Raw genomic sequence first — 72,089 nt, 5'->3', positions numbered from 1 at the left:
GAAGGAGTTCTTCGGGTGGGTTCTCCAGGAGTGCACCCATTCTTCTTTCTCGAGAGCTAACCTTGCAATTTGATCAGCGCAACAGTTACCTTCTGTCCAGGTGTGTCTGATTTCCTTTACCAAACATTCTCTTTTCATTTCAACGCAATCTTTGAAAAGAATTTCATTTTGGATTCCATCTGATTCTTCATTGTTCAAGGCGTCAACGATATATCCATTTGGCATCAGCTTCCGTTATAACATTCCTTACTCCCATCGATTTGGCCATAAGCATACCCTGTCGGATTCCCCAGAACTTAGTAGTAGAGCTCGATTCTTGCCTAATTTTTATCATGAATTCGTGTATCCACCTTCCATTCTCATACCTAATCAGCCCTTCTACCGCTTTGAGATCGCCATGTTGATGCATGTTCCGTCCGTATTCAGTAACCAACATCCGTTTGATGGGTGTCTCCATTTCACCCACTTTGGTTCCCTGGTGATGGAGGAATATTCCAGTTCCTTAGTTTTTTTAATATCATTTGCTAGATTATGGCTGTATTGTTGGATTTTGATTGGGTTCTTGGTTGCATCTTTGAAAATTGCTTCGTTCCTGTCTTTTCAAGTACCCTATATGGTTGCAGTAAATCTATTCTCCCACGTGATGCCCTCGTTAGTTGTTCTTAGATACACTATTTTTTTTCAACTACTCATTGAAATACCTAATATAGAAGTTTCTGTCATATTGCATGGCCTGTAGGTTGACCCACACTGTACTCGCAGTTCTGTAATTCCTCAACACATGGTCTATGGATTCGATTTCTCCTTGACATTCTTTACCATAACACTTCAAATTTCCGACTAGTAATTTTGGGTTTATCCGAGAGTTATATGAACCTTGTGGAATTTTATATTTTGAGTCGTTGGGTCTAGTGGGCTTAATTGGGTTGATTTAGAGCCCAATTAACCATAAAAGGAATATTTTTTAATAGTAGAAAATGAGAAAGGACCCATTGTGTAATTTTGCCATTTTAGAAAGATGGATACTTTTTATCTCTATTTCCTTCCTTCTCATTTCTCATCTTCCACTTCAAGTTCCATAGCACAAAGGTAAGGTCTTGAACCCTTTTCATGCTTCATTTTCGTTCATAATCCCCCAACCAAAATCGTTTTAATGAATCAAAGTCTTGGTTTATTCATAGCTAAAGAAAAGTGGGAAATTTTCATCCAAATCACCAAGGAATGGAGTTTGGTTAAGCAAAGAGCTCTATTTCGGGATTCAAACATCAAAGTAGTGTATTTCTTATCATTTGGATTGTTAAGCTTTCATAAATTTAAAGAATTTGTTAAGATTTGATCATTTAAGCTTTTTAGGGTTTGCCATTGAATTCATGAACAAATCATACTTTAGGTGTAAAGAATGTGTTTTTAAGACACCTTAAGACCCCTAAATAACCTTCTAAAGCTTCAGTATAAGATTAAGAACCAAACCAAGTCATTTAGGGTATTTTTGGGTGTTTTTCGAGCCTAAATAAACTATTTTGGGGGTTGAGTATCGATACTGGGATGAACAATATCGATACTGGATGAATTGGGGAAAAAATTAGGGATTTCAGGTAGGAAGTTACTGCCATAAGAGTATCAATACTACCCCTACAGTATTGATATTGGGCATATTTTTTCAGAAACATAATGCTTTTTTGGTACCGATACTCATAGGGGTATTGATACTGCTAGTAGAGCATCAACTCTACTCACCTTGGATAGTTAGATTTGACCTATTCAAGGCACGTAGGAGCTAAGGATGATCCGTAATGGTAGAATGTAGTCTGTGGGGGATGCAAAGGGCCAATAAAGCCCAGAAACATTCGCAGGAGTGGGTTACAAATAAAGTAACTATTCTAAGTAAATTGTTCAAAGTATCTTCAATCGAGAATTTATTGAGTAATCGTGTACGAAGGATCGTTCCGAATGATATGTCAGCAAGTTAGACGATGAACGACGTGGCTAACATGATAGAGGAAAGCGAGTCTTACGCGAACACCTATAATCGAATATGCGTAAGTTACCCTACCAGTTCAATGGTGAGCCGATGGAAAGTGTGACAAGAACGACTAGGGAGTCGTCAATGAATTATCCTCAAATCGAGCGTTGGACTAGTTATAATATACCAAATGGATAACAGTGTTTACAAATTACCTTAAGGGCATATAACACTAAAACACTGTTAAGCTTTTACATAACGTTCTAGGAGAGAGAACAATCTCACCTACTTGTGTTTTAATTGATAATAATGACAAGATAACAATGAGATAATTATAATATTATGTGTGATAACCATAAAAACCTTATAAGGTAAGATTCCATAAGACTTGTGTCTTTGCTTGTCGCTTGAGAAACGATAAGGACACCCGAGCTACTTGTATGTATGACGATCATCTAAAGTATATGTATGTGCAAATATCTGGATATATACCAGAAATGCTAAGACACTTTAGTATCAGTGCAAATGCACTTCCGTATCGGTGCGAGACACTTTAGTATCACTGCTAAGGCACTTCCGTGAATTGATGGTAATTCCTATATATATATATATATACACACACACATTGATGTTTGGTTATGTATCATGCTTATTGTATTATGTCATTGTTTGGTATTGCGATTAGAGACCCAATATTTGCTTACTGTTGAACCTTGAGTAGTTAGCACTTGATTGGATCATGCATGTACCTATTGCTTATTACCATGTCTTCTAGCATGCTTACGTTTATGAGGTTCTTATGCTGCTCTAGATTAGCGATTACACTATTGGGCTTTGTAAGCTTAGCGTTTGGATGTTTCTGTTCGCAAGTTAATAGCTTGAGCCGTTCAAGGAGCACCGTCGCAGTAGAATTTCCAACATTCCTCACAGAGTATTGTAGAGTTACTTGTAGTAGGCATGTGTATTCATAGGACCTTTACTTGTGTATTTGGAGTTGTTAATTCTTATATTGTATTATTTGATTTAAAACTATATGTCATGGAGCTCCAATTTTTGAAAAGATTTTATAACTATTTTAGGTGTCTATTTTGGGTATTCATAACTTATTTTGAAATGTAAATAAAGATCAGGTTTTGAATTTAGCGGTTAGTCGCCTTAGTGGTTCCGTGTAGCATTTAGATTACTGGATTTGGGTCGGATTCGAATCATGGGTGTTACATTTACAATTTGCATTTTGGGTCATATTCTTCTTGACCGTAATCTCGTTCGTGTTCAGTTTATTCCACCAGCATAACCGGATAAAGTGTCTTATTCTTTTTGTAGTTTCTACTTTTCAAACCCAGTCGAGCTTTTGAGTCTGATTGCTTGTTATGCTCTCACTTTTATTTCTGTAGGTTGACTTAACTGAAAACTTCTCATCTTTTGCGAATCCCTAATATGTTTTGTCTTCTCTATGATCATTTACAGTAGTGGGTAACACCATACCTTTAATTTGATTTAGTGTTTCCTCATAAACCATGTTTTAAATATTTTGAATGTTACATGTTCCCTCTTCCGTAATGAATTTTGCCACTTTATCGTGGTTAATAGCATCGTTTCCAGGTTCCGTGTCTCGTAGCATTGTCTCTTCAACCCACCAGTCATACCAAAAGCTCGTTTGTTTACCCGATCGGATCTGGTGTCTGTACCATTTCTTTATAGTTTTCCTTGTATTCATTATACCTATCCAAGTGCTCGAGCTATTTGCTTGTATTCTAACTTCTATAAATCTCGTTTGCTTTAGGTATTTGTCTCTAAAAATCTTGCAGCATAAGGCATCTTGGTTATTCAGCATTCACCAACTATTCTTCGCCATTAAGGCCAAGTTCATAGTTTTCGTCTTTTGTTGTCCCAGTCTGCCTGAAGTTTTCGAGCAGCAAATGGGTATCCCAATTCACCAAGTGATTATGAGCGTATTCAGTGCGACCTTCCCACAAGAAATTTCGGTTCACAGTATCCAATTTGTTGCAAACTTCTGTCGACAAAATAGTTTGCATAGTGTGAACATAAATTACTGCGGTGACCACCTGTATTAATGTGTTTCGTCCAACCATAGAGAGTACCTTCCTCTTCCATCCAACCTTCTTCATTACTTTTTCGATCAAATTGGAGTAAGCATGTTGTCATTCTCGTGTAATATTAGAACGCTCAAGTAAACGCCTAAGTTTATTGTTTGAGGTATTTCGCTTAATTAAGTTAGATAGTTCGCTATTTCCTCACTGGTATTTGGTGAAATGTACATTTTCGATTTTTTAAGGTTTATTTCCAGTCTCGAAGCTCGACTGAAGCTCATCAAGTAGTTTTTTACTTCGATCATTTGTTCTGATTTGGACTGACAAAACAAGAGTAGGTCGTCTGCAAAAAATAAATGATTTAAGTTAGTATTACCCCTAGAAAGTTTTATTGGTTTCCATAGTTTTCGATCAACTTTTTCAAGAATTATTTGCAATAGTCTTTCCTTAACTAAAATAAAGAGATAAGGTGAAAGGGGGTCTCCCTATCTAAGGCCTTGTTTCGGGTTGACACCTTCGGTCCATTCACCATTAGGAATGGCAACGGGGCAGGTTCAGGGTAGGTTTTGCTCCCCCTGTCCCCAAAATGAATCCCCGTCCTCGTTTCCGCCCCGTTCCTCGTCGGGTTTTTTTATCGGGATGCTCCGTCGGAGATTTTTTTTACCCCGTCCCCGAACCCTACCCGATCCCGAGAAAAATCGATCAGCCGTAGTTTTCATAAAAAATAGAAAAAACGATCATAAAAAACTGGAAAATTAGTCTACATGATTTACAATTCAAACTACAGTCATAAATTCAAACCCAATTCTAAATAATTGTCTAAACTCCAAAATAAAACACATACATAATTAAATACAAGCATACGTAAATTAAGTCAAATAAATCATCCAAAATCGTCGTGCCACTTTTGTCACTTTCTTTGGTAGCTCCCTACATTGAGAAATTTATCAATAAATCAACCAAATTTTACTTTAATAATTACAAAAGCATGTTACTAAAATAGTAATGTTTTTATAAACATTATTTACTTTATCCACGTCATAATCATATTCAACAGAGCGACAATATGCCTCGGTCTCTTCCGAACAAGTTTCTATAAACAAAATAACATAAATTATCCTTTAACACAAATATTATTAAAAAAGGAAATGACATATAAGTTAATATATAATATAGTGTTACCGACTTACCTCAAATCTCATTCAACAACCAACTTTGCACACACATTAAAGCCTACAAAGTTTTTGGATGAAGTCGACTTCGATGTGGACTTATTAATCTTCCACTAGTGTTGAATGCGGATTCTGGGGCAACAGTGGAAACATAAATTGCTAAAATATCTTTTGCTATCCTTTGAAGTGTCAGATACTTACCTTCATTCGTCTTCCACCAAGCCAACAAATCAAGATCCACGTCTTTAGGCAAAAGTTTCTCTTTCAAGTAGTTGTCCAATTCGGCCATATCACCCGAGTCATCATTCTCACTAGCTATTGAAGCAATGTCAGACAAAAGTTTTTTTAAATCCATCACGATACTCAGATGACAATCCCGAACTCATGGAAGATGAACCATGCACGCCACCTATAGTTTAATAGAAGTAATGTTTAATTTAGTATATAAAAATAAGTATAAAGTTGATATTTTATAGGTAATACCTTCATAGCTTCTTGCACATGGATCGGTAGATTCATATTCTTTAAATAAAGTTCTAACAAAATCCTCAAGAGTTTGAAACTCAATCTTTTCCTTTTCAGGTCAATAAAGTACATGCATAAGCAACTCTACAAATTTTAACTTGTACTGTGGATCTAAAACCGTCACCATCCCCATAATCCCATGAATTACAGACCAATATTTATCAAACTTAGAAAGCATTTTATATGCCATCAAACTAATGTCATCAATTCCGGATTTTGTCCACTCACGCAAAGAATAACCAATCTCACATATCAACGGTAAAAAGACATTCGCCGTAGGAAACTTGTCACCAGAAAACATAAGAGTTACCTTATAAAATAATTGCAGTCTTTCACATATCTCTTTTGCTAACTCCCAATCAAGCTCTGTTGGCAAACAAGTATACCTTAACTCTCTTAGCTTTAATCGTGTGAAAATATCTTTATAAAGTATAGCAACACTAAGCATAAAAAAAGTAGAGTTTCATCGAGTCTTGCAATCAATGATCAACTTCTTTGTGTATTCTATTCCTAGATGATGAGCTTCTTCCTCAAATCTTTTCTCCCTCTTTTGTGATGCATCCCAAAACGAAACACTATCTCTAATTCTTTCAATCCCCTCGATAATAGATAAGCCATCTTGAACAATCAAGTTAAGAATGTGCGCGCAACAACCCATATGAAACAACTGGCCTTTCAACATGAGTATTTTAATGGAAGCTTTTCTAATAACTTGTTGATAATTGCATTATTTGTGGTACAATTATCAACGGTAAGAGTAGACAAATTTCTATCTAGATTCCAATCACATAAACAACTATAGAGCATCTCAGCAAGAACATCAGATGTATGTGGACATTACACGTAAATAAACCTGTTTACAAATTAATGCGTTAGTATAAGTGCAAAAATACAATTAAACTAACTTTATATTATAATATACCTCACGATTCGACTTTGCAAGTTATATTGCTCATCTATGAAGTGTACAGTGACTGCCATAAACCCTTTTCTTTGATGGTTGGCTGTCCACATATCAGTAGTAATTGCTACCCTACTTGTGTTCCTCCCCAATAACTTCATAGTTCTTTGCCTTTCAAACTCGTAAATCTTTAAGATATCGTTCTTGACGGTATTTCGAGATAGAACCTTAAACAAAGGTTGAAGGCCTCTAACAAATTTTCTAAAACCATGGTGTTGTACCATTGAAAGAAGATACTCGTGCACAATTATCATCTCCGCGAGATCTTTCTTTGAAGTGTCTGCATTGAAGGTGTATTTAGAGAGATATTATGAACTACCATCGACTTTCTTTTGCTCTTTTACCAAGATGCTTTAACATATATTTCTTACCATTCGTCTTGGACAACGTTCAAAATGGTCTAGTAAATGTTGTGTCGTTTTTTTCTATTTCCTCCTAATTTTTTCTGGCAATAGTTACATTCCGCCTTATCTTCACCATTCACTTTCATTTTTTAAAAATGGTTCCACACCACTGATCTTTTCCTTTTAACGCCGGACTTTTTAGCATCATTGAAAGTTTCATGGGTATTAGACTCGTTTTGGGTTTTACACTCGTTTTAGGTATCATACTCATTTTATGTAGCAGAGTTACATGTGTTTGGTTGATTGGAATCTTTTAGCCCTTGACTGCTTCATAAAAGACTAGGAGTAAGAGTGTTTGATGTAGATTTATTACCTTGTGATTCCATATAGCCTGAAAAAAGCATATATAACAATTAACTTTGATACATTATAACAATTATCAAGAGTAGAACTGTAGAAGTAACCATTTATAATTCACAAAAAGAAGTAACGTGTCTAAAAATAAATTACATAAAGTTGTATGATACATTATAACAATTAACTTTGTGATTCCATTAATATGAGCAGTAAGCCAGTAACTACAAAATGGTTTCCCCAAAGTCCTTTCTTCTTTTGTAAGATTATCACTCTACAGTAACCACAAAATCCAACAAGTAAAATGAGCAATGAATTGTGACACATCTAATTCGATAGGTGTCTCTAAAATGAGCAAGCCAGACTTTCATCTTGCTACAAATAAATACTCAAAAAACCAAGTAAATGTACAATAACCCACTTTCATCTTGCTACAAATAAATACTCAAAAAACCAAGTAAATGTACAATAACCCCAGCATAGGGTACAAACGAATGACATCAGGTGTTAATGCAAGTAAAGTGTTGAGGAAAGGTGGAGGGACTGCCAAAGAATATATACTTCTCAAGAACTGTATCGAGAAATTTGGTGAAGGCAAATTGCATCTTGTTCCTTTTAAAGCAGGTAAAACATAACATATTTTCAATTCGTTTCTTGATATATTAAATAAAAAAATCATTTCATAAATCGCTGCATGAAGAGATCGAAGAGTTGTAGGCTGTGATATAACCTTAAACCAAATATAAAAAAAGGAGCGATGATAGGCGATGGGGACGACGATCGATCTTCAACCATCGATCGGCAGTAGGCAATCGGCTATATGGTGACAACGAAGAATCGAAGAATGAAACAGTGAAACTTACCAGCATGCGGCTGCGTAAGAATAGTAAATACAAAGGGGAAAGTGTGAACTAGGAAACCTAGGTTAAATGTTTTGTTTGTATTATATATAATTAATATAAAAAATATAAATATATATATATATATATATATATATATATATATATATATATATTATATAATATAATCGGGGTGAGGCGGGGATACAATTTTATGTAATTCATTTTTGGACACGTTACTTCTTTTTTATGAATTATAAATGGTTACTTCTACAGTTCTGCTCTTGATAATTGTTATAATGTATCAAAGTTAATTGTTATATATGCTTTTTTCAGGCCATATGGAATCACAAGGTAATAAATCTACTTCAAACACTCTTACTCCTAGTTCTTTAGGAAGCAGTTAAGGGGTAAAAGATTCCAATTAACCACTCCCATGTAACTCTGCTATACAAAATGAGTCTGATACCCAAAACAAGTGTAATACCCAAAACGAGTCTAATACCCATGAAACTTTCGATGATGCTGAAAGTCTGGCGTTAAAAGGAAAATATCAGCGGTGTGGAACCATTTAAAAAAAATGAAAGTGAATGGTGAAGATAAGGCGGAATGTAACTATTGCCAGAAAAAATTAGGAGGAAATAGCAAAAATGGCACAAAACATTTACTAGGCCATTTTGAACGTTATCCAAGACGAACGGTAAGAAATATACGTTAAAGCATCTTGGTAAAAGAGCAAAAGAAAGTTTATGGAAGTTCATCATATCTCTCCAACTACACCTTCAATGCAGATACTTCAAGGAAAGATCTCGCGGAGATGATAATTGTGCATGAGTATCCTCTTTCAATGGTAGAGCACCATGGTTTTAGGAAATTTGTTAGAGGCCTTCAACCTTTGTTTAAGGTTCAATCTCGAAATACCGTCAAGAACGACATCTTAAAGATTTACGAGTTTGAAAGGCAAAGAACTATGAAGTTATTAGGGAGGAACACAAGTAGGGTAGCAATTACTACTGATATGTGGACAGTCAACCATCAAAGAAAATGGTTTATGGCGGTCACTGCACACTTCATAGATGAGCAATGGAACTTGCAAAGTCGAATCATGAGGTATATTATAATATAAAGTTAATTTAATTGTATTTTTTGCACTTATACTAACACATTAATTTTTAAACATGTTTATTTAAGTGCCATGTCCACATACAATTGATGTTCTTGCTGAGATAGTCTATGGTTGTTTATATGATTGAAATATAGATAGAAAGTTGTCTACTCTTATCGTTGATAATTGTATCACAAATGATGCAATTATCAACAAGTTATTAGGAAAGCTTCCATTAAGATCACTCATGTTGAAAGGCCAGTTGTTTCATATTCGTTGTTGCGCGCACATTCTTAACTTGATTGTTCAAGATGGTTTATCTATTATCGAGAAGGGGATTGAAAGAATTAGAGATAGTGTTTCATTTTGGGGTGCATCACAAAAGAGGGAGTAAAGATTTGAGGAAGAATCTCATCAGCTAGGAATATAATACACAAAGAAGTTGATCATTGATTGCAAGACTCGATGAAACTCTACTTTTTTTATGCTTAGTGTCGCTATACGTTATAAAGATGTTTTCACGCGATTAAAGCTAAGAGAGTCAAGGTATATTTTTTTGCCAACAGAGCTTGATTGGGAGTTAGCAAAGGAGATATGTGAAAGACTGCTATTATTTTATGAGGTAACTCTTATGTTTTCTGGTAACAAGTATCCTACGGCGAATGTCTTTTTCCCGTTGATATGTGAGATTGGTTATTCTTTGCATGAGTGGACAAAATCCGGAATTGATGAGATTAGTTTGATGGCATATAAAATGTTTTCTAAGTTTGATAAATATTGGTCTATAATTCATGGGGTTATGGGGATGGCGGCAGTTTTAGATCTACGGTACAAGTTAAAATTTAAAAAGTTGCTTATGCCTGTACTTTATGGACCTGAAAAGGCAAATGTTGAGTTTCAAACTCTTGAGGATTTTGTTAGAACTTTATTTAAAGAATATAAATCTACCGATCCATGTGCAAGAAGTATGAAGATATTACCTATAAAATATCAACTTTATACTTATTTTTATATACTAAATTAAACATTACTTCTATTAAACTATAGGTGGTGTACATGGTTCATCTTCCATGAGTTTCTGGATTATCATCCGAGTATCGTGGTGGATTCAAAAAAACTTTTGTTTGACATTGCTTCAATAGCTAGTGAGAATGATCACTCGGGTGATATGGCCGAATTAGACAACTACTTGAAAGAGAAGCTTTTGCTTAAAGACGTGGATCTTGATTTGTTGGCTTGGTGGAAGACGAATGGAGGCAAGTATCCGACACTTCAAAGGATAACAAAAGATATTTTAGCAATTCTTGTTTCCACTGTTGCCTCAGAATCCACATTTAGTATTAGTGGAAGATTAATAAGTCCACATCGAAGTCGACTTCATCCAAAAACTTTGGAGACTTTAATGTGTGCGCAAAGTTGGTTGTTGAATGAGATTCGAGGTAAGTCGGTAACACTATATTCTATATTAACTTATATGTCATTTCCTTTTTGAATAATATTTGTGTTAAAGGATAATTTATGTTATTTTGTTTATAGAAACTTGTTCGGAAGAGACCGAGGCATGTTGTCGCTCTGTTGAATATGATTATGACGTGAATGAGGTAAATAATGTTTATAAAAACATTACTATTTTGGTAACATACTTTTATAATTATTAAAGTAAAATTTGGTTGATTTATTAATAAATTTCTCAATGTAGGGAGCTACCAAAGAAAGTGACACGACGATTTTGGATGACTTTATTTGACTTAATATTACGTATGCATCTTCGTTGTATGATTTGTTGAGGAAAGACATCACATACAGGCTTACATGTCCACATACCTCGGAACAAAATGGAGTGGTCGAACGTAAGCATCAACATGTGATAGAACTTGCTTTAGTTCTACTTGCCCAAGCATGAATGCCTGTTAAGTTTTGGGCATATGCAGTGGTTACTGCAGTTCATTTGATAAACAGACTTCCTACAAGAGTGTTGAAAGGAGTTTCACCATTCGAGAAACTCTATCATAAGAAACCTGATTCTGGGCAGTTAAAAGTGTTTGGGTGTCTTTGCTTTCCTCATTTGAGACCTTAGTCGAAACACATTATATTTCAGGTCAAAGCCTTGCACGTTCTTAGGCTACAGTATGCAACAGTTTTCAATGTCTTGCTGAAGATGGTAGAGTCTACACGACGAGACATGTGGTGTTTGATGAAATGCAGTTTCCCTTTGCAGGGAAGAATGGTCATGCGGCTGTCACGTCTAACATGAGGAGTTTTTCTAGCCCACTACAGGTTGTGACTGATGTAACTAAGTTGCTTAGTGAAAGAGAAGTTGAAGAAGCTGGTCATAATCCATTGGTCAGCAGTAGTGGCAGCTCTAGTAGTTCACCTGGTAATTCGCCTGGTGTCAATTCTAGATCTGGATTGATAGAGAATACATGTGGTGTGCAAGATGTTGAGCATCAAGCATCAGGTGAATTTTCGCATACTGGTGGTGTTCGAGGAAACAAAAAAATTGTCTCCATATCTACAATGGAGGCTGAGTATCGAAGCATTGCTAAGGCTACTGCTGAAGTTACATGGGTGAGTTCATTATTGGGTGAACTAGGAGTAGCCAACAGAAATACTCCTGTTATTTGGTGTGATAACACCGGTGCTGTTGCTTTAAGCACAAATTCAGTATATCATGCAATGTCAAAACATGTAGACATGGATGTGCATTTCATTCGTGAGAAAGTTGCAGCTAAGCAACTTCAGGTGAACTATGTTCCAGCATGTCATTAGGCGGCAGACGGATTCACCAAGCCATTGACAAAGGGAGCTTTTGAAGTGTTCAGAGATCAAGTGCGTGTTCTACCTTGTCAATGAAGGAAGGAGGAGTTGAAGAAGCGGGGAGAATGTTAGAATATTAAGATGTGAATGTATGTATGTATGAATGACAGTGTGGGTGCATGCATGAGACGGTTATAACTGCTTCTGTTAAGGTGTTGTCAGAAATTGGTTCAGGCTGTTATAATTCTAAGCCAGCTAAGCAGTGCAAGTTTGTATATATAGCTAGTTGATTCATTGTAAATGAGATATGCTTGCTGTTCAATTACCATTAAAACTTGAATCTCAACATTAAAAACAGTATAATACTTTCAGTGGGTGAGCCATAGTGCCTCAAATCTGAAAGGGTGTTTCTCTTTTTCCATTTGTATGTTTAAAGTAGTATTTACCATGATTGGATTGTGGTCCGAGTAGAGTCTTGGAAGATTAACCATATGAATGTTCGCAAAAATATCCAAAATTTCAGCATTATGGAGTGTTTTGTCTAGTCTCTCTTGAAGAGTCACTTGCCCCTGGATTCGTCTAATCCAAGTGGATTTAGCGCCTATCCAGCCTGGAACCATGAGTTTATATCTATTCCACCTCTCTCTAAACTGAATTATGCGATCAAATGTAATCGGTATTAGATCATTCTCTTTCCTCTATGGACGCGATGTCGTTGAAGTCTCCCATCATAATCCACGACATGTTTTTATTTGTGTGAGGTTGAACATAGGCAAAAGTAGTTACCCAACTTTTACCATCTTCTTGAAGATCGCAGTGCACAAATTGATCAGTATTTTGACAAATTCTGACTTTTATTTCATTCGAGTTCCATAACATGACGATACATCCACGCATCCCTTGAGCAGAGACTTCAAAGTGCTCATCAAAGTTTAATTCTTCTTTAACATTTCACCAGCCCGTACGGTAGCTTTCGTCTCTAATAAACTTATGACGTTGGGTCCTTCATTTCTTATAAGATCTCTGCAATTGTTGACAAATTCACAATTTCTCACTCTTGTGCAATTCCAAGTGATCGCTTTCATTGTATCATTTCATTATTGGTGTATCCTGAGGACCAGGATCGTTACTCTCACGAGCCTTCAAAATATTATTGGTATTTTTCATTCCTATTTCCATTTGTTTCAGTCATGTGATGTATCTCCCCAGTGGTCGTTATTTGCTCTGCTCTTGAGGCGTGCTATTTTTCATGTTATTGATAGTAATCGTCTCTTTCTGATTTGTACCATCCTCGGAACCTTGCGTTTCAATGTCCATTGCCTCACTACTTGTACCTAGACGAAAAGTTTCTTTGTTCCTTATTCGAGGGCTGTAATTGTTTTTTTCCTTTCGGCTTCAGACTATGCGAATTTGTGTTCCTTGGTAAATAATTTGTACTCATCCCCTGACTTGTATTATTGCCGTTTTTTTAGGTTCTGACATGTTGGTTTGTTGGTCTTGGATTCCTTCAGCTTCTTTATTTTGTTTCTGGTCTCTTGAAGACTTGTTTTCATTTCTTCCATTTCCTTCCCTAGTGCATGGAATCTGTGACCCTCTTGTTGGGCGGATGTAATATTTTTCTGAAATTTGTTATTACCTTTCGTCTCCCTTTGTTTTCGTTGAATCAACATTCGTGGTCCGTAGTTATTGGATTTACTCGTTTTTTTTCAGCTTCTTCTGAAGAAATCTCTTCTTGATTTTCCTGTTCCCCTTGTGTGTTCTGGACTTCTTCTTTCTCGTTGCCATCGATAATTTTCATCGGGCAATGTTCTATTTTGTGTCCCACGAATCCAAATAGAGTGTAGGCCTTCATATTCAATGTTAAGGATCATATTACATTTATAGAAGAGGTTTGTTCAGGTCAATCTCCACGCATATACGGGTGAATCTTCCTCTTGTGGTCCACGCCGTTCGATAATCAACCTTCATTGACGTTCCCACCAGTTGTCCAATATTAACAAGAATTCTTTCATCAAAGTACTCAATTGGCAGTCCCAGAATGTGAATCCACACCGCCGTGGATAAGATATTGGATTTTTCTGCAAAGAAATTTGGCTTCCACTTCTGAACGGTCAGGTAGTGATTTATAATCTTCCATTCTCCTTCAGTTAGTACTTTTACTCGGTCGTCTTTAGTGATCTCTTCTACATCTGATTCGACTTATTCCTCTTCGATTCTTACCGAATTGTTGAACATCCCGATGAAGATGGGGGAGTCTACCACTGTGTCTCTCCATGATTTTTCCATTTCCTCTCCTCGGTCGATTCATCAGCAGTAAAGGGACGGATTCACTTATTACTTATGTTTGTTGTTTCAATGGTTTCTCCTGCCTGTGTCGCCATGGTGACCGACGGATATTCTTCTTTCATGCTGTCAAAACTCAAAAGAAACTCAAGTTATCCACTTTATATTAAACAATATTATAAATCTCACTTAATAATATGATATATATATATATATATATATATATATATATATATATATATATATATATATTATATATATTATTGTTTAAAAAAGTAGTTTAAACTAAAACCAACGTGTATCTTAATATTATAAAAAGTATAATTAAATTTAAAGAGAAACTCGAATAATTCAACTTGAATTTCATAAATTTGATTCAATTTGAAAAAAAAATCAACTAAAATTTGAATCATAAAATAAGACTTGTCAACTCGATTAACTAGAAATTTTTTTACTCAACTTAATCGAGTACTCACCTATAATTTCTATCCTTATCAAAAGCATACTATGATTATTATTGTCGAAATGCGATACTTTATATCAATCATTTGGCAATGAATGTTCAATCATCCTGTTGCAATTAATAGAGTTTGAACCCGTGATCTTTAAGAACAACAACAATTCTTTTAACCACTGAGGTAAGTTGTTCGTGCTACCTCACTTGTTGTACATTAATAATAGTAATCTCTTAATTTATGGTACCTGATTTTAAAAGTGACACCGAGGCATTCCCGGTGGATGTATGGGAAAATAGCTCTGACACATATTTGTTTTTTTAATATATATTTAAAATTTCATATTTCTTGCATACATTTAAATATGTGTTTGATATATATAAATATATAAAGAGAGCATGTAATATAAATAATACATATAATAAATTTTTAACATTTTTGGGGACTTTTAATTTTTAAATTTAGGATAAGGGGATACTTTGGTATAACTTAACTAGATTTTAGTTAAGAAAATTAATTAGCATGAAGCAGAATTGGTTGCTTGGCTGAAAGGAAATATATTGTTGAGGTATGCAGCCAAAGATGAACTTAATTTCAAATTGTAATTAAATTAATCACTAATTAGTCAAAATCACAAACATTAATGCAAAGAAAGTAGCTTATGTTTGTCAATTATTTTATTTTATAGATCATAGGAGTATTAGCTTTTTCATAATTTGATCGAAATAAAAATTAAATGGTTCGATCTTTGAAAAAAGAAAAAAGAACCCGCAATGCGAAAACAGTGGGGAAAATGAAGGCTTTTTGGTTGATTTAAGCAGAGAAAAAAACGAAATTTTAAATTTTGATCTGAGATTTAGGGGTATCAAAACAATTAAAATAGTTTTAATTTCTCCACGGTCGTTGAGAAAAGCTCCGTTCTTCAGCTTTTCAATTTGGAGGGAGAGCCCAAAAGGAGCTCAACTCGAAGGTTCTTTCTCTCTATTTAGCTTGTTTAATTCTGTTTATATACTTATAACGTCAATGACCGGTTTGTCCAGGGAATTGAACTGCAATAGTGAGTTGTGTGAAATTATAGAGAAGGTTAAGCTATTGATTGTTCTGGTAATTTGTTTGAACATGCATATACATATATGGGTGGAACTGTAGTGTAAACTATTAAAGTTATTATTTGTTGTTAACTACTCTGTTAATAATCTTAAAATTGCTGTTTTTTTAGCTTGTTGAAATTTAATGGTGTGTAGGCTAGATAAAATTAATGGCATGATCTATAATTATGTATGTAGGAATCTTTATTAAGTTTTCATTTATTGGAAAGAAATGAACACTGTGATTAATAGAACTCCGAAATCGGGGAGACAATCGTTGTTTTTTCAAGACTTGGCATCACCAGTCTCTGCCCGGGTAGGGAAATTGGTAAGTCCAAGCAGCAGCAATTTCGGCTTTACGGCTAGAGAATCGTGGTGGCTCGGATCTTCTACCTCCTATGTACACCTTGGAGGACCGTGCAGATTTTTCACCTGAATCTGGGGGATTAGATTAGATTATCCTACTTCTCCTGAAATCAAGTCGGATCCAAGAAACCGGGTCCAAACTGGACATGACTTCTCTTCTCCTGCAAAGAGCAAGTCAGGGGGCAGTAGTACATTTGCTATACTTAATGGACAGCAGAGTGCAGCAAGTTCGAGTTGGTGGTCACCCAAGGCAAATAGCAGTGGGATGACAAAGGAAAGGGCTCTCCTGCTGAGGGCATGGCTCAGCCTGGTGCTTTGATCACACTTCCGCCTCCGAAACAAGTTGACAGGCCAGAGATACAGAATAATTCCATTCCTGTTGGAAATCTGGATGGGGAAGATCGGGTTACTGTTTTGGGTATTCTCCATGCTTTCATGTTATACGTAATAGTCAATATATTGTCTTGCTGTCTTCCAAGAATCAGTTGTGTTTTATCTGTAATGTGGCCTCATTTTTCTGGAGTAAGCTCTGCTTTTATTATTTCACCTGTCATGTATCTGCAGTTCCATTTTATCCTCATTCAATTCTCCAAAATTAAACATGTTTATGTCAGGTTAATGCATAATTATTTTGGATGTTATCTGCTTACATGTTTTAAAGAATTGTTAATTTGGTTTCTCTAATATGTTTGTCAAAATTTTACCTTGTATCTTTTGTCTAGTACACTATCTACAATCTATAACCTTCTAGTAACTCTCAGCTGTGATTTCAACTTTTTCCTTCTTGGTGGTTATGCATATCTATCCATGTTTGTCTGTTTTAGTTAATTAGAGTGTAGAACCTAAATGTTATGTTTAAAGTCTCATGGTCTTATTTTGCTGTTATATGTTGTATGCAAGAACTATGATTTCACTGTTTGCTTTCTTTCCAGATTTTCTCCTGCTGATACAAATTTAGTTTTGCGAGAATTTGATAAGTGTGGTGTGATATTGGAACATGTTCTTGGTCCAAGGGATGCTAACTGGATGTGCATTCTTTACTCGGTGACTCTTCTCTCCCTGATCCTAATTCCTATCTTCTACCGCTAGTGTTCTTTCGTGATATCTGTAATGTGCCCTTCTCTGATGACTGATGAGTATTTTGTGCTCAGGTTCTCTTTTTTGATTCCTTTTTTTGGAAATGTTCCTTCTGTTTTTTCATTTGTCCAAGGAAAACCAATTGCAAGGCACATTTACTTGTTCAAACTGGACTCTAATTCTAAGCTAAATGTTTTAATGGATTCTTTTTCTGAAGCCCGAACTTGATAAAATAGTTGATAAAATGTTGTTTACTGAAGAAAATAGTTCAAAACTAGATTTCTGTAACCATGACATAGTAACTTCTTTTTTTCCCCTCTGAAACCGGAACTTGATAAACTGTGTGTCGACAGATGAGCTGTGATCTTTCGATCGGACCCATATGTTCATTTTGGCTTCTAAACTGTGGGTTATTTTGACATCTTGTCTTGTGTTATCCGGTTTTGAGGCCAAGAACTGGTTTCTTTTTCTGTATACCTTTACTGAGATATTTGCATTTTTGTATGTGAAAGGCTCGGCTCCTATGGATTAGCTGAAGCAAAAGGAGATGCATGGTATATTTAGTTTCTCAATGAAATCGTATTTGTTGATGTTAAAACCGATACAAAACCGTACATGACAATGTCTGCTTTTCATTTGTGATGACACAGGGCACTCGGCAAGAACGGAATGCAAATAAATGGAGTACTAATCGTTGGTGTGAAGCCAGTGGATCCGATGCAATGGGAAACTTTAAATGAAAGATTGAATAATCAGGGTTTTATGACTTCATCCTCAACATCAAGTAGAACATCAGAGCCGAACAACTTCCAACCACCTCGTGTACACCATCTTCTAAACAGCAATGCCAATGCACAACAGTCAGGAGGGCCTTTGGCAAACCCTACAAGATCATCGGGGAACAAAGTCATGGAGTACTTGTTCGGATACTAGAATCATCTCCACCCCCTGCCCATCGGCTATTTCTTTAGGGTTCATCACGATTCACGACGTGCGTGACTGTATACCGTCCAGATATTCATTCGAATGACAGAAAATATATTTTTAATGAACTAAAGTGTAGAATTAGAGTAAAAAAACTTGGTATAGTTAGAGGGTTAAGAGCCAAATATGTTTATGGGTTAAAAAATATATTTTTAATGAACTAAAGTGTAGAATTATGAAGAAATATGTAATTCTCATCCTGCTAAAGTGTAAGAAGGTAAAATGTTAGGGGTTAAGAGCCAAATATGTTTATGGGTTAGAATAATTATTAGTATAGTTAGAGGGTTAGTAATGTAAATAAACCAAAATAAATAAAGGATGATGACAATAACAAATTCACACTTAAATTAAGGTGTCTTAAGTGTAATTAACCCAAAAACTTGATATTTAGGCTAATATTAACCATTTACACGTAGGTAACTTGGCAGAACCCTAAGTGAGTTTCACTTTTGATTTTGTTTTTCACTTCTGCTCTCCCCCTCTCAAGCGGCACTCCCTCTCTTTTTCTATGCTCGGCCAAGAACGCTATCCGACCACCATCATCGGTGGTCGATTCTATCCTAAGCCTAAAGAACTCCAAAATACTCTTGACAAAGACCTAAAGCTTTGACTTAGAAACAAAACGTTTAGAAACCAAGACCCAAACTTCCACTGTCGTTTCAGCCCCCTAAACACGTTGAAGCCTCCGACTCTGACAAGGAACGCGAATGACGAAAGGTAACCTCTCCTCTTTCACTCATTTCCTCTATTTTTTTCAAAACTCACATGCACACACAAAAATAAATCTAATCTTTTTCTTATTTTAAAAAAAAGGTAAATAATACTTGCATGTAAAATACCTTAAAGATAAAAAAGAGTTATTGAATCTGAAAATTTTATTTTCTCTGTATATTGATAATTTCCAGATGATTACAAATTTTTTCGAATTTTTTTCTGCTTCAGTTTCTTCCCCCAAATCTCCTCTCCCTTTTTGCTCGATTCTTCTTCAATTTTATTATTGAAATTTTCACCGAATCTCCTTAGATGCATTTGCATTTTCTTTGTTTTTGGTAGGATATTGACAGGATATGTATGATTTATGGATTTGCTTTTGATTTTGATACAATTTTGATTTGTTTTGTTGTTCGGTTGGCCGATATAATTGATGATGACATTTAAACTTGCTCGGAGGTGACTCGCCTTGGTATCTCGTCGGTGGAGAGACTTGGTACTATTGCTGATCTGATACTGTTGCTGATCTGGGTCTGTTGGGTTGCTGGATTTTGGGACTGAGCCTTTGGATAACTCTTTGTAACTTAGGCCTGAAAAAATGTAATTAATTAGTAATAAGATTAATAATAATAATAATAATAATATAGATAATAAAATAATAATATAATAACATTTTTTCGAAACCCTAACAAAAATGGGTGTTTATAAGTATAACAGCCTATTTCCTTACTGCAAAGAAAAAACTGAATAAATTACATACAGGTAGCCCTACTGTTCTACATATAATGAACAAACCATGTAATGAAAAAATTTGTTTGCTGTCACAAAATACAAATACATATTAAAGATAATCGCTTTTCTTTATCTGAAAATAATGCTAAGGAATCTGAACAATTTCTACTAAAAGTTTGTGAAGTGACCGTGACTTTGAGAAGAATGGGCAGTGATCACTCCCTTTAATCTTGAAAACTCCTGGTTGGTTCTTCCTTACAAGTTTTTCTTGCATGTCCGGTGAAAGAGCTCAATCTCATAATGTCTGAACGTAGAAACCACCGGCCAGTTCCTTACTTGTCGGGGGACAAGGGCAGTCTCTCCATGATCGGACCGAGAAGAGTTAGTCTCATGGATACCATGGCCAAAGCAACATGCTGGAAAAGGAACCAAACATAGTGTTGAATAATGTGATTCTGTGAATAGGTAGCAAAGAATCAAGTGCTTCTCAAGCTTCTCACTTTCAGAAATGATGGATCAATCCATAATTTTCATACATCTACATGTTTGATGCAACATAACATTCGCCATTAAACCGGACAGAAATCATCACAGAGCATGGTATGTGGAGTCTTGACGTACATCATAGTTCATCATACATGCAATCTATTGTCCCATGAATTTTCTTAACCATAATGCAGAGTAAAGCAAAGAACTAAATCTATACTCATCTAATTTCTAATACAACTTCGATCCATCAATAGATGGTGATCGATGGTCTGTTTTATCAGATGAATAACAGAACAATGCATTGGAACATATAACCCAAAAAACAGTTGATATTCTGCAATTGGGGGGGGGGGGAAATGGATATCAGAAAATTTTCAAGATTCCACTGATATAATTTTCTTGACCGGCAAGGCATTAAAAATACCTTTGTTGGTGATTGGTTGAAGTACAATCCTTTCATTAGCTGTTTCGTGAACATGAACCCTGTAGGCGGCTTATCTTTTCTGTTTCCGTAAATCAAAAACCGTGACTCTTGCCTGAAACTTTCACCAGAACCGAGCTGCAACGTATATTCTTTGTATCAACCTATGTAGACCAGATAACTAAGAGCAATGGAACAGGGAAAGAACCTTCATTACCAAGATTCAGTAGCAATAATTGTTAAGGTTGCAACAGAATTTGTTCTTTTGACACATTTGGTTCAAGGATAATGGAAGACCGAAACAACATAGATTCGTGTGTTAGGCATCGATAAAATACCTCTTCCGAGAACACATCAAAAGGTCTCTGACCATTAGAAACAATTGTAGCACAAAGGAAGATTGCTTTGGAGATCTTTTCTGGAAGATTCTCCAATGCATAAGAAAGGCATGCACCTCCACTGCTATAACCCACCAAAATAATCTTCTCATCTTCGGGAAGGGTCTCCAGAAATTGAATCAAAGGTTTCGAATATTCTTCTAATGTAGTGACGGTGTTCGTATCTGTCTGATTGATACCGGAACCGGTGAGATCCAATGCAGTAGGTAAAAGGCCTCCAACTGAGCAATGGTTTTATACCAACACCAAGCTCCAACATTTTCCATGTATTAGAACAACTCTTTTAAACTTGATGTTTTCAAGAGATTCCACTACCTGCAAATAACATGAAAATAGTACAAGAAATCAGCTTATGGAACCATTTTAAGAATTATGCTAATAGTACAAGAATTATGCTAATACAATCATGTCTCTTTCAGTTCACTTCAACACAAAGCTCAATACAATAAAGAATGCAATTTGCTCTTGTTTTTGATACAATCAATCATATAAAAAAAAACTCACCTTTTTCTCATTATTAGCTAATGGATCAGTATGTCTGGTTAAGCCAATTCTCCTGGACATGGATCCATCATATCTGTGAGACAATTGGTGCTGATGACAAAGCTTGGATATGCAAAAACTATTCCTCTGCAAGCGTTTTCCTCTGGGACCTTCCTCCTCCCATTCTCTTACTCTTTGTTCCATTATTATCTTTGCTATCTTTCTTTCTCCTGAAAATGAAGCTATTACCCATTTTTGAACAATATATTTTAAATGTATATTTTTTTCAAAAAAAAAAGTATTGATAATGTACATATAAACTCCAAACCTAAACCTTGTCTTAATAAGCATTTTGTACCTTTATATTTTCAGAAACATCCTTAATGCAAGCAATTCTATCACAATGTGTCTGACTCTGTTCTTTATTTAGATTGCTTGTAAATTATCTTCTCTTACCTATCCTACTATGTCTGGTAATCAGATTGGGAGAGCCTAACTTAAAATAATGTCATTACCATCTGTTATTTGATCGAATTATTCGAATAACGGTGTTATCTAAATTATTAGAGCATGTCTTAAAAATAGTATTTGTTTAGAGTTTTTATTAATTAATTGATAATATAAATACACTGACGTAGACACTCATTTTTGTCCCTTTTTTTTACATATATATATATAGTATACAGTTTGAAAACATTTTTAAAATGTATATATAATATATAGTTTTGAAAACATGTTTGAAAACATTTATATATTATATAGTTTTTAAAAACATTTTGAAAATTAATATAATATATAGTTTTCAAAATATTTTTGAATATATATATATATATTATATAGTTTTTAAAAACATTTTGAAAATTAATATAATATATAGATTTTAAAACATTTTTGAAAAAATATATATATATATATATATATATATTATATAGTTTTTAAAAGATTTTAAAAATATATATAGCTTTTAAAAAACATTTTGAAAATATATATATATATATATTATAGTTTTGAAATCATTTTGAAAACATATAATCTATAGTTTTAAAAACATTTTTGAAAACTATATAATTTTGAAAACATTTTTAAAAAAATATATATATTATATAATTTTAAAATATTTTTAAAAATATATATTATATAGGTTTAGGAAAATATTTTATATATATAATATATTTTTTTATCTTTTTTATCTTTTTTTCCTTTTCTCTGTTTTATTATTATTAACATTTTCTTTTATTATTTTTTGTAGGTTCAAAACAGGGTCCAATTAAACGGTCCAGTAACAGTCCAGATTAGGCCTGAACTAGCCCAACAGTGGTTAGGGTTTACATATTTGTCACAGGCGTCGCATAGGGAGGAAGCCAAACAGTCACACGAAACGGCCACCGGAATCTCGGGACTGACCCATCCCGGGATGGTCGGTATCACAAACAACATGCAGGAGGCATAGTCGGAACTGCTGTCAACAAACCACGAACCAAGTCAGTCGAATTTCCAGCAGGAGATCCCGACCTTTTCCGAAGTCACAACGACCGGTGGGGTTATAAAAGCCCACGCCGAGAACTCAGTAGGGGAAAAAAGAGCCAATAAGCCACAAGAATAGTACACAAAATAGAACCAAACGACCAAGTACCATCAAAAACATCAACAACCAGCCAACATCAACAGCAGAACCAGAACACATAATATCGAACCATAAACCCAATAACCACGATAACCAAACAACAACGAAAACCACAGAAGCAATCGATAAAGAAAACAATATAGCAAAACAAAATAAAACAAGAAGAAACCAAAAAATAGCAACCGAGGAGCAAAGCCAAAGGCATCGGAGAGGAGGTCGCCGGGAAGCCGAGAGGACATGTGGAGAAAGGTAAAGGCCGAATCTTTCGGGCTAGATCTACGCCGATTTGTGGTATTTTTAGGGATTTTGGCTTCGGGTTGTTGTTAAGGTTGGTGGGGAGTGTGTTTCGATGGGTTTGGGTTATTTTCGGCCACCACCGACGACGGGCGACGCGATAGCCGACGCGATGGAAGGTGATCGGTCGGCTGTGGGTTGAGAGCATTCGGAGAGGTTTGGGAGAGGTCTTGAGAGGAAAGCTCGAGGGAAATGAGGAAAGTGAAGGGGATTTTGGCTTAAACTGGGGTTATATATCAACCTGTGAAGCCCAGCCAACCCGATCCACAACACGCGTGACCCGCATGTTTCTGGAATAAATGGGGTAAACTGCAATCGCGGTCCTTTGTTTCTGAAATCTTCGATTTTACCCCTCTAACTTAATTTGAGCCTCAATTTCCTTTTGAATTGTACCTTTAATATTGTTTTCTTTTAATCTGGTCACTTTCCATCTTTATTATATACATATATTATATACTTTTTAATTTTTTTTATTTATTATTTTAATTATTTTTGTATTTTGTTATTTTATTGTTTTTTTGGTTTTTCTACATTTTCTTAGAGGTTTATTTATATGTATATGCATTCATTTTATTTTCGTTTTTCCCTTTATTTATCTATATTTATTTATTTTATTTTTATCTTATTTATTCTCCTTTGATTTATTATGTTAATTAATATTATTATTATTTATTTGTTTATTATTTTTTATCTAACTTTCTATCTTTTTAAGGGTCTCCGTTTAGATTTATCAAAGGTAAGTAATTCGAATTGAATACTTTAAATTTTAATTTAAATTCTTAATTTTCGCAATAAAAGACAATCGATAAATTAATTGGTACCGAAAGGGCGTTCAAGGGTGCTAATCCTTCCTTGACCGTAACCGACTCCCGAAACCGACACATTTATGGAAAAACGCAGATCAGGTAAGATGGTGTCCGACCTACCTAAATTCATTTTAAAACGGTCGGTGGCGACTCTAACCCAATCATTTCAAGTCGAAGCCCAATTCTGGACCCAATCGAAAGACGGTCGCGACAGCTTGGCGACTCCACTGGGGATAGGTAAGTGAGTTAGAGCGAAATTAATTTTCAGTTGTATTTTTATGCGAAAATGGTAAATTTAAATTTAAATTTATTTATTTGATTCAAATTATTTACCTTTGATTATTTTTCAAATAAATAGTTGTACTAATGTGTTTTTTTTTCAATGATTTCATATTTTCAAATTTTTCGTCTCTAGCTCTATACCCGAGCTCTGAACCCATTTAAGTGGGGGTGAAAGCGACGTATTCGTGAGAATTTATTCTCCGCATAGGTATAAAGGAATGTATCATCTCGAGTTTAACTTAGTCCACATAAGCTTGTAATGGGCTTAGGACTAAGGGTCTGGCAAGCCCAAGAGGGCACCGGCAAGGAGAACTCGAGTACCCTCTTTAGAACCTAAACCGGGAGAGTACAGGGAATTAGAGCCCACCCCAAAACCTCATTCCAAACACTAGGCTGCTTTGTTTCCTGCTTTATTTTCTGTTCAAAGAATGCGAACTAGACAAATATGCGATTAGGATTTTTTTGAAATTAGCATGCGGGATAGAGATCATGTTCGGGTAGGAATTAAAGCATGTGGGGTAAATATCATGTGGGGTAGGATTTTTTTATTTTTTGTTTTGATTTACCTCACTAACTCTTTTTATTTTTTATTCTCTTTCATTTTATTTTCATCACTTGCATCATTTAAAAGAGGTGTTGATCCACCAAAAACGTGTTTGTTAAACATGAATAATCTGCATTAATGGACAAAGGGGTTGTAATACAAGAGATAAAAATGCAGAGGACAATCTACAAAGGCGACTATGTGTCATATTCAATCCAGAAGACGGGGTGCCCACAATTGAAGAGTATATCACTCTGCTGCGTTATAAATGACTCAGAATGAACGGGTCTACATCAAGCACAATGAAAGTCTATCTTTGAAGAACTGATTGACAGAAGTTGCAAGGGCAAAGGATTCCCTTCAAAGACAACAATGGCAAAATGATAACTGGAATTGGAGACCAATGCTGACGAATTCAAGAAACAGACGAACGAACTTCACATAGTTCTTATCAATTGAGGGCTCTAATGACGTATTCATTGGGAAAAGGTTCAATAGAAGATAAATGCCAGAGATGTAGTCATTCGAGACTTCTTGGGCTAATACAACTCAACATTTGCACGGTTCATCCAGATAAGCCAGAGCGGTTTGACTGGTTATTCAACTGGTGAAAGATGAAGGCAGAAAACTAGTCAATATATCAGAAGCTATCAGGATATTTTTGTCTCTTAAAAGTTAAATCACTTTTTCCCCCAATAGGGATTATTTATAATAACAAACATTTTTTGGATCAATGCCTCGAGCATTTCATGCATCATGCATTCTTACATATTTCGCATAATTTTCTTTTTTTTCATTGCATTCACATGAACTAACAAGAGATTTTCATAACAGAAGGGTACAAACACTGGATATACCTCCATAAGCTTTGAACACGTGTCATCCTCATTCAAACCGAAAAGAAGGTAAAAGACAGAGTTACTCAGATCGAATAGAACTTGTTGAAGCTCCAGAGAAAGTTAGAAGAAAAGATAAATCAGAATAGCCAGAGTACCATAGATACAATCACGAAAGGCCAAGAGTCCTTGGTTGATCAGATCGTTGCCAAGTTAGCTGACCTACGTCAGACAAATGCTCCTGGGGCAGGCTCATCGAAAGGAGTAACCATGCCACCTACCCCGCAAGTGGTTGTCTCACCCAGAATCTTACCAGGATTTCAAGATAATTCAGATAGTTATCGCATTCTGAAATTTGATGAAGAGGTCAAAACAACGAGGGTAGAAATTACCATTAAACCAGGAGGTAGGACAAGTGGAAAGCCTCATCTGAAGAAGAAAGAAAGAGAGATCATCAACATTTCAAAATCGTTTGCAGCTGTCCCCTCTTCTAGGCAAGAACCAATGAGAGAAAAGGAGCATTTCGATCCCATTCCCATGACATAGAAGGAGCTCTACCAACAACTGTTTGACACACATGTGGTGTCACCCTATCCCGAGATACCTCTAAAACCTCCATACCCCCAAGTGGTATGACAAAAATGCACACTATGAATATCATGGCGGTGTTCCGGGGCATGCTATTGAAAATTGCCTCCTTTTTAAAAGGGTTATCCAAAGGATGCGCAACAGGGGTTGGATTCATTTTAACAATTTAGAATCACCTCACGTTGCACAGAACCCTCCACCTAATCATCAAGAGAATAAGGAAAGTGAAATTACTGAGGAAAATGGTAAAAAGGCCAAAACCAGAGTTTTCGAAGTGAATACACCTCTTGCTTGGGTATGAAGGCAAATGATAAATATGGGGTTTCTTGTACCATATCCTAGCACATCAGATTCCAAATGTGGCAGTTATTGTTGTTATCATAATGAAGATGAACATGATGTACAAGAATGTTCCGAATTTAGAGCCTTGATTCAGCTAATGATGGACAGAAAATAGCTGGAATTTTATGATGAAAGCAATGACACTCCCAAAGAAGAAAGAGTCATGTCAAATGGGGCATCTTGATGAGGCCTTATTTAATTTTGAGACATTCTGTTTGAGTTTGTTTTTTTCCATCTTTTCTCAAGTTTTTTGTAAGAACATTTGAATAAATTTATGTTATTTTAATGATGACGAGCAATGAATCACATTTGCAAACTTGCAATTCTTTAAATATCAACTGAATTAAGAAACTCCGTAAATGGTTCAAAGTTACAGATCTTTGACAAAGTAACATATTTTAAAACAAGGACATTGACCTTACCCAGAATATACCCTTAAACACCGTACCCTACTCTTGCAATTAACCAATATAACCTTTTCCTTTCATAAGGTGCGGACAACATGGGGCATCCTTTTGTATATGACATTACTATACTTTTTATTTAAGACATTCAGTGATGATAATGATCTTCACAGATGGAATAGTCTAGTAAGTGAATCTAGTTTAGGTCAGTTGCTTGAAAATTGAACTCTAAAGAGGAAAATTTTAACTTTCAACAACACCTAGACTATAACAGGTTCTTATTGACAATCTTAAGAAATTAAATTCGTAAAGCTGAGCTATTCCACTAAGGCAATTGGTTATAGAGGAAACTTGAAAGCCCTGGCCTTTTGAGTAGATCACGTTCAAACCATGGCATTGCTCGAACACTTGGCAATTCGTTATTTGATCCACTGCTATTGTCCGGCAGAAGACTTTGTGATGAGATGAACCCTTCAGTTAACTTGATAAAACTGATTATAATGTTAAGTTGTCCCTCTAAAGAAATTGGTTAAATGCCTCGACTTTATGGATTCAACTAACCAGATAACGACAAATTAAATCAAATTTATCTAAGCAAGAAATTTTCGGTAATAATGGACAAAGGGAGTTAAGGAACACCTGTTATAGTCAATTTCACACGAGCACTCAAGAATTTTATTTTTAGACCGATATTTCTGCACTACCTTTGTTAGAGGAGCTTACAAAACTTGAACAAATGAAAGATTTCAGAGAACTGAGATAGAAAGTCTAGTAATCAATAATTCTAGTAGCGTCATTTTGTCCGCATCCAATTAAAATGCCAAGTCAAAGAAAAGCATGTTACAATAACCGAAAAAATGATATATTTTTTTCTGAAACCTTAGGTCAACCTGAAGTCAACTCATCCATTTGAACATTTGTCAAAGAGCTATAAACCTGAAAGCATTAAAAGAGCTATTGATTCCTTTGATATACTTTGAACTCATGTTTACAATTTGATTCATTTGCGAACAATATTTTACATAATTTTTTCCTTTTCCCTCCTAAAACAAGAAAAAAGAGAAAAACATTTTCAAATAGAACAGTCTCAGATTTGAAAGGTCTGTAAAACCAAAGCTCGAAAAGATAATGGGGCACGATCGATTCCAAAAACCAGATTGGCAAACAAAGCACGAGACTCATATCCAAGAGATAAAACGTAACTCATTCATGTTGCATTCATCTTAGGCATACTTAAGAGCATCACATTTATTATTTTTCGCATACATGATTTTTTAGAGCTTTTAGAGTCAACTTTCGACTTCAAGATGAATGGTAATCTATTCAAAAACACCTTAAGCATTGATGGTGGTTACTTAACTCAGCAGCAAGAGGCTACACCTCAACCAATTCGACAGATTGAAAGATCAATAATCAACTTCAGAGGAGTTCGAGAACTAATTCAGATCAAATCCAGTTCAACTCAACTCAACAATGAGCAACATACTTCAAGTTAATATCTTCAAGCCAGATTTCAATTCCACAACGGAATATATTCGGCTGACAGAATTTATCAGTGGGCTTTTCCAGACTCGCTCAGGGGAATAACCTAGGGAATTATGACCGACTTAGACCCGTGAAGGGAAGCCATTTTTTTAAGAAACTATTTGCAGTATAACTTAAGTCGAGAAGGGTTATCTGCCGACCAAAGACCTTCGAGTTCGACTACGCTCAGCTCAAAGGCACAACATTTACAGCATAGCTTAAATCGAGAAGGGCTATCTGCCATACAAAAACCTTCGAGTTCGACTACGCTCAGCTCTAAGTCATATTATTTGTAGCATAACTTAAGTCGAGAAGGGTTATCTACCAACCAAAGACCTTCGAGTTCGACTACGCTCAACTCAAGGTACATCATTTGCAGCATAGCTTAAGTCGAGAAGGGCTATCTACCAAAGACCATCGAGTTCGATTACACTCAGCTTCGAGGGGACATCATTTACAGCATAACTCAAGGCTAGAAGGGTTATATGTCAACAAAAGACCTTCGAGTTTGACTACGCTCAGCTCCAAGGCATATTATTTACAGCATAACTTAAGTCGAGAAGGGTTATCTGCCAACCAAAGACCTTCGAGTTTGACTACGCTCAGCTCGAGGGCACATCATTTGTAGTATAACTTAAGGCGAGAATGGTTATCTTCCAACCAAAGACCTTCAATTTTGACTACGCTCAGCTCAAAGGTGCATCATTTGCAGCATAGCTTAAGTCGAGAAGGACTATCTGCCAAAGACCTTCGAGTTCGATTACGCTCAGCTTCGAGGGCACATCATTTATAGCATAACTCAAGACTAGAAGGGTTATCTGTAACCAAAAGACCTTCGAGTTTGACTACGCTCGGCTCCAAGGCATATCATTTGCAGCATAACTTAAGTCGAGAAGGGTTATCTGCCAACCAAATACCTTCAAGTTCGACTACACTCAACTCCAAGGCACATCATTTACAGCATAACTTAAGTCGAGAAGGGCTATCTGCCAATGACCCTCGAGTTCGATTACACTCAGCTTCGAGGACACATCATTTGCAGCATAGCTTAAGTCAAGAAGGGCTATCTGCCAAAGACCCTTGAGTTCGATTACACTCAGCTTCGAGGGCACATCATTTACAATATAACTCAATGCTAGATGGGTTATATGTCACCAAGACCTTCGAGTTCAACTACGCTAATCTCCAAGACATATCATTTGCAGCATAACTTAAGTCGAGAAGGGTTATCTGCCAACCAAAGACCTTCGAGTTCGACTACGCTCAGCTACAAGGCACATCATTTGCAGCATAGCTTAAGTCAAGAAGGGCTATATGCCAAAGACCCTCGAGTTCAATTACACTCAGCTTCGAGAGCATACCAAATTTACAGAATAGCTAAAGGCAAGAAGGGTTATCTGTCCATAAATTGTTCGAGTTCGATTTCATTCAACTCGAGGGCCTGTTAATCGCATAGTGGAGTCCAGGAATTACTTTCTAGTCAAATTTTAAACCAAGGTCTTTAAACTGAGAAGAAGACCGAGGTTGACTACAATTGGCAACGAGAAGCCACATTTTGATTCAAATTTCGAACTACGGTTCCAATCTTATCATTTCAAGGTGGATTCGATCTCGCGACGGGGGAGCCAGCCTCAACTCAATTCGACAGGGAGTTATTCTTTCAGAGTCGATTTTTCAACTCCACCGAACGAAAATTTGTGTCTTTTTGTCTTTTTCCTATTTTTCGTTTCCACAAAAAAAGACAAAGAGGGGCAGCTGTAGACACTCATTTTTGTCCTATTTTTTTTTATTTTTTTACATATATATATATATAGTATACAGTTTGAAAACATTTTTAAAATGTATATATAATATATAGTTTTAAAAACATGTTTGAAAACATTTATATATTATATAGTTTTTAAAAACATTTTGAAAATTAATATAATATATAGTTTTCAAAACATTTTTGAAAATATATATGTTATATAGTTTTTAAAAACATTTTGAAAATTAATATAATATATAGTTTTTAAAATATTTTTTAAAATATATATATTATATAATTTTAAAACATTTTAAAAATATATATAGTTTTTAAAAAACATTTTGAAAACATATATATATATATTCTATAGTTTTGAAATCATTTTTGAAAACATATAATATATAGTTTTAAAAACATTTTTGAAAACTATATAATTTTGAAAACATTTTTTTAAAAAAAGTATATAATATATAATTTTAAAATATTTTTTAAAAAATATATTATATAGGTTTTGGAAAATATTTTTTATATATATATAATATATTTTTATTTTTTATATTTTTTCCTTTTCTCTGTTTTATTCTTATTAACATTTTATTTTATTATTATTTTGTAGGTCCAAAATAGGGTCCAATTAAACGGTCCAGTAACTGTCCACATTGGGCTTGAACCAGCCCAGTAGTGGTTAGGGTTTACACATTTGTCACAGGCGCCACATAGGGAGGAAGCCAAACAGTCACGCGAAACAGCCGTCGGAATCCCGGGACTAACCCATCCCGGGATGGCCGGTATCATAAACAACATGCAGGAGGCATAGTCGGAATTGCTGTCAACAAACCACGAACCAAGTTATTCGATTTTTCAACAGGAAATCCCGACCTTTTCGGGAGTCACAACGGCTGGTGGGGGTTATAAAAGCCCTGGCCAAGAACTCAGTAGGGGAAAAAAGAGCCAACAAGCCACAAGAACAGTACACGAAACAGAACCAAACGACCAAGTACCATCACAAACATCAACAACCAACCAACATCAACAGCAGAACCATAACACATAATATCGAACCACAAACCCAACAACCACGATAACCAAACAACAACGGGAACCACATAAGCAATCGATAAAGAAAACAAAATACAACACGAAGAAACCAAAAAATAGCAACTGAGGAGCAAAGCCAAAGGCATCAGAGAGGAGGTCGCCGGGAAGCCGAGAGGACAGGCGGAGAAAGGTAAAGGTCGAATCCTTCGGGCTAGATCTACGCCGATTTGTGGTATTCTTGGGGATTTTGGCTTCGGGTTGTTGTTAAGGGTGTTGAGGAGTGTGTTTCGGTGGGTTTGGGTTATTTTTTGCCACCTCCGGCAGCGGTCAGCGCGGTAGCCGATGCGACGGAAGGAGACCAGCGACTGTGGGTTGAGAGCATTCGGAGAGATTTGGAGAGGAAAGCTTGAGGGAAATGAGGAAAGTGAAGGGGATTTTGGCTTAAACTGGGGTTATATATCAACCCGTGAAGCCCAGCCGACCTGATCTACAACACGCGTAACCCGCGTGTTTCTGGAATAAATGGGGTAAACTGCAATCGTGGTCCTTTGTTTATGAAATCTTTGATTTTAGCCCTCTAACTTAATTTGAGCCCCAATTTCCTTTTGAATTGTACCTTTAATATTGTTTTCTTTTAATCTGGTCACTTACCATCTTTATTATATACATATATTATATGCTTTTAATTTTTTATTTATTATTTTAATTATTTTTGTATTGTTATTTTATTGTTTTTTGGTTTTTCTACATTTCTTAGCGGTTTATTTATATGTATATACCTTCATTTTATTTTCATTTTTTTCCTTTTATTTATCTATATTTATTTATTTCATTTTTTATCTTATTTATTCTCATTTTTGTCTCCTTTGATTTATTATGTTAATTAATATTAATATTTTTTATTTGTTTAATATTTTTTTTATCTAACTTTCTATCTTTTTAAGGGTCTCTGTTTAGATTTATCAAAGGTAAGTCATTCGAATTGAAAACTTTAAATTTTAATTTAAATTCTTAATTTTCGCAATAAAAGACAATCGATAAATTAATTGGTACCAAAAGGACGGTTCAAGGGTGCTAATCCTTCCTTGACCGTAACCGACTCCCGAACCCGACACATTTCTGGAAAAACGCGGATCAGGTAAGATGGTATCTGACCTACCTATATTCGTTTTAAAACGGTCGGTGGAGACTCTAACCCAATCATTTCAAATCGAAACTCAATTCCGGGCCCAACCGAAAAACGGTCGTGATAGCTGCAAATATAATTGTTCGAACTTTAGAATTTTTTCGGAAGATTAAGATAGTACTCTCAAGTGAAACAAAAGAAAATTCACGATTAACAAAGAGAATAGGATAACATAGTAACATCTTATCAAGATTCAAAGGACACTTGATATAGATCCCGGATTAACCCAAAAACCTTAGGAATGGGTAAACTGTCAAATGGTCAACTGGACTGGACTGCCCGGTTGCCTCAATAAATTATAGGGTAATCTATGTATTTACCCACCCATCTATTCCCCCGATTCCGTTTTGGTCACTCAATTATTATTTTTTTCAAAATTATACCTAACTTTACATTTTGGTTCTGTTTTGGTCACCTACCGTTAAAAATTAACGGTGACATTGATGTGTCACCATAAGGTAATACTATATCATCATTAAAAAAAGTTGCCACATCAGTAATTCTGTTTAATTTCTAATGGCAGTTGAACAAAACATAATCAAAATATAACATTAGATATGATTTAAAAAAAATAGTTGGGTGACTAAAACGGAATCACAAGAATAAATTGATGAATAAATACATAGTTTACCCTAAATTATAATCTATGACATTTGTTCAAATTGGGCTTTCATTTATTAAGCTAAAACAAAGCCCATGATCAACCTTCGCCCCACAGTAGATCTTGGATAAGATAGAAAAGAACCACCACACACCTGCCTACACTTAACACAAACAAAAGGCCATGCATAACACATCAAATTCATCGTCTGTATCCATTACTAAAACTAACGGAAGAAAGACCTTTATATTATCTTGACAAATATCTGAAAATGGCCACTCTCCACCTTAGCATTCATGGCTTTGCCACCACATCATCTGTTCATCGTAAATTCAACTTCAGCCGCACTTCCGGCACGGCCCTAACCCACCTCGGCTTCTCTAGATGCAAAATCCGAGCCGTTAGCACCGTCCCCGGAAGCGAGCCGGCAGCCACGGAGGAGGAAAAAGAGCCAAACGAACCACCTGTTGTTGACTTTGCATTTGTTCATGTGAGTTCAAAGTGCTAGTGCATGTAAATCTCAATATGGATTTGCAAAATTTATGGGAAATTTTGCTTCTTTCTTTTTGTTCTTGTTTAGTCTGTTTTGCTGCCAGATGGTACCCCGGATGTACATTTTCGTAGGGCCTGTGGTGGGCAGAAACTTAGGGATATAATGCTGGATAATAACATTGAGTTGTATGGACCATATGTAAGTTCATTATTGATTTGCACAACCTGTGTTTATGTAAATGCCATTGTTTAAGAAAATGATTTTGAGGGTTGATGCTGATTTTTCAGGGTCGACCTCTGCTCAACTGTGCAGGAGGAGGGACCTGTGGAACTTGTATGGTTGAGGTGAATGCTACCAGCAAACAATATGCTTTGAATCTGAGTCGGTTTTTTTATTTTTATTTTCTCGAATTTTCTCTTCTGTTGTAAGGTTGTGGAAGGGATGGAGCTGCTCAACCCTCGAACAGAGAAAGAGAAGGAAAAGATGAAGAGGGTAACTCATCGTTTCGCAATTATGTTATCCGGACTCGAGTGAATGTCGAATAATATGTTGATCACGAGTTATTTGCAGAAACCAAAAAGCTGGAGACTTGCCTGCCAAACAACTGTTGGTAAACCAGATTCAAGGGGCATGGTTTGTAATCTTTCTCAGACTTTTCTTTTTTTTTTTTGAAATGTGGCGTTAAAATGATGGGAACATAACCAATGCAGCTGGTGATTCAACAACTGCCCGAGTGGAAAGCGCATGAATGGACTTACGACAAAAATTTACCGTCTGAGGAGCCTTAAGCACCACCATCTTTGTGTCTGCAATGACTGGACACTGATAGCTAAATTTATGAAAGAGATGATAATGTGTGTTTTGTATGCATGCAATTTAAGCTTTTACCAGTAAAACATTCCCACTGATAGCTTTGGGTAGGAAGCAGGCAACAATGGATTCCAATACACGTAGTTTCTGCAATCCGACTAGCATTGTTTGGGGTTATGTTTTCATGGCAGAGACTGGGTATAAATGAATCGGACTTGAAGGAATAAGTTTATTTTGGCTTGATTGTTTTTAAAAACTTTTATATTTGGTCTGTGTTCTTTTAAACTTTAATGTCATTTTCATTTATTTTTTAAGGTATTTGTGTTCGGTTTATATTAACGTTTGCAAATATATTCATTTGTATATATTGTTCATCAACATGACCGTTTATATGTTCACGATTTGAACTCTAAAATTCACGGCGTATTCAGTTTAGTCCATATTTTGGCACTATCTTTTAAAAAAGTGTAAAGATGTAAAAGAAAATTGAGAAACTTGAACTTACAAATGAGTCTGTAAATAAGCTTTCAAATAATTTTTGTGTGAACATAAATGGATCCAATACTTATTTTTGTATTTACATATTTATTAAAAAAATATTTTTTATTTATACTCTTTTATTTTAATTTAATAAATAAATATTATACGTGACCTCATCTTAGAATTACATTTTTACGTAGAGAACTGTTGTATCGGCCCATTAATGCTGCATTATTTCAAGAAGAAGAAAGGGTGAAAATCCACCGAAGGCAGCCACAGTACTGGTGTATAGCTTCCCAAAACATGAGTGCACGTCACAACACCCACTCTCTCTCGTTGCCCAAATCCCCAACCGCCATCAATCAGGACCGTACCCTCTCCTCCTGCCGCTCTCAGCCCCACTCCGACCTCGATTTCCCCTCCTCCTCTGTCGCCGCCGTATCTCCCATCCCCGGATCCCCCGCCTTTCTCGACGACGAGTCCAAAACCAAGAAGCCTCACCTCTATCTCTTGGCCACCAATTACATTTCCCGCGTCGGACTCGTCAAATCCCCCTGCCTCTGCCTTCTCTTCATCGTTCTCGCGCTTCTCTCTTTGCTGCTGACCTCTCGCTCCTTCGTTCGCGTCTCGTCTTATGACCCGATCTCTCGGGGTCAGTCTCCTCGGTTTCGATGGGGTTGACTCCGATTTCGGATCCCTTGGCGTTCCATGGTGTATGTTTTGCTTTACTTTTATGTATTTATGGGTTTTGGATCGGATCTGTGAACTTTTTTTATTTGTTTCTATGTTGTCTTCATTTTTCATTAGCTGAATGCGGTAGCCGTTAAGTCGCATCGCTGCATTTTCCATTTTTCCTTTGTGTTCATTAATATGTTCAGAAATTCCTCTCGACTGTAATTATATAGCTGAACATTTTGATTCTACTATTAAATCTTTTATTATTGATGCATTTATTAAGATAAATATTAGTTCATTTTAGATAACATTCTGGTCCTACTATTAAATCTTCTATCATTAATGCATTTATTAGAGGCTTAAACATAAATATTAGGTCTTTTTCTAAAGAGAAAATAATTTTAGTGGCTAAAAATGCCTTATAATATACGATTTTAACCAATTTTTTTTGGATTTGCCAAAATGACCAACTAAATTACAATGCGATCGATAATTCGTAACGCGATCTTCGGTATCGCAAATCAGTTTCCAGATTCGCAACGCGATTTTGACTATCGCATTGCGATTTTCCAAATTCGCGTTGCGATTTTCCTAATTCGTAATGCGAATACGTAAATCGCAACGCGAATTTGGAAAATCGCAATGCGATTACGTAAATCGCAATACGAATACGTAAATCGCAATGCGAATACGTAAATCGCAACGCGAATACGTAAATCGCAACGCGAATCTGACTATCGCAATACTGAATTTCAAATTCGCAACTCGATTTCTGAATTCGCAACAGGTTTTAGTTTCGCAACACAAATGTTTTGGGTATATAACTACGCAACAACATCAACTCATAACCTAAATTCCTAAATCGCAACTCATTCCATCTCCATCTATCACTCTCTCCGGCGACATCCGTTCCTATATCCAACGACATCATTCCCCATCCGGCAACAGGTTTTAGTTTCGCAGCTCGTTTGTTTAGTAAATTAATTTACAATAATGAAATCATCTAATGTTGATCATGTTTGGATAGATTTGTGTTTTGGAGGGTCATGGGAGAATGTTCATGGTGTTTTACAATATATGCCTTTACCCATGAATCTTCAACTAAAATTGTCATTAAAAAAGTTAACTTATGAAACTCTAATGTTACGTGTTGCAAATAAATTGAATTTAGAGCCTCTAAGTGGATTTAGGCTATCTTATCAGAGAAATTGTAAAGTTTATTTGTTAACCGAAAATGAAGATGTTGAACGATTCGTTGCTTACATTAGTGTTTCAAGTGATGATGTTACATTGTATGTTGTTGAACCTAGAAGTAGTGAAGTTGGGTAAGTAGCGGGTAGTAATCAACTAAGTTTTTAAACACCAGTTTATGGTGCTCAAAATTTAATGGTTTCACCACAATTTCATCACCAAGCAAATATTGTTTCACCACATTTCCAATACCAAACACAATCTCAAAACCCACAACCTTTCCCTAATCCAAATCCCAATCAACTTTCAACACCAAATTCCAGTTTTCGTATTGACCAGTTAGACGATGATAAGCCAACAGAAAAATTGTAAGCACTAGTCAGTATTCAAAATTTGAGTTAAAATTTTCTTAACTCTTTATTCTTCACACCTTAACTCTTTATTCTTCACACCAAATTATTTGAGTTAAAATTTTCTTCACACCAGTTTCCCACCTAAACCTCCTACTCCTCCCCTATATAAATCCCCTTAACTCTTTATTCTTCACACCAAATTATTCTTTTTCTCTAATATAACTCAAATCACTCTCTTATTTGAGTTAAAATTTTCTTAATAGTTGACAAAATTTATTTTTAAATTTATATTTTTTTATAAATAATTATTTAAAACTAATGTTATATTTTTATTAAAATAATATTTTATAATATTTATATATTTAAATTTATTAATTAATTATTTATGCTAATTATATTTTTTGCTTATAATTATAATGAAAAGTGAGATGCTGTTGCGATTAGATGCAAATCATATCTGAAGATATTTTAGTGATATGATAATATTTTTTTGAAATTTATGTTAATGTTTAATATTTTTTAATTTAAAGTTTTCATGAATTTATATTAATTTTAAATTTTTGGAATGTTTATTAATTAGGAAAATGATCGTATTTTGGAAAAAAATTATTTGAAACAAGAAGATATCGACACCAACACGTATTTGGTAGTATTTGTCTACAACCGGGTTCGGGTATATTGTGAAAGTTGTTGGCGGTTACAAAATCGAACCCACCCTAATTTCCACATTAATTTTCGTATTTGGAAATATTAAATTCTAATAACCCTAAACCACTATCACCTTTAACCTTAAATTAAAATCCTAATTTAAAACCATGTGAAAATACGTTCCCCAAAAGAGCTTTCGGAAGGCACACCCCTTGAAATACTCTTTCCACTATGATGCCACACCAGCTGGAAGGTAGTCCCCTGAAACGTGCCTTCACTCCACATCAGCAAATCCCACGAAGGCATGCCCCCGGAAACACGCCTTCGCTCCACAACAGCCAAATGGGTGATAGTTTGGGAAATATTGGAAGAATGGTGTTAAAAAAGGAATATTAAATATTTAGGGTGATAATTAGGTAGAAAAGCCCATAGACCTGTAATAATATTAAAACACACGATTCTAATAAACTAATATACATGACATGTAATATGAAAAAAAAACCTTACGATTAACATATATAAACTTATATTTGTAAATGATAATATAAAGAATGATATAGGCATGCGAAATAAATGTGAGGTACGGTGATCGAGATAGACCGAATGACAGGCACACGGGGATCTAAGCAACCATCACGCCTAAGCAACCATGTATTAAAAATAGAGAAAATAACCTCAGTGACAAAAAATGCCTTATAATATACGATTTTAACCAATTTTTTTTTGGATTTGCCAAAATGACCAACAAAATCGCAATGCGAAATAAAAATCGCAACATGATCTCCAGAATCGCAAATCAGTTCCCAGAATCGCAACGCGATTATGAAGAATCGCAATGCGATAGTACAAATTCGCATTGCGATTTTCCAGAATCGCAACGCGAATATGAAAATCGCAACTCGAATATATAAATCGCAACGCGATTCTGACTATCGCAACGAGTATCCGTAAAATCGCAACGCGTATCCGTAAATCGCAACAACAATACGTAAAATCGTAACGCGTATCCGTAAATCGCAACGAGAATACGTAAATCGCAACGCGTATCTGTAAATCGTAATGAGAATACGTAAATCACAATGCGTATCCGTAAATCGCAATGCGAATACGTAAATCGCAATGTGAATACGTAAATCGCAATGTGAATACGTAAATCGCAATGCGAATCTGTAAATCGCAACGAGATTCTGTCCATCGCAATACTGAATTTCAAATTCGCAACTCGATTTCTGAATTCGCAACAGGTTTTAATTTCGCAACACAAATGTTTTGGGTTTATAACTAAGCAGCAGCAGCAACTCATAACCTAAATCCCTAAATTGCAACTCATTCCATCTCCATCTATCACTCTCTCCGGCGACATCCGTTCCTATATCCAACGACATCATTCCCCATCCGGCAACAGGTTTTAGTTTCGCAGCTCGTTTGTTTAGTAAATTAATTTACAATAATGAAATCATCTAATGTTGATCATGTTTGGATAGATTTGTGTTTTGGAGGGTCATGGGAGAATGTTCATGGTGTTTTACAATATATGCCTTTACCCATAAATCTTCAACTAAAACTGTCATTAAAAAAGTTAACTTATGAAACTCTAATGTTACGCGTTGCAAATAAATTGAATTTAGAGCCCCTAAATGGATTTAGGCTATCTTATCAGATAAATGGTAAAGTTTATTTGTTAACCGACAATGAAGATGTTGAACGATTCGTTGCTTACATTAGTGTTTCAAGTGATGATGTTACATTGTATGTTGTTGAACCTAGAAGTAGTGAAGTTGGGTCAATAGCGGGTAGTAATCAACTAAGTTTTTCAACCCCAGTTTATGGTGCTCAAAATTTAATGGTTCCACCACAATTTCATCACCTAGCAAATATTGTTTCACCACATTTCCAATACCAAACACAATCTCAAAACCCACAACCTTTCCCTAATCCAAATTCCAATCAACTTTCAGCACCAAATTCCGGTTTTCGTATTGACCAGTTAGACGATGATGAGCCAACAGAAAAAATTGTGAGTACTAGTCAGTATTCGAAATTTGATCTTGGTCAATACCCAGACTTTGATCTTGGTCAATACTCGGATTTTGATGATTTTTCAGAAGAAGAAACAGACCTTGCGTGTAATGATTTTGATATTGGTCAATACCCAAATTTTGATGATGAAACAGCTGTTGCCGAGGAAGATGTTGTTGATGATAATGAGGAGAAAGTTACGACTGTAAATGAACATGTTGAACATCCATTCTGTAATTCATATAACACTGAAGAAGAAAAAGAAGAAGAAGAAATCCCCAAAGAAAAGTCCCCGAAGAAAATGCCACGAGAGTATAACTGGAATATGCCAGAATTACTTCAGATACCGGAAGAAGAGTTGGTAAAGATAGCAGTTGATTATTACACAAAAATTATTCGTATCAAGAAAGATGATTGTTTTGATACAAAGGAAGACTTGAAGATAGCTTTGTATACAAAATGTGTGGAAGATGGCTATCAACTAAAAGTTAACAAATCAAGCAAAGATCGTTTCGGAATAAGGTGTATGATTGACAAAAACTGTATGTGGTGTATGATTGCAAAGAGGATAAAAGATTACGAAATGTTTCAAGTTAGGACTTTTATTGATAAACATACATGTTCAAGAACCCAAGTTTTCCTCACCAAAGACAGGCAAACAAAAATGTGTTGGGTGGTTTTCTGGCTGAGTTAATGTTTTTGAATGGTAGGGTATATCGGGGACATGAAATTATGACTGACATGAATGCTCGGTTCAAGATTAGTATCTCATATTCTCAAGCTTGGAGTGCCAAATATTATGCCTTGAAATTGTTGAGGGGGTCGCCAGAAGCATCGTTTGCCCAACTGTCGGCTTATTGTCACAATTTAAAGCTGAAAAATCCTGGGTCGGTAACTCATATCAAAACAGATAGAGATGGACGCTTTGAGTTACTGTTTATCGCCATTGGTGCTGCGGTTAGTAAATCAATATAATTTTGTTGACTCATTTTTTTTAGTTACATGCATTTCACATTTAAATGATTATATTTCTTGTGTATATGATTTTGTAGATTCGTTCATTTATTAATTGCATGCGCCCAATTATTATAGTTGACGGAGCACATTTAAAAGGTCGATACCTTGGAGTAAACTTATTAGCAGTAGCCATGGATGCTAACAATGGGATACTGCCAATAGCTTATGGGGTTGGCAAATCTGAAACCTCTGATTCATGGACATGGTTTATGGGGCATCTTAGGGATTGCATAGGTCCTATTAGCAATCTGACAATCATATCCGATAGGGAAAACTCAATTGACAACGCTGTTAGAAGGTGTTTCCCAGATTCTTTTCATGGACTTTGTTGGGTTCATTTGTATAGAAATCTAAAATCAAGGTCTGCTGGTATAAAAAATCACAAATGGACATACTGGAATGCTGTAAAAGCTTATCGAGAAGTGGATTTTAATAAGCATATAAACTGTTTAAGACGTGTTTTGCCTCAGTGTGCTCAAACACTAGAAGATGTCGGGTTTGAAAGATGGTCAAGAGTATATCAACTTGGAGCAAGATATGGTTTCATGACGTCTAATAGTGCAGAATCAATCAACACTCTAAGTCGTCATTCCCGGAAATTACCCATTACTATGTTAATGGAGTTTTTTCGAGCCTCTATTCAATAGTGGTACTACAAGAAAAAGAAACCATGCATGTATTATTTCTTTAAATTCGTAACTTATCATATATTTTACTAAGTATTATTTATTTAAATTTACAGGAACATTGGAACATCGTGTTACACCATGGACTGAAAAAAAGATAACGAAACGTGTTGTGAAGTCAACGTCATGGAGAGTTGAACCATGTTCAAACACTTTGTTTGAAGTACTGGATAATAACTTAAATGGGCTTGTCGATCTAAATGCAAAGACGTGTAGTTGTATGAAATGGCAAACATCTAGTTATCCGTGTGGCCATGTTATAAAAGTTTCTCTTCATCTAAACCAAGATGATTCAAGCGCATACGCTATGAATTGCTACACTACAGAAGTATATCGACAGACTTATGGCGAGATTGTCTACCCTATTCCACATCCTTCTGAGTGGGACATACCAGATAACTTACAAACAGTTTTGCCACCAGCCATGAACAGAAGGCTACCTGGCCGACCAAAAAAGTCACGATCGTATACCGTCTAAGGGTGAAGAGAAGAAGAGATCGACATGTAGTCGGTGCAAGGAAAGTGGTCATACAAGGTTGACATGTGGATCACCAGTGCTATCACAAACATCTTTTCCTCTACCAAAATATGGATAGTCATCAAAATCCAAAGCTCATATGGTGTCAAGCAAAAGGCAATCAAAATCGCAATCATCTTTAAAATTCCAATCACAACCGGCTTCACCTTTTGAGACTGTTAACTTAGGTGATTTTTAAATGCAAACGTTGTATTATGTGGAATTTATGTATGAACTTTTAACATTTTCAGTTAGGCATGTATTAGTAACTTGAGTTTGAAAATTGCTATGATATGTTCAGTTGTTATCACTTATTAGGCATTCATTTGACTATCGCAACACGAAAATGACGTTCGCAATCATCTTAATATCTATCGCAACACGGAAATTACTATCGCAACGAGAGAATCGCAATACGAAATGAAAATCGCAACGCGGAAATGACTATCGCAATGCGAAATGAAAATCGCAACGAGAGAATCGCAATGCGAAATGAAAATCGCAACGAGGGAATCGCAATGCGAAATTAAAATCACAACGCGAATTTAGTTTCGCGTTGCGATTTTGTCGTTGCGATTTTAATTTCGCATTGCGATTCTCTCGTTGCGATTTTTATTTCGCATTACGATAGTCATTTTTGCCTTCAACATAATGCAGATTGAAATCAACAAAATCAACCATTACATTTCAATCAATTAAACAAGCACAAATAAGAATTATGTTCACATCAATTAAACAAATCAACTTTTACAAATCATCTTTTACAAATCAATTAAACAATCAAAAAATAAGCAATAATTCTTATTTCCTCATCTACTATTGAATCAACTTTTGCAGCCATACATCATTTTCACGCAGCTCACTTCTGAGATTAACCTGCAAAAACCAAACATTTGCTCAAACAACACTTTCTACACATCTAAAACCTACAAACAACAAATTATTGAATTCTAGGTACTTAACCAAACATTTTCAAACCAAAAGCCTATAAACTTACCAATTGTTTATGGACACTTTCATAACGCGGATGCAGGTAGGCAGCGTCTCGCATATATCGCTCTAGCCATAAAATGCCGAAACCACAAGCCTACTGCACCTCTATCTCTATCGGTGGGAGGTAGAAAATGTGTACTTCCTGTCGTCAAACGCTCCAAACACATGCATACGAGAGGACCACAATCCCCTCTGGCTTCCTTCGTTTGTTATGGTGCGGTCTCGTCTCTGCTAACTGTAATATTGAGCTTCTTTGGCTTCTTGTTTCCAGAACGAGTCCAATAATTTATCGCATCCAAGAATTTAGCCAAATGAGAGCTCCATCCCTTAATAATATCTCTTAAATCAGCCAATGATATGTAATTTATCATGCTGTCATATACTATTGCCTTAAGGGATGGGAGCTGAAGCTCGAAGAGAAGCCAATGTTTACTTTCCAAAACAGGGATAAACACCTACAATCATAAGTAATAATTCATTCATTTGCGCACTTATTTATGAATACCTTTAAACTCAATCTAAAATAAATACTAACCTTATCGACCTCCCACCATGCAGGATAAAGTTTAGCTTGTCCATTGCCCAACGTAAATGATTAATCTCGTTGATTCTTCAAGTGAATGGCGTTAAAAGACGTCGGCATAATTGTATATCGTGTATTTCTTTTAGTTTTCTTAAGTTTCCTAATTATTAGAAGACGTGACACCCACGCATCGATATGCTGTTTTACAAAAAAAGACATATATTAGTGACTTACATAAATTTTAAAAAAATAATCAAATTAAAATATAAGAAAAATATAAAACTTACCCCTCCATCGAAATAGCCATTGTCTTCGACCCCTAATAATACACCCCACCAAGACCGATCAAGCAACAAATAGATATCATCGTTGAGCTTGCATATGTCAGTGAAACACCCCTGGCTCCGCTCATGTAGATAAAAATCAACTGCGGTCTTAGCCCAAAGGGTGTTATCCAGAATTGTGTCCGGTAGTTGTCTCCTCTCCACTTCAGATACCGGAATGATACTGGCCGGTAACTCATACGAGAGCCAACTCTCATCCATCATGTCCGACACGTCAGAGGGTTTCTCAAGAATCTTACATATGACGCCATGTGAATCGGGCTCTTGAATGGTGGAAGGGACCTCTTCAACGATGACAGTGGCCTCTTGAACGGTGGGAGAGGACTCTCGAGGAATGATAGGGGCCTCTTCAACGATAGGAGTGGACTCTTGAAGGATGACAGGCGAGTCGGACTTCTTCTTGCGGTCTCTTCGCACTATTGGGGTGTACGGAGACTTAATAGCACGTGCACTTCGTCTGATGCGTGAACTCCGTCGTGCAAGAAAAACCCGACGTAAAGAATCCACCTTATCGGGCCGCTAAATAATTAGATACAAAAATCAGTAAATAAACAGACATGATATTTAAATAGTAAAAACAAAGACAAATATGTTTCAAACTTGCATTGTATTCATCCAAGTCATTATTCTATCATAGTTCACAAAATGCATCAGATAACAAAGACAAATATGTTTCAAACTTGCAACACTGTCAAGTTAGTATTTGTCTTTGTCTATTGGTTGAAGTAATGCAATTCATTCAAGTTTCAATTTGCAGAAGAAGAATAGTTTCTGGAACTTAAAATCGCAACGTGAAAAATGACTATCGCAACGCGAAATGAAAATCGCAACGAGAGAATCGCAATGCGAAATGAAAATCGCAACGCGATTATAGTTTCGCGTTGCGATTATAGTTTCGCGTTGCGATTTTGGTTTCACGTTGCGATTTTGTCGTTGCGATTTTCATTTCGCGTTGCGATTTTCATTTCGCGTTGCGAATTTCATTTCGCGTTGCGATAGTCATTTTTCACGTTGCGATTTTAAGTTTCGCAAGTAAACTATTTCTTCTTCTACAAATTGAAACTTGAATGGATTGCATTACTTTAACCAAAAGACAAAACAAAGACAAATACTAACTTCAGAGTATTAAAGAATACACAGTTTAGCAGAATTGGCAGCAACCGAACAAATTTACTTTCAACCAAAAGACAAAACAAAGACAAATACTAACTTCACAGTGTTAAAGAATACACAGTTTAGCAGAATTGGCAGCAACCGAACAAATTTACTTTCAACCAAAAGACAAAACAAAGACAAATACTAACTTCACAGTGTTAAAGAATACACAGTTTAGCAGAATTGGCAGCAACCGAATAAATTTACTTCAACCAAAAGACAAAACAAAAGACAAATACTAACTTCACAGTGTTAAAGAATAAATAGTTTAGCAGTATTGGCAGCAACCGAATAAATTTACTAAGCAATCTAAGTGAAATGGTTAATCTAAGTGAAATTACGAGTAAATTTATCATCAAGTTAAATATGGAAAATCTTAAACTTACCTCGTTGCGTAGAGTATGAACCTCATTCTGCAGCGATACTACCATCTCACGTAGAGCGACAACCTCACCACGTAAAGTAGACACCTCCACACGCCATGCACCATCGTTATCACGTAGAGTACCGATCTCCTCACGCAAGGCATTGACCTCATCACGTAACTCCCTTGACTCATCCCGTGGAGGTGGAGAACTGGGAGATAGAAGTCGTGGCATCTTTGCCGGTCGCCTATCATGAGGTGATGGTGGAGAAGAGGCTCGATGATGTGACGGGATAGGTGATGGCTCTCGTTGTAGAGGTGTATTGTCGGGTCGATCAGGTGATGGCTCTGGGTGAGGTGATGGCTCTCGAAGTGGAGGAAGTTGAGGCTGCTCATCATTCGTGCCATCAAAAAAACGCTGACTAGCTTGTCACCAATCAGTGGCAAGCTCAGCCTCCGTGGGTGTCAGTCTCTGTAATGGAGTGTTGGCCTCCTAAAAATATAAAAACTCAAACAAAGTTAAACGTCTACTATTAATAACTTGTTTATATATGATAGTATTTGTGTTAACTTACATTATTTATTATCGCATATGGTATTAAGTCTTCCCAATCCAACAGACGTTTCCTCTTCCAGGAAATAGCCCTAGGAATATCATTTGAAGTTTTTAATGCATATGTCCGCATGTTGGGGAAAGAGTATAGAGTGTATAGAGTGTTGGTATGTAATAAGTGGTTAATTACGAATGCTCTGATCGATTTTGTATTAAGTGGTTTTTTTTATGTAAATTAAAGTATTTTGTTTTAATGAAAGTTTTAAATTTCTCTATTATTTTTTTTAGAATTCAAGTTTGAAAAGTCAATGTGACATCTCAGACTTGTATTCGGGTTGAATATGAGTTAGGGTGTTATATTTAATGGTATCAGAGCTACGGTTTAGTCGATTCTCGGCATAAACCGGAGTCTAGAGTGTCTGATAATGTATACATACCAACAAAATAGTGGAAACTTCTGATCTGATGGAATAATAAGTATGTTGTTTTGCTAATAGAACTATATGGTTGTATTTTTATAGATGTCCGTACGAGGTAGTTCTAGGAATGAAGTGAGAGATGATAGACCCACTGAAAGCAGTAATTCACCTGACCTGGCCAGGCAGAGTGAAGAACAGACATCCTCTGGAATGCCTGTAAATGATCAAGATATATTGTTTAGAACGTTAGACGCGGTATTGACACGTTTCCAACCTCCTGTTACTTTAACTCCAAAAATGAATGTTACGAAAGAGTTGAAGGGATTAGGAGCTCTAGAGTTTAGAGGGGAAGCCGATGAATGTCCTGTTATTGCGGACCTTTGGCTTAATGACGTGAAGGTCATGCTTACGGGACTTCATTGTTCCGATGCTGAGAAGCTGAATGGAGTAATTTCCTTGTTGAGATGACAAGTAAGGATATGGTGGACCAATGTTACATTGAGGATGTCTAACGCCCAAGTAACTTGGTCATTGTTTTTAGAAGAATTCAAGCATAAGTACATCGGAGATCAATTTGTTCGTCAAATGAAGCAAGAGTTCATGAATCTGAAGCAATGGAATCACACTGTATATGAGTACGAGTGTGAATTCAATAAGCCGCTTTGCTGCCGAGCTAGTTCCTACAGAGAAGGATACTTGTGAGTGGTTTGTAGAGGGGTTACGTCCTCGGTTGAAGGAAATGTTAATTGTCTTGAATTTATCCTCGTTTCAAGAGGTAGTCAATCGTGCCAAGGCTCTGGAAAGAGCTCAGAACGAGAGGTTTGAAAATTTGAGAGCTCATACAGTCAAAAGAACGGGTGCTTCTTCGAGTTTCGCACCATCAAAAAGGGGCAGAGATGTTGGTTTTTGACCCCAAGTTAGATCAGAGTCAGTGGCATCCTCTGCTAAAGGATCAAATTATATGAGAGATAGACAAACTCAGTCAGTGGGATCTGGAGCTGGGAGATCTAATCAGAGTCAAGCCAGACAATGTCCACATTATGGAAAGAATCATTCAGGGATATGCCGGATGATTTCTGGAGTCTGCTTTAGATGTGGAGACGCTGGGCATTTTATTCAGGATTATCCAATGTTAACCAGTGAATTTATACAGCCAGGGAGATCTATTTCTGCAGGCCAGAGAGGAAGAGGTAGAGGCAGAGGAAGAAGCCAATCGGAATCCTTTGCTCAACAGGAGATACACTCCACTGCTCGAGTGTGCAGCCTCAAGACCAATGAGGATTGTGTTGACCCAGATATTATAATAGGTATCTTTCTATTGTTTGACAAAGGTGTTATTGTATTGATTGATACGGGGTCTATATATTCATACATTACAAGTAAGTTAGTGGGAGAATTGAACTTTCCGTTAGAAACTACTAGCAATGAGGTGATAGTGATGAATCCTTTAGGACACAGTGCTCGGGTAAATATGGTGAGTCGAGGATGTCCCATACGAATTCAAGGAATTGAATTCCCTGCTAATCTGATGGAATTACCTTTCGACGAATTTGAAGTGATACTGGGAATGGATTAGTTATATCGTTATTACGCTAATGTCGATTGTAGATTGAAAAGAGTAACGCTGAGAAGTCCAGAAGGGGTAGATGTGGTGGTATTTAGTGAAGGATGGAATACATTGGCAAATGTAATTTCAGTAATATTGGTGAAGAAGTTATTGCTACAAGGATGTCAAGGGTTCATTGATAATGTGATGGATGTTAGAACCAAGGAGAAAAGGATTGAAGGAATTCCTATAGTCAGAGAATTTCCCGATGTATTTCCTGCAGAGTTGTCAGGTTTACCTCCGGACAGAGAGGTAGAATTTCATATTGAGATAATACACGAAACAACGCCCATTGCAATGGCATCATACAGGATGGCTCCAAAAGAGTTGCAAGAATTAAAGATTCAATTACAGGAGTTACTAGACAAAGGGTTTATTAGACCAAGTGTATCGCCTTGGGGAGCTCCAGTTCTATTTGTTAAAAAGAAAGATGGATCAATGTGTCTTTGTATCGATTACAGGCAGCTCAATAAAGTGACCATCAAGAACAAGTATCCACTTCCCTGAATTGATGATTTATTTGATCAATTAAAGGAAGCTTCAGTGTTCTCAAAAGTTGATCTACGTTCAGGTTATCATCAATTAAAGATTCAAGAGAAAGACATTTCAAAAACGGTATTTAGAACAAGAAACTTTATGCTAAATTTTCTAAATGTGAATTTTGGTTGAATGAAGTGACATTCCTTGGACATAAAATTTCTACAGAAGGAGTTCGAGTGGATCCAAAAAAATATTAAAGTTATTCTGGAGTGGGAAGTTCCAAAGAATGTATCAGAAGTTAGAAGTTTTCTGGGGTTAGCTGGTTATTATCGAAGGTTCGTTAAAAACTTTTCGATCATAGCATTACCCCTAACTAAACTGTTGAAAAAGGAAGTAAAATTTATTTGGACTCAAGAATGTCAAGAGAGTTTTGAAAAGTTAAAGAAAATTCTTACAGAAGCTTCAGTGTTAGTTCAACCTGAGTTTGGCAAGAACTTTATAGTGTATAGTGATGCGTCTCATAGTGGTTTGGGATGCGTATTAATGCAAGAAGGCAAGGTGGTGGCCTATGATTCGAGACAACTAAAACCGCACGAGAAGAATTATCAAACACACGACCTAGAGATAGTGGCAGTAGTGTTTTCTTTAAAGATCTGGTGTCATTACTTGTATGGTGAAAATGCTACATGTATACGGATCACAAGAGCTTAAAATACTTGATGACTCATAAAGAGTTGAATTTAAGACAAAGAAGATGGGTGGAATTTCTCAAGGATTATGATGTTGTGATTGATTTCCATCCCGGAAAGGCAAATGTGGTAGCTGATGCCTTGAGTAGAAAGACGTTTGCAGCTTTGCGAGCTCTTGATGCTAGATTATCGTTAAGAGAAGATGGTGCAATATGTGCAGAACTGACTGTCAAGCCAGCATGGCTAGATTGAATTAAAGAATTGCAAGCTAATGATGGAAAGTGTTTAAAGAAGATACAACAGATAAGGAATGGAGAGGGTACAGATTATGAGATTAAGTCTGATGAGAAATTGTATTATCGAGAAAGATTGGTAATTCCGGATGATGATGAATTAAAGAATGATTTATTAACGGAAGATCATTGTAGTCCATTGACAATGCATCCGGGAGGAAACAAAATGTACATGGATCTCAAGAGTCGATATTGGTGGCCGGGAATGAAGAAAGACATTACGAAATTTGTATCAAAGTGTTTGACTTGTCAACAAGTCAAAGTTGAGCATCATGTTCCGTCAGGATTGTTACAACCAATTTCAATTCCTCAATAGAAATGGGAAAACGTAACGATGGATTTTGTGACGGGTTTTCCTTTAACTCCGAACAAAAATGATTCAATCTGGGTAATCGTAGATAGATTGACTAAGTCAGCCCATTTTATTCCGGTACGAACTGATTTCTCCATGGATAAGTATGTGGAACTGTATATTAAAGAGATTATACATTTGCATGGTGTACCTATTTTCATAGTTTTTGATCGAGATCCTAGATTCACATCACGGTTTTGGAAGTCATTACATGGAGCATTGGGAACTCGGTTGAACTTCAATACATCGTTTTATCCTCAAACCGATGGTCAATCTGAGCGAACTATTCAAATTTTAGAGGATATTCTAAGAGCTTGTTTCATTAAATTCAAAGGATAGTGGGAAAGGTATTTACCACTTGCTGAATTTGCGTACAACAATAGTTATCAGTCAAGCATCAAAATGGCTCCCTATGAAGCTCTATACGAAAGAAGATGTCGTACGCCCTTGAACTGGTATGAACTTAAGGATCGAGAAGTTATTGGTCCTGAGTTGATTCAGAATACGGAAGAAAATGTTCAAGTAATTCAGAATAATCTGAAAGATGCAGCTGATAGACAGAAATCGTATGCTGATTTAAAAAAGAGAGATTGAATTTCAAGTCGGAGATAAAGTGTTCTTGAAAGTGTCTTCGTGGAAGAAAGTATTGAGGTTTGGACGGAAAGGAAAGTTGAGTCCTCGATTCATTGGACCTTACGAGATTACTAAGAGAGTATGACCAGTAGCATATCAGCTAATTTTTCCACCTGAAATGGAAAAAATACACAATATCTTTCATGTCTCAATGCTTAGGAAATATCGATCTGATCCATCCCACATTGTGACTACTGAAGAAATTGAAGTTCGACCAGATTTAAATTATGAGGAAGAACCTGTTCAAATATTAGCTCACGAAGTCAAGCAACTAAGGAACAAGACTATTCCATTGGTTAAACTCTTGTGGAGGAATCACAAAGTAGAGGAAACAACATGGGAATGTGAAGAGGACATGAGGATTAAGTACCCCTACCTCTTTTCATAATAAAAATTCGAGGATGAATTTTCTTAAGGGGGGAGAGTTGTAACATCCTCAATACCGGATTAGTGACTAAATTGTAAAGTCTCAGAATTTGGTGGTTAAAATAAAATGAATGAATAGTATAAAGATTTACATGTAAATTATTGTGTAGGATGGAATTGAAAGGAATAAGGAATGGAAGGACAATAGAGTAATTGCAAGGAAAAATAATTAAAGAAAGGATAAGTATATATAAGGATACACGTGGGTGGAAGGGGAGAAAACACCCAAGGCTTCCAGAGTTCTCTTCTTCTTCTTTCTTCCTTGTGCGTGTGAACCAAAGCAAAGGTAAGATTTCTGATTATTAAGTTTCTTGTTAAATTTAAGATTGGTTTTTGATTATTAGATGATAATTAAGCTTAAGGAAAGCTTAAGTTATCTTAACATCAAAGGATGATGGAGTTAGGAGAGATTTAAGATTTGAAGTTCTTAAATGAAATCTTGGAATAGAGTTCATAACTAGAATTGAAAGTTAAATTTGACTTGTCATCAATCTAGTTAAGATATACGAAGTGTTAAAAGTGGAATTCAAACATGTTGAATTATTGATGTAATTCTTGAATTACATATGAGGGATAGGATTTGGAGGTTTAAGATGAAATAAATGAGTATAAATTGGTTTAAGGATGTGTACTAGAGTTAAGAATGAAAAAGGGGATTAAACATGAAGGATTTAATACAAAATGAATGAATTTTCGGGTTCAAAAAGAGGATTCTGGGCAGAGTGCATCGATGCATATTCATAGTGCATCGATGCATATTCATAGTGCATCGATTCATCAAGGTTAAAACCCAGAAATTGTTTGAAGGTGTATCGATGCACAGGTAGTGCATCAATGCACTCTTTTAAAATAAAAAGATCAAATGCAATTAGTGCATCGATGCATAAGGCATGCATCGATGCATTCTATTAATAATAAAACATCGAATGCATTTTATGCACCGATGCACAAGTAGTGCATCGATGCATACCTTCATTAAAAGAGGAAATTGGCATTTATCTTAATCTAAAGAGTGAACCATTAGAGTATATTAGCTATAATACTAATATAGATCCATGTGTGATTATGTAGATACTAAAAGTAAGCTTATTCTGGAATGATCAAAGGATTAGAATCGAATCAAAGCAAAGCTAAGGTGAGTGCATACTATATGTATAATATAATGGAATAAGACTTGTGATAAGTCTAATCCCTATATTGATTTTCATAGTACAATAGTTGTGAACATGCATACATGATAATTATTGTAATACATGCATAAGGCATATATATGTTCATGTGATTAGATAAATGATGTATATATATATGAATAGATTCAAATACACTTATGATATGATATGTGATATGAGAACATGACATGAAGTAAGTGACATGAGCTACATGATCACAAGAGAAATGACATGAGTACATGAACATATGAAATATAAGAATAATGCCCATGGTATACGATATGAGAGCTATAGGTGTAATTGGCATGCCAAGAGTCGAGGGTATAATAGTCTTTCGGGACGTAGTCCTTCGGGATGTAGTGGTCCTACGGGACATATATAACAGTCCTTCGGGATGAATACTGAACTAAAGTTCGGTGCCCCATGAGGGAATTGATACGAGCTGTGGTGACAGCATTAGTGCACAACCTCAATGTACTCACATACCTCTATTCTCAATAATATACATGGGCAATTGAAATACAAAGTAAAGTTAAAGTGGTACAATAAGGTAAGTTTCGTACATGCATGATATGATTATATATGTTATTGTGTAATATATACATGCATATTGAAATGTCATGAAGGAAATGTTAAGAATGCATATTCATGAAGATCTTGTTGCATATTCATTTATTGCCTCACTAAGTCTATGACTTAGCGTGTAAGTGATTTACACGTAGGTATCAATAAATAAGAAGATTCAGAATAGAAGTGGCACGAACATCAACATTACTAAGAAATCAGATCAAAAGTAATTGACAAAGTAGGTATTTTGTTGTGTATAGATTGTTGGTATGTAATAAGTGGTTAATTACGAATGCTCTGGTCGATTTTGTATTAAATGGTCTCTTTTATGAAAATGAAGTATTTTGTTTTAATGAAAGTTTTAAATTTCTCTATTATTTTTTTTTAGAATTCAAGTTTGAAAAGTCAATGTGACATCTCGAACTTGTATTCGAGTCGAATATGAGTTAGGGGTGATACAGAAATGGCTTGAACGGTGATGATGATTACTTCTACGACGGCGGATTGCTCTTCTCCTCTACTAGCGGCGGTGAAAGATTGCTAAGTTAGGTTAGGGTTTTAGGATAGGATTAGAATTAGGGTTTGGTTTGGTTTGGTTTTAGACCCAGGTTAGGTTATTTGGGTAAATGGATTTTAGTTTGTATATAGTTAAGTCTTTGTAATGCCCTACAAAATAATAATAATAATAAGAAAATAATAATATAATTAAATATTAATATAATAATAATAATAATAACTAAACAAAAGATAATTAAAATCTAGATAAAAACGGGTGTCTATAACTGTTCATCTTTAATTATTTTGTGTTAACAAGAATATGGTAAAGACGAAGAGACAATGAGTTTTTGTCTGGTTCCATCTATGCTTTGAAGTTTGATATTGTCTCACGTGAGACTCAAAATAAATAATATTTTAAGAGAGATTTTTGAAGATCAAATATGAAAAAAGGATTTGTTCCGCTACTCTTCAGGATATATTAGCTATGGAAACTTAGATTCACTTCACTGTTTTTAGGGAAGATTGAATCGAGATTGATTTGCTCCAATGCTTTTTAGAGAATATCAAATATGAAAAAAGGATCTGCTATGTTGCTCTTCAAGGTAGATTAGATCTGGAAATGTTGATTTACTTCACTGTTCTTCATGGAAGATTAAATCGAGGTCGATTTGCTTCACTACTCTTCAGGAAACATCAAATCTAAAAGAAAGATCTACTCTATTGCTCTCTAGGAGAGATCATATATTAAGCTCTGCCTTGAATCTCGTGACTTTTCACCTTCTCTATCTTGGAGGTTATGAACTAATTACTTTTGTTTGATATCCTCCATCTTTAAATTTGAATTTCTCTTCATGAGGTTTTCTTGCCATAAATTTTTAGTTTTCTTAAAAAATCTGTAAAAATGCTCATCTTGAAAGTGCAATATATTTGTTATCTGAATAATGCTCTCATGAATGAAATAATGTGATTCATTTATCTTTACTCATTGAAGAGTGTGGAAAGGTCTTTAAAAAAGAAAAATCAGGATTTTCAAAGAAACAATCCTAAATAGAAAAAAGTTGGTTTCTAGAGAAACAGTCTTATGAAAGACAAGGTTGATGTTTCTAGGGAAACAATCTTAAGAAAGAATAAAACAAATTTCTAGAGAAATGATTCTAAGAAGGACTAGTTGACTCCTCTGCACGAGATAGTAAGGTTTAAGTTTCTAGGGAAACAATCTTAAGAAAGACAAAAACGAATTTCTAGAGAAATGATCCTAAGAAAGGCTAGTTGACTCCCCTGGACGACACAAACAAGTTGAAGTCTCTAGGAAAACAATCTTAAGAAAGACAAAATGATTTCTTAAAATAGATTTTAAAGACATCCTTATGAGAGGAGAAATAAAAGATCCTTTCCTTGCTTTGATGAAATAATGAATGATGCACATATTCATGTTCATGTAAAATGCCTATCAATGGTGTTGATGTACAACTCTTGATCAATGGCCACAAATAGATGCTCAAGAAGTCCCTATTATCTTCTTGACTAAATCTTCTTCATTTTCTCTCATCAAGGTACCTTCTTAATTCTTAGCTCCCAGTAGCATATTCTCACGCCTTGACAAACTTTGCCCCCCAAGGTTGCTTCTCTTTGCCCTAAATTCTAATTTTAAGCTCTATGCCTGAGAGACATTTGCTAATCTTTAAGATATACTATAAAGAGATTATCTTATTTGAAAATGTTTTTCTTCCTAATTTTTTATTTTCAAAAGTTAAAAAAGATTAATGAAAAAGTTTTGAAAAATGTTTGATGAAAGAACTTTGAAAAATATTTGATGAAAGAATTTTGAAAAATGTTGCTCTTACTTTAGGGTTCACAATTGAGACAAATCATAAAATAAAAATTCATTAGATATCAAAAGAATTAATTACGCTTTTAATCTTTCAAAGTTATGATTCTTTGACAAGTGTAAAGATTTGGCAGGTTGATTTTAGGTTGGCTTCTTAATTTTTCTATGGTTCTCTCCCTCAAGATGTTGTTCCTTTCTTGGTCCTTGTGAACACGGTGACATGCTTCTCTATGTCAGCTTAACATTCCAACCGGATGATGACAAAATTATGCAACCAACATATTCAATTACTAGACCTTTTAGAGTACTTCTATTTTGGTTTTATGAATATTCCATATGTTCAAGCTTCACAAACTCCTTTAGATAGGCAACATTGAAAATATCGGTTTAAAGATAAAATTCCTGAGTGATCATGTGAGGTTAATTATAATAGGTGTTCCTCAATTCCCTTAGTCCATCATTCGTTGACACTCTTTCTTTAAAACTTTAGGAATTGCCTCCTTTATTGAATTACCTAAACTCAACTCTTCAATGGAGATGCTGACGCAAAGAAACGTGAAATCTCATCTCTTCAAAGGGAAGAAGAGGAGTGAGGCGAAGAATTTGGAGATATTAGAGATGATGGGAGGTGAGTAAACGACACCGAGAACGTCATCAACCTCTGCCACTACCATTTCTAACCATTCTTCATGTTTGTTAGATCGTAAAAATTAAATTAAAATAAATAAATAAATTCAAGGGTAATCTATGTCAAATACCACTCATCTTTATGCTCGGGATCGAAAATGCCACTGACGTTTCAATTTTGCCAATTTTAGCACAGACGTTTATGTTTTACTCCAATTAAGCCACCCGCCGTTAATCTGTTAACGACAGATGACATGGCGGGCCAATGTCGTGACAGTGATGACGTGGACGACTTTTTTAAAGTTATTTAGTCCACGTAGCATCTGTATTACCTGAGAAAAGTTGGAGATTTACCACCACAAAACTCACATTTCTTCACCACCACAAAACTCTCCCTCACTCTGTCATTCACCGTGCACGGTATCTTCTTAATTTTCTTTGGTTTCTTCTTGCTTTGCCTCGTAGGCTTTGTTTCTGGTATAATTTTTAAGTCGGTGTTGAACATCTCTAAGGGGGAATCAGTGGAGAAGGTCCTCGAAGATGAAACAAGGGTTTCTGTTTCTCTGTCGTTAATACCATAGTCTTCAAAGCTTCCTCTGGTAAAGAATCCGCTCTTGACCGACGTGGTGCTCATCTGGTTTTTCAGCGTCGTTTTCCTTTTTTTGCATCGTCGTTTTTTCTTTACCGTGTTGGGAGGCACTGGAGGTGGAGTTAAATCATCATCGTTTTCAAAGGTATTGTAGAATTTGCGACTGGGGCATTTGTTATCGTCGTAAACTTTCGCAATAACGTGAAATATGTGTTCTTTTTCCCAATGGAACTCCAATGTCGACGGCGGTGATGATTCAATACGGCCACTCCAGTGGAAAGTACCTAAGTAGCAACGGAGACTATCGGATCTGCCATGATCGAAGAGATTGGCGGTGAAAACAACGTAACACCAACTGCCCCCGAGCTAATGAATAACTCAGTCCCTGAAACCGAGTATGGATTAAACGAAAGAAATTGAAGGTGTTATTCATAATTCTATTCACTGATGCTGCGGTGGATATAGTTGATGACCAAGCTGTTGTAGGTTGTGTATTTCATTTGGATCAAGGTGACTGGCTCTTTGGCTCCTCTCGAAGTACAAGTAATTGTTCAGTGTTGAATGCAAGGTTGTGGGCGATATGTGATGCGTTTCGACGTGCATAGAGACTTGGATATAGACGAATAGAATTGGAATATGATAACCTTGAGGGTATTGGTGGGCTTCTGAATTCTACCTTGAGTTATCAAGGTAATGCTCTTTTCGTTGTGATCAAAGAATTACTACAACGCAATGGGGAAGTTCGTCTTGGTCATTTCAATAATTTGAACAAATCAAATTCGAATATTCTAATGCTTAACTTGAGTAACTCTTGCTTGAATAGAAACAAAGATTTTGAAACTTAGCAATGAAATAGAACTGTGTTTCCCTCGTCAACAACCCCAACACAAATAAGCTTGAATAGAAACAAAGATTTTGAAACTTAGCAATGAAATAGAACTGTGTTTCCCTCGTCAACAACCCCAACACAAATAAGCATTTCAGTTAAGGCATACACAATGCATCAAATAGAAAACCATTTGTTCTGGAGAGTCCATGCTGGAAGTTCATAATTATTCTAAAAGTTATAATATCTCGAATGCATTTGTATACCTCGGAGTTCATGTTGGCATACACGCATTCAACAGTTTGACAGAAAAAAAATCATAGACAACAGACCAAAAACATCCATGACTCGTACCCTTCGATGATCTCAACCGCAAATGAACTTTCACTCACCAGGTTCGATTGACTATCCACATCAAACAAATCATGAAATGAATGAAACAAATAAAAAAAGCTTCACGGAAGTTTATACAATTGCTGTAGCATTCATTTTTAACAGCACCGATATAACCAGGGAAAAAGGTTGATGATTCTCAAAGACGCTTCTGGCGATGGATTGTTGATGGCATGAAATCACAATATTGAGAAGAACACAGACCTTTCATCGGCATACTGCTAGCAGATATAACAGGAAGCTCAATAACATAAGGCATCACATTTTGATTGGCCTTTAAACTGTCAAATATGACATCATGTATCTCATAGCTATTATTCTGCACAATATCATGAGGTCCTTTATCCAATCTATTAGCTTCACTGGTACTGTGGTTCTCATGCAGTGCTTGCAGGCACACTTCAGGAGGATACAGAGGTAACCCAACACGTTGGCATCTCTTAATACGGGTATTCCAGTAATTTTTTATCTCATTATCTGTGCGACCGTGTAACAATTTTATTTGGGGTTCAAACATTATTAATTGGAGTTTTAAAATTTTTAAAACTTTTATAGAAAAGATAACGGAAAAATATAATGTAGTTCAATGGTTAAGCATTCAGTTTAATTTTAAGGGGTTTGGGGTTTAAATCCCTCTAATAGCATAATATTTCAATAAGTTTTTCAAGCAAAACGACGTCGTTTTATCTTTATTGAGCATCAAAATAGTTATGTTGAAACAACGTCGTTTTGGTAAGGCATCCACGTCATCACCGTCACGGCCCGTCCATGCCATGCATCATGTCGTTAACGGATTAACGGCGGGGTGGCTTAATTGGAGTAAAACATAAACGTCCGTACTAAAATTAGCAAAATTGAAACGTTAGTGACATTTTCGATCACGAGCATAAAGATGAGTGGGATTTGACATAAATTACCCTAAATTTAATCATGAAATAGAATAGTGATATATGACACCATTCCATTAAAAGATTAATTTTATTTTTATTTATTAAAATTAGGACCAAATTGATAGAATATATAAGTAAGAGTGACCAAATATGTAATTATACTAATTTTTCTAACTTTCACATCAGCACTTCCATTAACTGCTAACGACAAGTGGCCTGATTGAATGCATTTAAATAGTTGGGTGACCAGATTGATAAAAATTCAAAAATAATGATTAAAATAAAAAGAAACTATAGTTGGGTGGTCACTATTATAGTTTACTTTGTTTTAATATTATGCCTCTTTATTGAGGGTAGTTAAATTTTGATTTTAAGGTACTTTTACTGTTACAAGTCAACAAGCAAGGTGCGACTGAAGGCCACCTCTCAAGGCATTTTAGCTGCACTTTCCGAGACAGGGCAGAAACCCAGAAAAAGGGGGTAAATGAACCACATCTTCAAGACTCCAGCAACACATTAATGATAAATCTCATCGAATCAAATTGCAAAATTTGAAAGAAATCCATTTTTATAATCTCATATAATGATGAGTGTTAGAAGCAATCCATCCCCAGCTGCACCACCACCACAAGAAGATGCTTGGATTGCTTCTCACCGAAGGCTGCTTCCTCACTGGCACTCTGTTTCTCTTTCTCACCAGGTAATTTTTTGTTGTTGTTAATTTAATTGAAAGTTCAACAGAAGAAGAAATTACCCCTTTCTTATTCTTCTTTTATCTGTTTGATTAAATGATGATTTCCTAAAAACAATCTGCAAAATATTATGTTTTAGGGCACCCTAGTTTCCCTTTAAAATCCTCGGGGATCTTGTTTTTACTGAATTGATATCTGGAAATTTTCTGGGAAGTTTTTAATTTTCTTTTTAGGTAAGGGGAATGGTTTTTGGGTATCAAGGAATAAAATTTCTAAAGTCGAATGGAATTGCATTATCATGATGAAAACAAATATATGAACTTTTAGTTCTCTAGTTATATATATGGAAGGCTTTAATGATAAATTTTAGTCTTTATGTTCATTGGCGTATAGACTAAGATCAATAACCAATTGCAAGCTGGGAATTTTTTCATGGTTGCTCCATTTGTGTTGTTATTTGAACTTTTGTTGGTTATCTTATGAACATATTTTGGTAAATTACTGCAGCATTCCGCTTTACCGATACCAATATCTAGAGTTAATCAATTTGATGCTTCTAGATTGGATATTGAGATGTCAGCCATGTTGAAAGAACAGCTGGTTAAAGTTTTCTCCTTGATGAAGGTTTTATGGCTATTGAATACATTCATATTTGACGGTGTATAGAGAATGAAATTGCACTTTGCAGTTGTCTGATCTTGTTTCTCTTTTTTGTTGGGGGTTAGCCAGGAATGTTATTTCAGTATGAACCAGAACTCGATGCTTTCCTTGAGTTCCTCATTTGGAGGTTTTCAATCTGGGTAGATAAGCCAACTCCGGGAATTGCAATTATGAATCTGAGGTATAGAGATGAACGTGCTATGGCATTACGAGGAAATGGTAAGAAGGTCTGGACTTCTCTTTCGTATTCTACTACATAAGATAAGAGTTGGCTTTCAATTCTTTGTTTTTTTTACTTGTTTATCATGTAGATGAAGATACATAGATCTTTGAAAATTTTTATGCTATGTTTTTTGAGCTACAAGAGAGTCTTGCTCTTGTATGAGCATTGTTAGTAACCCACTTTGTCTACGTATAAATCGTATGGTGTGATAACCGAGTTGTATCCTTCTGCAGTAAGAACAGGTCTGGAAGGGCGTGGGTTAACTGCTGCTCAGAAGATGTGGTATTGCATTGCTGCAGTGGGTGGTCAGTACATTTGGGCCCGTTTACAGTCATTCTCTGCTTTCCGCAGATGGGGTGATTCTGAGCAGGTGCTGATTTAAGTTCCATTTTTCTTTTTCTGTGTGTTCTTCCTCTTGGGAAGAATTTGGACTCTGTTTAAAGTCAACACTGAATTTTCCTTTCTTCTTCAGAGGCCATTAGCACAACGAGTTTGGGGTTTGATGCAACGTATAGAAGGGCTTTACAAGGCTGCATCGTTTGGGAACCTACTCGTATTTCTTTTCACCGGAAGGTAGGCCTTGAAGGGTTTATACTCGTAAGAGGTAGACTTATAGATGTTGAAGCTCATATTTATTTGAATCTCATTGATAGTGTAGGAAAATGAACTCATCAGAGAGTTGAACCACTTTTAGCAAGCATAGTAATTTATCTTGCTATTCCCAAGTTTTCCGTTTGTCATCTTCACTGCATGAAACTGATCTTTTCATCCGTTTTTGCTTTGATATATATTTACCTTATTTTGTTATGCTTGACGGTTAGGGAACTTTCAGCTGGTTTGTAAAACCTTGTTGTTCTCTGATAGCCTTTTGGCAGGGTTGATCTAACTCCACCTCTTGTTTTAATGCAGGTATAGAAGCCTTATTGAAAGAGCATTAAGAGCAAGGCTTGTCTACACGAGCCCTGTTATGAATCGAGCCGTTAGTTTTGAGTACATGAATCGCCAGTTAGTGTGGAATGAGTTCTCGGTAATCTTTCCTTGTTAAAGCCAGCATCTCAATCCTTGTATATTTAAATGCTCAATTTGTAGATTTGTACATAAACTTACTTTTAAGATGGACATTAATATTTGTCTATAGGCTTGTGTTACCAGAGTATAAGATATCAAGTGAGGTGCATATTGTGGAGAAATAGACAAATATTACTAGGAAGAGATGGGAGACACCATTCCAGATAAATGAACATATAACGAGTTCTAATAAGGAAAACCGGAAAATATCTTTTTAGACTGAAACCTTTATCCCGACAGCAGGGTTTAAAAACTTCACAAGTATGCTAATGTGTCTTGCATGACTCCATTTAACTTCGAAGAATAAAGTCAACCCTTTATTATTAACTTAGCAAATTTGGTTAGGGAGATGACGAAAGCATGTAATTTTTCTCATGAAGTTTTTAAACTCCAATGGCTTTATCTTATAGGATAATAGCCTGTGTACAAAAAAAAAGGGAGAATAACCCAATTGTTTACTATTTTGGGTCTACCTCAGCGATGGCACATGATGCGATCCTTCTTTTTCCTGTTCCATGCCAACGTAGCTAGTTAGCATAGAAGTTTTGTTTTGTTTTATTAACATGTTGTACCTTTCCCAGCATTTTGGCTAAGATCGAGCTTTTACTATCTATTTTGTGACTGGTTGGATTGACATGGATTACCAGATGACTTCTTTTTTCTTCTGCAGTGAATGTACTTTAGTACTTATATTTACATCGCTATTATGCAGGAGATGCTGTTGCTGCTTCTCCCTCTTCTTAACTCATCAACTGTTAAAAGTTTTCTTCACCCTTTCTCAAAGGACAAATCTTCAAGCTCTAAAGAGGATGACTCTATTTGTCCCATTTGTCGGGCAAGTCCAACACTCGCTTATCTCGCTCTCCCATGCCAGCATCGGTAGGTGAACTAAATCCCCTCCTACCCCTCTCATATAACCTTCTAGTTTTTCGTCTACTATATCACGGTGATGCCGTGAACACTTGAACTTTGTTTTGCCACTTTATGGGGCCTAATTTTGAAAAGAAATGAGGCCCCGTATTGCCCGAAGTTATGAATAAATTGGCTTTAAATGCGTTTTATTATTCGGAGCTTCCTAAAATATTGACATGTTCATGTTGCCACTGTGAATCTTGGTACATCATTTGAATACTACTCTTGACAGCAGTTTCCATGAAATGCATTTGAATTTCAAACAGCTCCGGTGCTTCAGTGTTTTAAGAACAATTTTCATATATCGCTTACTTATAGTTGGATACAATTTGATATTCACAGGTATTGCTACTACTGCCTTAGAACACGATGTGCCGCGGTTCCCTCATTCCGGTGTTCCAGATGCAGCGAGCCTGTCGTGGCGATGCAGCAGTACGGCAATGTTGTTGAGCATAAACCTCGCAGTCAGTAGCTTTAATAGGAAAGGGGTAAAAGCGGAAAAAAAAGGGTGGATAAGAGCGCTGTATACCTTTTAGAAATCTGTATAACAGAAACGCTCAATGTGGCATACAAACTATTTTAGAAAATAAAGCTTTTTTCGTTTAAAAAAAAGGGAAATTGTACCCTAATTCAGTGGGTGGGGAGATTAATGATTCTTTTGTCAACTGTAAGATTAATAACGAAATTTTCTTTTTCAGCTACAGGAACGGAGATTCCTCAGAGGCTTGTTTTTCCTTTCATTCCAGATTATTGTTATGAATCTTTGTTCAAGTAATTCAAATGACGGCCTCTTTCAAGCTGGAATATGAATATATCTTTCAAGCTGGAATACAAATTCCATCTTATTACCATATATATATATATATATATATATATATATAGAGAGAGAGAGAGAGAGATCTATTTACACCTAGTGTAAAACCAAGTTTTATACCCTTTTAAAATCGTTGGATTAGGAAAAATCAAAGGTTGAGGTTAACTCTTTGTATTTTTTTCGATGAGTATCTTTTCATTTTCCACATATAATCCCAACTTTTGATTTTCTCTGATTGAACGATCCTAAAATGATGTAAAATTAAATTGAAATTATAAAGTTATTTTTTTTTCTACCGAGTATCTTTTCATTTCTCATTGTTAACCTCAACTTTTAATTTCCCCTCATCCAATTATTTTGCACTATGTAATTAGATGCTAGCTCTGAAAATTTTATATTAGTGTATATTTTAGATATTTTTTTGTATTTTGTTCCTATGCCCATGTCATAGTTCATATCGTGTAAAAAGTAAAAAGATTTATGGAAGAGTTAGATGAATGTCAACTTTGACAAGAAAAATTCAAATATATAATAATAATATAAAATCTATCTATCTATATATATAGAGTAAGTAAAAAGGATGAAGAAGGTAGGTCCTTGTAGAGGATAGAAAAGGCAGCAGCTGCCATTGAGCCTAAAGGTAAAGGGTTCACAAGCATAACAGCCCCCCCCCCCTTCTCTTTTTCCCCCCCCTTCTTCCATTTCTCTGCTTCACGTAACACTTTGCTCCTATTGAACTTCAGGCAGAGAGCTGTATTATCTACCCCAAGGTTTGAATTTCCTTGTCTTTCATTTCTTTGGGTCAATTATTGAGTTTGATTCAACAAATATTGACTCTGCTTCTGCTCGTAATTCAAGCCCACCACACTTTTGAATATGACATTTCCATTTCATTAACATTATCACTCACAAAACAACATTTCATACACTACTTAACTAAGGGTGGAGAACAAGCCAAAAAACACAATTATGGAGACTTTATGTTCTTACAAATAAGCAAAGAAACAATACATGTCATGTACTTATGTTTTTTCAGATAAGCTAGCTGCCATGAATTGAACCGATTTTGAATTCGAGTCTTATAAATGAAAAATATAATACAGAAAAAACTTTGAACCTTATTTAATGATTTAAGTGTCATTCGACTTCAAACGTAACTAGAATTCTTATAACTAACGGATACCAAAATTCTTAATAATAATAATGTAGAAGCAGTAGGTGGTCCAGTCCATTTATCAATGTGGACAAACATAATCATCGTAGCCAGGTAGCCAAAGCTTAGCTTAACATTCAAAGGATCATAGGTTTATCATCACTCTTTTATGTGCTTTTTATTGTGGGGTTGGGGGGGGGTTCTATAATATTGTATCTGCAATGCTGCTAAATGATGGTACGTTAATTACGGAAAACAGCATTGAAAAGTGATCAAAGCCTGGGAGTAAAGGCAAAAGAGCAGCATTTCTTTTTCTACCCTACATTATTACTGGGGGGAAACTCTGGCTTTCTTTGCTACAAAAATACCCCCATGCCACTTGGCAATCATCATCATTCAACCCTGCTCACTAATTACAGACTTAATCGATTAATCGGTCAGTTTAAGCCTTACAAGCTTTATCCAACTGGTTTAACAACGTTATATTTAGACTGTCGGTTTAACAGTTCAACAGCATTGAGCTGAGTTTGGAGTTTGGTGTTTTATTTCTTTTCATGTCAGATATGTTTGTTATATGTTACAACTATATTTTAATATCAGTCGATGACCTTTCTTCTCCGGACGGGAGGTGATCATCGTTTGGTTTGCTGAAGTTGTTTTTTTGTTTTTGTTTTTCAGATAGGTTTCTAGGTTTTTCAATTTCCTTTTGTTTAGGTTTTTGATTTTCGAGATTTTCGTTTTATTGTTATGCTGTCGTTTGTACCAGTTTCCTGTATTGAACACCAAATGCCATATTTTTAGGGTATATTACGAGTTTAGTATCTAAATTATTCATTTTGATCCATTTTAGTACATAAACTTTTAATTTTTTTCAAAATCATACCTTGGTACCCGCCGTTAATAACTTAACGGATGGGCTCACCGGCTGCCGCATCTACAGTTGGCAGCCATTAATAACTTTTCAACTCTCACCTTTTTGACCCCTTTAACATAATTTTGGCCTCCGTTTCATCGGAGAATGATTCAATCTCTCCAAATTAACGATGGACTCTTCGATTTCTTCATCTTCTGATCTCCATCGTCAATCGTCCAATGGGCCTGAAATTGGACTATGTTGGTCGACTCATCATTCTCTCGTGGTGCACCGTTCGGATCGGTCATCCGTCCACTGGAGCTATGCGTCGTCAGTCCGTCGGTTATGTTTTTAACGACAGGGGTACTAAAATGAAGCAAAAACTAAACGTTATGTATGATTTTGAAAAAAAAAAGGAAGTTTAGGTACTAAAATGGACCAAAACTAATAGTTTAAGTACTAAATAATGTATAATTTACCCTATTTTTTATGTTGATTGAATCAATTTTAGATTTCCCCCTAAATAATTTGGTTTGAAATGGGGCCTTCTTGATCTTGAATCAGTTCTGAGTATAATATTTGTACAGTCCAAGGCATTAAATGTTTTCACTAAAATTCTCAAAAGATGGTGAGTTGCATATACCTTTACATATATTTATTTGTTTCCATGTTAAATTAAATAAACTGAATAAAAATATTATCCTTTCAACTATTTTAAAGATGTTTATGGTCTAAATTAAAGATGATAGTGATATTTGTTTTCATATAAATTGGACTCATAATACTTGGCTAAGTATATATGCACTTGTCAAATAAATAAAGTTGGTGAAGATGAGATAGTTAATCATGTGAGGACTAAGTAGTCAAATGTTGAAAATGTGTTGACCAAATTGATATTTAATGAACAGCAATAACCCCGCTTTCTTCTTGGAAGCATGTGTATAAAGTGCAACCTAGCTATGCCAAACAATAAAATAAGATAAAACATAATGCAACAATTGGTTTGACGGTTCCAAAATTTTCTCCAATAATGTTTACTTTGATAATTTTATTATTATTATTATCCTTTTAAGAATATTTGGAGTACTTAGATTCTCCCTATATAAAAGTATGTATGCATATATTTAAAAGCTTTGATTTTGTATGGTGAATTGAGCTAATAATTGCAAAATAATTTAGAAACCAATAACTATTAGCAAGGTATGAAACCTAGGCAAGGTAAAGGTGATTGTTTAGGTTTAAAGGTTATGATAGATTAAGGTGTTAGAGGATTATCATATCTCCTTGTAAATTTAATTTTTTTTTATATAAATTAAATATATTATTTGTATATTTTATTGACGATTTAATTTTACATCTTATAAAATTTTATAATTTTATATTCTTTAAATTTTAAATTTAACTTTTTAAATTAGTATCTCTAGTATAAAATTTTACATCTGTCCTTATTTAAAGACCAAATACTATAAATAAAGTTTAAGTAATATAAGTCGGTAAAATTGTCCAAATAATGTTTTGGAAAAAATTGTCTCATATAAAAGGTTGGAAAAATTATTTACTCGCATAGGGTGATTGTTATAGTATGTAATACCCTAAATCAGTATGATACACAGTCGACCGATTAGAAATGACACACGGAACCACTTGAGTGGCAACTCAAAATTTTTCTTAACTTCTCAATTAAAACGACCATTTTAAAACCATTTTGAATAAAGAAATTCATCCATAAATTATAAATAAAGTTTTACATTGGGAACTCGTAAAAAAAATATATCAAAATATACAAGCCAACTTTTCAAATAAAGTGACAACTTGAACATCCATACAAGGTCTATAAATATACATGCTCTCTAAAGAAATACTCGTGACGTAATCTGCTCTGAACTCGGTCTGGATCTCGGCTGCTCAAAAGGCTCCTCGACTGCTCCACCTACTAATTTGCGTAAGGAAACAAATTCCAAAAGTTGAGCTCACCCAGTGCCACACTAACATCTAAGCCATACTAAACGTGCTCATCAAATGCTCAAGCTATCAAGTATACTACAACAGTGAGTATAATCGTATACTCACTCTTTACTATATGGTAGACATTATGGTGCAACTGAGGGTTCTGCATCTCAGAGCTCTCGCACCCCTTTAGTCTACCGAGGATGAGACCCAGAATCTCTACATCGGACACAACACCCTCGACTAAGCCACTCCTCGCGAGTGTCAGACCTCGACACTAGTTAGTCAGTTTAAAGTGTCTCACACACTACCTAAGGATATCTAGAATGAATCTATTTCTCGATATTATTATCACTTACTAAAGTAACCCGGGTGTCCTGATCATTTCCCGAGTATTCAAACAAGGCTAGTTTTATGCTAAAATTGATCTCGTTTTTAGTTGTAATTAAACATTATTCTTGTTCTCACTTATAGTCTTATTTGAAAGTAATCATAGAGCTTTTGAGAAACCTCATCTCTATTTTAAAGTACCTTGAATTTCATGTCCAAAAATGTACACTAGTATCGATACCAAGCCTCTTGGTATCGATACTATCCCTAGAGTATCGATATTCCTCTCAGGATATCGATACTCTACGGCTATATTTTATTAAAGGAAAAATGAGTAGTATTGATACTCTACCCTTGGTATCGATACTCTCATAAGTATTGGTACCAAAATTGAACACTAGAAAAATGGTTTCGATACCAACCCCTTGGGTCTCAAAATCGGGATCCTAGTATCGATACTCCTTCAAGGGATATCGATATTGCCTTCATAAACTCTTTGATTTTTGCCTCTCATAAGAACAATATTGGTACTGTTTTTCCAGTACCGATACTCACCCTAAAAAATGCCCTATTTAAACACAAATTGGACACTCAAACTCACCCAAATCGTCCTATTGAGGTTCCCAATATTTAATTAAGTCTTACGTGATAAAAAGGGGTCATAAATAAGGCTTTAAAACATGTTAAAACTCTAAAACATGGTATTTACCATGAAATTTCTCAACATGCTTCAAACTCAACTCTTAAGCTAGAATGCATTTCTAATGACCCACAAATTATATGAAATAATTGTGAAATGTGTTACTTTGTGTCCTAGCTGCTAAAATCTCCCTGAAATCAACCAATGATCAGTTTCTCTTTTCCTCTAGCTTTAGAGTTTTCTCCCACTTCCTTCTTTAAATAAAAGCAAGAAAATGAGTTATTAATTTGTCTAGGGGTTATGTTAGAGTTAAGAACACTATATATAATAACTTAAATATACTAAAAACAAGGTTAGATCACTTGATTCCCTTAAACCTTCCTAAAATCCATTTTATAAAACCAAAATCAAAACTTGAGATATGTTGCTTAAATCGAAGCTTGAAGGGTCGGGATTAAGACTCTTACCTTGGTTTAACCAAACTAAACTTGAAATTCTTATAGTTTCCTCCTTTGTCTTAAACTTGAGAGAAGAAGAAGAGAGAAAAATATGAAGAGAAAGAAAGAATGTTTGGTGGGTTTGATGCACGTGAATCACCTTAAAGTAAAAGGGTTTTCATCATTTGATTCAAGTAATGGGTAAATTACACTTATGGTCACTCTTCTTTTATCTAATATTAAAATCATCATCATTCCCTAATTCTTGGGCTCAACTCAAGCTCACTTTCAACTTAATTTGGTCCAATCTATTCTAATAGGTCTTTTGGGCTCAAATTAAAGATCTCGGGTTGATCCGAACTACTGATATGAGATTCGAGGCGTTACACAATAAGAAGACGTTTGGACCATCAAGATATTTTGAGAAGATGCATGAATCCGTCGACAACTCGTTCATGATGTATGCATGTTCGCAAACCAGCAACGCTACAGGTCGTCGTGCCATTTAGAATTCACCCAATTGTTTCATGCATTTTTATGAAGACGTCCAATTGTCCATTTGTCTTTTCGAGAGCACTGTTCACTTCACCTTATTTAAAAAAAAATGTTAACATGACATTATCTTGGAAATTGTTTTTTCTCATAGTAATATCTTAGAGTTTTTGCTAATATAGATCATTTATCACATAAATACAAATATAGATATTTATGCACCCATTTCCATGTTATCATGACTCATATTGCAATTATTGTTTTAACAAATCAGGAAAATAATCATTATATACCCTAACCCTAGCACTAAAAGACCCAAAAAAAATCAAAACAATCCCAAAGTAGAGAGCACCCCAAATCAAGGAAATAAGGTGGTAGATGCCCCAATAGTTTAAGGACTGAAAATACTGTTCACTACCTTTTTTAACTACACCCCCACTTTATAATAAAGCAAAAGCAAAGAATAAAAAAGAATACTAAACAAATGAAAGAACGAATGGAAAAAGGAGCAAAGGCGCCTCAACCCTCATTTGAGAAAGAAAACAAAAGAGCCGAGGGACTGTTGATAAAGCTTTTTTTTAACGAAGGCCTGTTTGGTTGTGTGTATAAAAAAAGGAAACTCAGCATAGTGAAGAGAGAAAGATCTTTGCTTTTTCTTGTTTTGAAGGATAAGTGGCACATGAAATTGAAGTGAAGTTTTATTTTTTAAAATATTTTTGTAAACAAATGATGGCAGGAAACCCTAGCTGGTGGAGCATACATTTGCATCCACCACCATCTATCTTCCCTCAATCTGTTGTTGGATCTCCTCCTTTGCCTGATAACCAAGAGCTTCCTCAGTCATGGAGCCAGCTACTCCTGTGAGCTTTGTTTTAATCTCTTAACTCGTTTTTTCTGTATTATATGCTTGTGTTAGTCATGGGGTTTTGGTGTTTGGTAGTGGTGGATTCACCGGAGAAGGGGAAAGGTACGGCGGTCCTAGTCATTTTCAGCCCGTTGTTGAAGTAAAGCAAGAGATTATTACTCAACATAGCTACTTGTACGATCATCATGCTAATGAACAATTTCAACCACCTAGGCCGCTGCCGCCTACAGAAGCCGCTTGGTCTCAAATCATGGCAATTTCTTCTTCCCCAAGCCCCAGGTCTTGTATCACTAGTTCAAGCAGCAATATGCTGGACTTCTCTTATAACAACACGGCGGCGGCGGCTGATGGATCCAAGTCTAATACTTCTGAGGTAAAATTGATCATTTTCAATGCATTAATAATATATGTATATATATATAATGTTAAAGCTGTTTTCTTTTATATCTGTGTTTTGGCAGTGTAATAGCAAAGGCAGCAGCACAGCTGGGGCGTGGAAGAAGGCTAGGGTTCAGCCGTCTTCAAGCCAACCGCCTTTGAAAGTATAAAACACACAGAATCTTTCTTACTTTCTCTTTTAATTCTGGGTGCTTGTTATTTTCTGTGTTGTCTGCCTAACAACTTTAATGGCATATATATGTCGTTCTTGGTTGTCTGTTTTCGACCATTTCATATTCTTTTTCAGACCCATTTTGCCAAAATAATGAATTCAAATAATAAACAACATTAATCAGTGTATTTTGTATGGTATAATATAAATCCAGGTGAGAAAGGAGAAGCTAGGCGATAGAATAACAGCACTCCACCAGTTAATTTCTCCATTTGGAAAGGTAAACACAAATATTCCCTTAACCTTCTTCATCAGTCAAGTATAATAAATATATAGTACATTTTGCAGAAGCAGTTTTATTCTATGATAAAACCCATATAACGATTTTTTTCCTTTTTCTTTTTATTTTACATGTACAGTGTGCAGTACACTGATCAATGGCATTCAAGCTTTCCCTCCCGTCTTTTTATAGTGTTGTTTTTAACGTCCAAAAAATGTGTTTCAACCCAGTAAAAAAACTTCTTTTTTTCTTTTTTACTTTTTTCATTCTGGTTTTTTGGCTTTTAACATCAAACATTTAAAGGGTACCTGAGAAAGATTATTTGTGTTTTTTTTTTCAGACTGACACAGCTTCTGTGTTGTTAGAAGCTATTGGATATATAAGATTCCTTCAGGGTCAAATTGAGGTGATGTTTCTTCAACATCGCCATGTTTATTTTATTTTTTATATTCTCTTCATGCTCTCTATAGAAATCAGTGTGAAGAAAAGCAAGCATGAATATATATATATATATATATATATATATACAGATACATATACATCTTTAGTTATGGAAGTCATAAAAAATGCAGGCTCTCAGCTCCCCTTACTTGGGTTCTGCAACTCCAAATATGAGAAAACAACAATATGTAAGTACCCACACCCCCACCCCCATTTCCCAATGCAATTATATTTAATTAATTAATTGGCATTTTTTTATAATTAAAGGTTCATGGAGAAAGTTCTGCATTTGTTGAAGATGAAGAACAGGTAAAAACTTTATTGGATCAATCAACTCACAAAGGCAAAGCAGGCATAATTCAAAACACATTTAAGTGAATGAAAGTAATGATCAAAAGTATAATTTAGAACTGCATAAGTAATCTAAAAAGAGAACAAAAAAAAAAGAAAAAGTGTTCATAAGCATGAATCATCATCATCACCATTACTGCTATTATTATAACTTTATTTAAATTTTAAAATTGTTTATCCGTTTGATAATTATGATAATAATAACAGGAGAAGCAAGAGCAAAAGGCAAAGGACTTGAGGAGTAGAGGGCTGTGCTTGGTTCCTGTATCTTGCACCCAACAAGTTAAGAGCGACAATGGTTGCGACCGGCTTTCGGCGGCGGCTTTTAAGGATATGTTTATGTATTTGGTAGCTAATCAAGATTAAAGTATGGTTTGATGGGCCATGGAAGTGGATGGAATGATATAGCATCATGAGCAGTCACTCTGCTGAAAATCACAAGGCTGATTATTCATGATGCTGTTGCATTCCGAAGTAGCTAATATTAATTGTTCTTCTATTTTTTCCCTTTATTATTATTATTATTGATGTAGGATAGCTTGTATTTTAGTTCTCCTTTGCTCTTACATTGCTTCATCTATGTAAGAAATCAACTTCTAGTTTCATTTCTAAAAATTGTATTAAACCAATAATTCTACGAAACCATTATGAGAAACATCATTAAAAATGAACACTTGTGTGAGTTCATTTTTACAAACACTTAATTATTGTGAGAATTTTTCTAATTTTCTAAATTATAATTTTCTTTAGGAGAGTGCTTTTAAGGGTCTACTTTATTTACAAATTACATGAAGAGAACTCTATCCATATATCCTCGTCCAAAGCAATAATCTTTTGCAATTTGAAATATGAGAAACATGGAATAATCTTATAGTTTTACACATTTTTTAGGATCATTGAG

General features: G+C 35.4%; 4 protein-coding genes and 2 pseudogenes across 4 annotated transcripts; 4 read left to right on the top strand and 2 right to left on the bottom strand.

Moving 5' to 3' along the window:
• Positions 1-15,944: 15,944 nt before the first annotated feature.
• LOC120185576 lies at positions 15,945-18,312 on the top strand (annotated as a pseudogene).
• A 1,600-nt stretch (positions 18,313-19,912) lies between these two features.
• On the bottom strand, positions 19,913-21,811 carry LOC120185678 (annotated as a pseudogene).
• Positions 21,812-33,555: 11,744 nt separating this feature from the next.
• On the top strand, positions 33,556-34,830 carry LOC120185597 (photosynthetic NDH subunit of subcomplex B 3, chloroplastic-like). The gene is made up of 6 exons (XM_039189773.1): positions 33,556-33,864; positions 33,955-34,065; positions 34,155-34,211; positions 34,297-34,359; positions 34,438-34,500; positions 34,578-34,830. The coding sequence occupies exons 1-6, from the start codon at positions 33,646-33,648 to the stop codon at positions 34,653-34,655; spliced, it is 591 nt and encodes a 196-aa protein (XP_039045704.1). The 5' UTR covers positions 33,556-33,645; the 3' UTR covers positions 34,656-34,830.
• Positions 34,831-56,110: 21,280 nt separating this feature from the next.
• Positions 56,111-58,107, bottom strand: LOC120185853. The gene is made up of 2 exons (XM_039189954.1): positions 57,795-58,107; positions 56,111-56,655 (listed from the first exon to the last, which is right to left on the bottom strand). Exons 1-2 carry the CDS (start codon positions 58,105-58,107, stop codon positions 56,111-56,113), a joined length of 858 nt encoding a protein of 285 aa, XP_039045885.1.
• A 759-nt stretch (positions 58,108-58,866) lies between these two features.
• On the top strand, positions 58,867-62,541 carry LOC120185573 (peroxisome biogenesis protein 2-like). The gene is made up of 8 exons (XM_039189748.1): positions 58,867-59,180; positions 59,680-59,796; positions 59,898-60,051; positions 60,289-60,425; positions 60,528-60,628; positions 60,965-61,082; positions 61,836-62,002; positions 62,378-62,541. Exons 1-8 carry the CDS (start codon positions 59,064-59,066, stop codon positions 62,505-62,507), a joined length of 1,041 nt encoding a protein of 346 aa, XP_039045679.1. The 5' UTR covers positions 58,867-59,063; the 3' UTR covers positions 62,508-62,541.
• A 6,721-nt stretch (positions 62,542-69,262) lies between these two features.
• LOC120185574 (transcription factor bHLH68-like) lies at positions 69,263-71,733 on the top strand. The gene is made up of 8 exons (XM_039189749.1): positions 69,263-69,561; positions 69,642-69,939; positions 70,028-70,108; positions 70,331-70,396; positions 70,737-70,802; positions 70,969-71,025; positions 71,105-71,146; positions 71,396-71,733. The coding sequence occupies exons 1-8, from the start codon at positions 69,428-69,430 to the stop codon at positions 71,552-71,554; spliced, it is 903 nt and encodes a 300-aa protein (XP_039045680.1). The 5' UTR covers positions 69,263-69,427; the 3' UTR covers positions 71,555-71,733.
• Positions 71,734-72,089: the final 356 nt, after the last annotated feature.

This window comes from Hibiscus syriacus, unplaced genomic scaffold (genome assembly GCF_006381635.1).
Source record: "Hibiscus syriacus cultivar Baekdansim isolate YM2019G1 unplaced genomic scaffold, ASM638163v2 tig00113124_pilon, whole genome shotgun sequence".
Lineage (NCBI taxonomy): Eukaryota > Viridiplantae > Streptophyta > Magnoliopsida > Malvales > Malvaceae > Hibiscus > Hibiscus syriacus.
The sequence above is the reverse complement of the archived record's forward strand: the minus strand, read 5'-3'. Positions and strand labels throughout refer to the sequence as shown.

Bases quoted from the DNA above. Each gene is read 5' to 3' on its own strand.
- LOC120185597 (XM_039189773.1), top strand. From the start codon at position 33,646: ATGGCCACTCTCCACCTTAGCATTCATGGCTTTGCCACCACATCATCT. The intron at 33,865-33,954 runs GTGAGTTCAAAG...GTTCTTGTTTAG, and splicing joins TTGACTTTGCATTTGTTCAT to TCTGTTTTGCTGCCAGATGG. The intron at 34,212-34,296 runs GTGAATGCTACC...TTCTGTTGTAAG, and splicing joins GTGGAACTTGTATGGTTGAG to GTTGTGGAAGGGATGGAGCT.
- LOC120185574 (XM_039189749.1), top strand. From the start codon at position 69,428: ATGATGGCAGGAAACCCTAGCTGGTGGAGCATACATTTGCATCCACCA. The intron at 69,562-69,641 runs GTGAGCTTTGTT...GGTGTTTGGTAG, and splicing joins TCATGGAGCCAGCTACTCCT to TGGTGGATTCACCGGAGAAG. The intron at 71,026-71,104 runs GTAAGTACCCAC...TTATAATTAAAG, and splicing joins ATATGAGAAAACAACAATAT to GTTCATGGAGAAAGTTCTGC.
- LOC120185853 (XM_039189954.1), bottom strand. From the start codon at position 58,107: ATGTTTGAACCCCAAATAAAATTGTTACACGGTCGCACAGATAATGAG. The intron at 56,656-57,794 runs GTCTGTGTTCTT...GTTGCTACTTAG, and splicing joins TAGCAGTATGCCGATGAAAG to GTACTTTCCACTGGAGTGGC.
- LOC120185573 (XM_039189748.1), top strand. From the start codon at position 59,064: ATGATGAGTGTTAGAAGCAATCCATCCCCAGCTGCACCACCACCACAA. The intron at 60,426-60,527 runs GTGCTGATTTAA...TTTCTTCTTCAG, and splicing joins GATGGGGTGATTCTGAGCAG to AGGCCATTAGCACAACGAGT. The intron at 62,003-62,377 runs GTAGGTGAACTA...TGATATTCACAG, and splicing joins GCTCTCCCATGCCAGCATCG to GTATTGCTACTACTGCCTTA.